Here is a 72,089-nt window from a genome sequence, read left to right as displayed (position 1 = left end):
AATGACAGTTGAAGACGCCATTGAACCACGTATTAATCTTTTTACGAGAACCACTAGAACAGTAATTGTAATACAAATGTAATTCCGAGTTCAATATTATCGATTTTCCACTTTTATTCAGTAGCCTATTTGACGTAATCTGCCAAATTTGATCCGCTAACTCTAATAAAATAGCTGAGCGCTTCCAAATAGTGGGCGCACGCTTAAACGAATCTCCTTGAACAATGAAGAATAGTTGTTTCTCAGTTCTGGAAGGTTGCTCAGAACATTTATTCCAAATGGATTAAAATAAAGTAAGTGTGTGTGTGGGGGGGGGTACCATACCCTTCTACGCATCTTGTTCTTTCAGTTAGGACCAGATGCCAACTTTTTCGCATCATAAGAAATTACCAAAACAAGCCTTAAAGTACAAGCCATTAGGAAAAAGAAAACCAGGACGTCCTCTTAAACGATTCAACGATGACTTCTAAGGTCGGAACAGGTCATGCTAGGCCTAAATCCTTGATATGCATGATGATGATGAAAAAATACGAAATAAATAAGATAGCTAAATAGTAATCAGGATATCAAAAATCTTAGGTCAAATAGGGAGGAGAAAGAAAGCTGATTGCACTTAAAAACAAAATTTGGCTCTCACGTTTTATTCGTAGGAATGTTGTTTCGCATCTGAGATTCGATCAGGATCACAAAGTCACCACCACAACAACACCACTAATAAAATGAGTGTCAAGTAGCTGCTTTGCTTCTGAGCTACAGTCAACATCTTGCTGCATCACTCTCCTCGTTTTTCTTACCTAGGGTATTCAATGGGGAATTTAACTACCTCTGCACCCACTGCCACACAGGGCATCCCTTCTGAAGTTGTGTGCTCTTTTCTCTTCTCTTTGTCATTTTCTGGATTAGTTGTCTTAATCGATCTGTGAGGCACTTTAGGACGATATCCGTTCCTAGTTATACCTCTGCTTCTCTCCAAGTCTGTGCCACTAATTCTGCTTCTCTCCAAGTCTGTGCCACTAATTCTGCTTCTCTCCAAGTCTTCCAACCAGTCATTCGTCTTTCCTTCTGTCATTTCCTACTGAGTCTAATTTCAGAATTGAAAGATTCTGCACTTTATATCCTCTCAATGTACTTTTATCTTCTGTTATGTGCTAGTCAAGCACTTAAATTCTATAATTTTGTGTTTTAAAGGCTTTTCTTTCAACTAATAATTAACAAACATATTTAAAACGAACCGAAATCTATTGAATGCCATTGAATGAGTAATCCTCCACTGGGTGAACACTTTAGTCCCTGAGCACCACCACCCTCCGAAGTCACTCGAGATATACGGCTCACACTGCACTTAGCGCACTGAGCAATATGAAATCCCTTTTCCACTCCAGATAAAATCATTTAAAAGCTGTTTGACAGAAAACGACTATCTTAGAATTTTCATTCTCAGCAGCGTACTCTCTCTGGGAATCTTCTACAGTGAGAACATTTATTAAATCACCGTCCCTTCTAAATTCCTAGTGATAACAATATTCTTAAAGATATAAACCGAGATATAAAGAAATGAAAGTGCCTCTGCTTGTAAACCGGAAATACAGCAGACTTACCTGGTGGGATTTTGTGATGTCAGCAAATGGCAAACAGAAGTATCTTTATATACTGAACCCGAATGCTTGAACACAAGAAATGTTGAATGGCTTAAGGTTTTGGAGGTCGAAATTTATGGAGAACAAAAGAGTAAATTTATGGATCTAACCTACGTGACTTGGTGTTCTCCAGCCAAGCAGAATAATCTTAAGAAATCTGTAGTTCTCCTGTATCCTACTCTTCCTCGGGATTCGCCTATTACTTAAGCGCTCGCTGGAAACGCTTCCTCATTGAGGTCATTTTTTGTTGTTGTTTTGTTTCATTGCCTGCTAGGATATTATGGTGTCTGAGGAAGCGTCTCTGACACCAGCAGATTTAACTGATCAAAAATCAAGGAGGTTGGGAAGTAGACAAGCAGCGGCAGCATGCTGAATTTACGGATGGGTTGGCAATTTTCTAATGGTCATTACAATGTATTTTGCAAAATAAAATTACATTACTGATGATTGACAGAACGGTCAATTTATAAGTAAATTATTATAATACAGCTATATTGCCTGCTTCAGTTATAAGTAAATATTTTTGTTGCAGATTTTCCGCTTCAATGCGTTGCTAGCTAAAGGAAAGCACAAATGGAAATTGACATCTATTAAGAGCGGATTTAACAGATGGCGTGGAAAAATCCTACGTTGCAAATCAGATAAAGGTTTACAAAAGATGACAGGCAAGAATATTTCACTCAGTAGCGAAAATAGATTTTCAAACAAGCAAATGATTGCTTGCAGCGATAAACTTAAATTCAAAAATTCACAATTTGAGTCCAAATTTTGGAAGATTGAGTAATCAAAGGGCAACAACTCATGAAGGTGCAGACAGTAACGTAGCATACATCATGTGTCTGTTTACCTAAACACACATGGAAAAAAAAGAAGTGTAACATGTTGCTATGCAAAGTTAAATATATTCTGTAAGAAGATAAAACAGAGTAGCCAAATAGAAATATTAAATTTTACACTCAAAGGAAATCTTGAGCACGACCGATTTTTGTATTTGTTTGTATTGGTTTCATTTCTTATTGATAATAGGAGGACCACTGAATAATTTTGTAAGCAATCAAGTATAGTATTATTTATGCATTGCTTCTTTATAATGTAGAATATTTTTGCCAAAACATCCAGTTTAATGGTTACATATTCTTAGTTTTCGGAAATAATAATAGACTAAAAAGGTATATACGCCGACGAAGGATTATGTTTAGTATAGCATATATTTATTGTAAATTATCAATACTACTTGTTACAATCTGAATTATCTTAAGACATTCCCTAGTTTATTTAATTTTCATTTTGTAACTTGACTAAAGTGAGAAAACTTAGTACATGATAAACATTTGTAGCTTTCGCCAGGATGTGTTCCGGATTATAATCTCTGAGGGATACTGTTTTACTCTGAAGTTAATGAATAGAATATTATTCTCAAAAATAACTTCGAAATCTTCAATATGACACTAGTCATCGATCCTTTCCTTGTACGCTAGCATCCAAAAGCTTTCTTGTTGTGTGTCTTCTTGCCCAACTGTATACACACGCTGAAAATTTACATTGTGAGAGAAACAAAATTAATTTTTGCGTACACCGCAATGTCCTGTAATGAACAAATATTCCATGTATTCGTTTACGTCATGTTAATTGTTATCGGTTCACAGAACTTCTCATTCTGTTCTGCATTTGTCGTCTTTGAGACGCATTGAATATGTAGCGAATAAATCATTTGAGGTAAGTTCTCTTTTATGTTAACATGATACACCTCCAGTAAGAGAAATCTCATATAGCATCACTCCAGTAAGAGAAATCTCATATAGCATCACTCCAGTAAGAGACACAATAGCATCACTAACAGCATTATAATTATACTATAGATTAGTTTCATGCGGATTTCGATAACATCATTATTTCGTGTTTCTTGAACCGATTTAAAACCGGATTATACTGGCATCCTATTGCCACTCTGTCAGCGCTCAGTTATGCATAGTTTAAGATGATATCTGCAACCCCAAGTGCTCCCCCCCCTCCATATGTACGACTGTTGTTATCAGATAAGTGAGTGAATTTTTAAATATTGATCATCATGCTTAAAGAAATGGCAAATCCAGATCAACCTAGTACAGAGCATAAGCTGATTGGATGAAGTCCATAGAACTACTGACATCACTTCATTATTTGCATGGATGCACCCGTGTACCCAACGTCATATCACAGTATTTTCCCAACTAAGAAATAAAATCAAAGGGATGGCCTACATTATAAGAGTTCTTAGTTTATTAGGAATATCAGTCGTGGTAGTAAAAAAAGCATTGAGCTCCAGTTTTAGTCCAAAAAATTATCCGCAAAACTTAGATGATAAATGAAAAAGCCTACACAAAATCAGAATATGCTCTGACTGAACATGGCAGAAACTTTACTTTTTATGAATATGCCAGGATCATCCCCGCCCCTTTCTCTACCGCTTATATGCGTATTTTTAGATTTTATTCAGTCTGCTGTCTAATTATTTTCACTCACAAGTATCACGTGGTTGCATCAGTATATACTCCAAAGCAGGTATCTAATTATATATGATTGGTTTCTTCATTAAGAGATAGGCTAACTGTGGATATATATTTTATTAGATGACATGCCTTTTCTCCAAGTCTAGTTTTTTAAAATAACACATCATAAGCGCAATGCTCTTACAAATATGTAAACACAAATCTATGTTGAGCAGATATTACAAAACATTTCATTGGATCATAGCAAACTACATTGAAAAAGTCTACAGATTCAAGAGTACCACCGCATAATCCACAGAATGGTCAGCTAACATTGATTGTTTTTTTATGAATCCAGATTATTTTTAGGATATAAAATGGTTGCAAAGAGTTAAAGAGCTGTAAGGAGGCGTTATCGGGCCGATGAATACTGCACTCCGAAGCAGTCATCACTGATAGCGGATTAGCCAACAGGTGATGACGCAAATGCACAAAGTCTCATTTATGTCGTACCGAAACGTGACAGCATTGCTTGGGGTTATTATTAAAGATCATTGGATAAATGGATTTTAGTTTAATTTAACTGGAAAATAAGCGAGACAAAGTAAGGAGGAATGACGTTGATTGAGTGAATGAAAAACACTTGGAAGAGAAGTTATTTGCTTAAATTTAATTATTGTAATTTCTTTTAAATATAATTATATTTGTCAAATTTAAGTCGGTAATTCTGAAAATAGGAACCCCAACATGCTAACCACTTTTCGGATTGCTATTTATTTTGAATGGCTGAAGTGTGTGCTCTCTTCAAGTGACAAGGAAAACCATGTTGAAACTCCAGAGATTACTAACACAGCTGTTTAATAACGTTCACTTCTTGTTTTTGGCCGTGCTTTCTTTGAGAAAGAACCTTTAATTAAACACTTAATCAAAGTAGTTAATCTCCGATTCCAAAACTCAAATCCCCCCCTCCATTATTGACGCAATGTCGCATTTCATTCCCACGAAAGCATAGAGTGAATATCATGTTCTTGTGATTTCGTTTTCCCATTTTGGAATTAATTGGTTTAAATTCGATTTCGTTTTTTCTGCCATTTTATGTTTTATTCACAACATTAAATCTTCCTCGTACGCCGTTTGTAATTCCTTTCTTTCGCGTTACATTCACAACTCTCTTTTATCATGGCTAGATAGAGAAGACAACTTTCCATTGTTTTATACCTTAATACAAAAAAAATTACACGCGTCACATTCGGAAAAATCTCATTTAAAAATGCGGATTAAGAGCATTCATCGAAGAACCATCTCCCAGTAGGAGCCAGAAGTTAAGTGGCGCTAATACGTCGATCGTAGCTTTAGCCTAGAAGTACAGTCTTGGCAGTAAGACAGAAGAGCTAAATAGCTGTATCATCCCCCAACATGTACACCGTTTGATTTATTTTCAATGCTGCCCTTCCTGTCATCCGCACGTTTGTCCATTAAAGCTCGTGCATTAACTGCGAGTGTATTTGAATGTTACAGATACGTATGTCACTCCATCGAGTGCATTCGTATTCGGCTCCAGTGGCACTCCCTTGAGTTGTTTTCTTCGGCTACCCTAATGGATGCGTGCAGAATCTGTAATGGTGAACTTCGCGTACACGAGCAGTAATTTTCAATACCTGAGCTCCGAAGTCAATTACCAATGAGGATGAATGTTCACTCTCTAATCAATGTGATATTCGGTTTGATTCGATTTCGTCATTAAGAGAGAGCACAGGAAAATATATTGTATTGGTATTCCAGCTAATATAATATAAGAAAACGATTGCCCATGCTAATGTGGAGAATTGGGTCAAAAAGTGTTATACACAAATTGAACTCGCAGAACTTCCTAAATGTCACCAATTCATCAAAAGCTTGCCGTTTACCCGTCATTTGATTTTGTTGCTCTGAAAATAACTCCGCTTGAGCCAAACAAAACTTTTAGATTTGTTTGCTAATGAGTACCATTACCGAATCGCTTTTCATCCATCTTTTGTGAAAAACTCGTAACTGAAATGCAGTCAGTATCCTTTAAAATCAATGCTTCGTAAATAATACGAACGAAATGAAACTTAAAATCAATGAAACGCAGAAAAATCACAGAAGTGTACAGTTTGTGAAAGTAGTTGGTTATACACGATTTACAGTACGCAATGTTTACGTACTTAAAATAAAGTCCCTTATTGCGATTGACTTTCCACATGACAAACTTCGGAACAAAAGTACGAGTTTTAAACATCAGACCTGTTTATTTTGAAAATTTCGCGCTTATTGGACAATGGTAATATGATGCGATGTGATTTAAAGTGGAGCATTAGAATACCTCACGCGCTTGTATGTGATAGCGCGCATTTGACCAGTAATCGTTGTTTTAATACAGAAGGGAGACTCAAACACAGGAATGAATCAAACTTAAAATACCGTCTGTCATATAAAAAATCATTTCTTTGTATTCTGTGAATTCTTAGGTGATTCACAAAATCTTGCAGGAATTTTCAAAACACTTGCTAAATAAACTAACTTTTTGCCATAGAACCACTGCTCAAAAAAAAAAAAAAGTTCACTTCCCCAATAGTAACCCCTTAGTTCCAGACAATATTGTATGAAATGAAAGCAAACGGAACCTGATATAACTTTAGGTTTTCTCCCACGGAGAATTTATGTTTACAGTAAGTACTGGTTGCTGGCGTGAGAAAATAGAAATGTACGTACACAGTTGGACTGCACCATGCAAAACGTAATTATTGAATGGTTCTCTCCGAAACTGGTTAATACATTAAAAGACACACAACAACTTCACGTGACACGTTTTTTCTTCTTACTGTGGTGACTAATGTTACCTTGGGTACCTGAGTTATGTCGGTAACCATAAGACAGAAGAATGTTGTGACTGCTTTGTTTAATAAAGATCAATCATTTAGAAGGTAATATGGCTCAACATGAACAAATTAAATCGAGTTAGTGATGTATCTGTATTTCCGGTCATTCAAACGAAACCCAAGTGTTTTCTGTTTTTTTCCTCTCTCAAAATGGCCGAATCTTAAAGTGTGGTGTTGGAACTGACAACATAAAAATTTCACCATTTAGTCTGAGTAATTGTGTGTTGTTGTAATGAAGGTTGTGCTCTTGAAAATCGTTTCAATTCAAATAATCGTAATACTATAGGCGACGGTGAAGCGAAGATCTCACTATTTTCTTTGTAGGCACAATTTCCTCGCTTCTTAGCACTTGACTTCAGTCATTTAACACATGTCGGTTTATAACTGTTCTTCATACGGATCGTGAAACTAAGAGGTTTAAGATGTGATTATTATTCATATACGCTTCAAAGTGAAACCATCAATAAACTTGTCTGATTGATCACATAACGTTTGGTCAAATAATATGCGTGATGAAAAGTATGACCGTTCCAAGTCAGTTATCGATTATTCATGAGCACCGCAGCAACTAACCAAATATTTTTTAGTCGGCGTTGTATGAATCTATCGAAGTTCGAATGTTGGTCTGCAAGACCAACTTTGCGTTTTTGGAGCTGAAGACATCAAACTTGTGCTTTGGCTCTCCATTAGCCTGAAGGAGAACACGGCTTGTCTGAAAAAAATATTGCCGGGCAAGAAAGCTCTCTTGTTCTGTAGTAGAGGGAGAAAATTACACTTCAGTAGAATGGCTCGATACGAATTTTTCTTTTCTTTGCAGAAAATAGGTGGAGGTATTAAGTCATCATTAGTGAACGATGGATAAAATGTTCCAGAATTGCTCAGTAATAAACTTATGCATCATCAGATATTAATGATATTCTTCATTGCCAACATGCGTAATAAATCAAGCCGGAGACCACTAATTCTTCAAACTACATCAATATTATGTGATATTTTAGAAATGCAGCAAAAAATAATCAGTTCTCGAGCTTGTTATTGTGTTAATAGTTTAAGTACATTAAACCCCGAATTCCATTTCAAATGGAAAAGCAGATAAACTTATGGACGTTGAGGAAGTGAGCTCAGATAACCAGTTGCATTCATTATAGAAAAGGAATTCTCACTTTCAATTACAATAAGACATTTTAAAAGATGCAAACCTAAACCCGCTGGTGATAATACAGATGTCTGCACCAACAATCCACAGTTGAAGATGGGGAAACTGAAGAAGACATCAAGGACTTTGAAGAAGTGAAAAATAGCGCGTTAATCATTACGAGGGATTGAAATGCCAAAATAGCAACCGGAAAGAATAAGACCTGTTGTAGACCCATGTGTATATGACATAAGAAATGATTGGGGTAATCGGAGTACTGAGTTTGGTTTAAAACAAACTGATAATCACAAACGCTTTACATGAACAAAAAAGAAAAAATGGTTTGTATGTGCAGATCTACCGATGGTACCATACATTAATACAAATGTGTCTCTAATGATCAATGAGCGATATAAATCCAGAACATATGAAAAGGTTATGTCAAGTGCCGACTGTGGATCAGACCACCGGTTTGTAATAATTAGGATAATGGTAAAAAAAAATAGCATTAAGATCATTCGATTGGGATACATCTAAATTGAAATGATGCACTAGTTATTGGGTGGCAATTCTTAATATTGCATTTTTCTTGCAGTATTTAAATTATACAGAAATGCGAGAATTATTGAACCATTTCAAATCACAAAGATAATTTCGGTAATCTGAATGCAGATGATCTAAACTGTGACTATCAATTCAAGAGGTGTGAAAAGTACTTACAGAACGGCAGCCGCACCAAATTCTTCATTTCCAAGAGGATGTCAGCAGTTACTCCATTTTCGTGTAGTAGCACTTAAGAATTTTTACAATTAGGCGTAAATGTATATTCTGTAAAGAGAGGTTGGAAAGAAATGTATAAGTTCACCCATTTCATTTTATCCGCTAATCAACACAAAACTTCTACACTTACTGGTGTAATCTCGGTCAGTCAAGAATGATACAAAATATACGTTTCGTTATGCAACAAACAGTGGAAATCACTCCCATTATTTTAAACTGAGCATTGTTTGAAATGCGACAATTACAAAGCAGAGTGCATTTTTGTTTTATAATTGTCGGAAATACGTGGGCTTCTTGAAATTTGTTATAATGTTTACAAGCCTTATACAGTTGAGATGTTCTTGATAAATGTTATATTGTGGAAATAAAATAATAAAACTAAAGAATGCTAAAAATTAAATAGCAAACTGGTGACAAATTAGTAAGTTTGGAATTTGATTATAGTGTTTATCATAAGTTTAGGAAATTCGTAATGTACATCAATAGTTGGGCCAAAACAACTAATGTTGACATTAATTGCATCTGCCAGAAGAAGTCCGTGATAAAAGCCTACACCCCTATTACAGATCGTTATGAAACGTATGCGTAATTATGGAAGAAAGCAGAAACCTGCAATCCATTAACAAATAAATGGTTTCTGGCACTTAAGTCTTGAGCGACTTGATATTTTGGAAGAATACAGAGACTTAAGTCTTCACAATTGAACTTATGTAGGATTACGAAGTCATCGGCATTTATTAAATCTCAGTACTTGAAATATTTTCTATTAACTATTTTTCGGGAAAGAAAATCGCTCGCTAAATACCCCAAACAGGAGCTCGTTAAGTGCTTTCCCATTACCGGATGAACGTGAAAGTAAAAACGCTGAAATACGATTAGTTCAAAATGCACAACCTTTCGTTGAAATTGGAGTTGGGTATGTTCAAGGGAGGTCCGATTAAAGCGGCCGAAAAGCCTAGAAAAGTAACATAAGACTAATTCCACGAGTTGATCCACAAGGTGCAGCCAGATGATGTTTCAGTTTCATTTTTGTTTTTAAATATTCTGTTAATTCTGTGATTATGGTGTGTTAATATATCTTAAGTTTTTAGACCTGCTATTAAGTTGCCGAAAAACAATATTTCGAAAAACAAAATAATAAAAATATTAGAAATTTATAGACAATTGAAGTCTTCCTCTTACAAGCAGATCATCTCTTCAATTTAAAAAAAAAATTCTGTTAAATCTGATGTGTATGTGTGTGTGTTAGTGGAAGAAAGTGGGTGAGTTTTCTTTTGACCCCTTAAAAACTTTGCGAATAATTAATTACTTTGTAATTACTTATTCGTTGTGCAGAAAACGTAGACGCTCATTTCTTGAAGGGGAACCGGCTTTTTGGCTTTTATTTCAAGAACGCGTAATGTACGACTGCTATTCGGGTTCATCTTACAGACTTATCAATTGTGAAGAAAATTTCGGGAGAAAATTTTCACGGGCGTACTCAAGAGGAGAATTTGAGTTATCGCGCCATTAATCGGTGTCCTTCGAAACACTAATATCAGTAACAGGCGCTAAGAGAAGTCAGCGTTGCGGTGATATTTCACTTGTTGCAGTGTTTTTCTATTTGAGTGGACTGGTGGATCAGAATGGAGATTTACAAAGTTGCGTTTTGCGATTAATTTCCCTGCTCTCTTCCAATCAACTGAAAAAAATGGCTGAGAAAAAAATAAAACACTTTTCTTAATCCAAGCCTAAAACCGCATGAAGAGAATAAGTTACGAGTTAACCACGCGTATTATGTAGTGCATACGAAGACAACTCGTGATAAAGGAGGTGCATGTTCTCTGCATCATAAATTAATCACTTCCCTAAATTTTGAATTCTTAGCACAAGGAGTGAAATATCTAGTTTATTTCTTTAATATCTGAAACTTCTTTGAAATCAAGATCCGCCTTTAGAATGCAAATGTGTAAAAATGGCATTACGTGAATAGAACTCAGACTTTGCAAATAAAGTGCACCGCTGTTAGTCAAAGATTTGTTTCTTTCATCCCGCTGGTAAAAGGAATTTCTCCGTTCCATCGAAATTTGCTTAAATGAAGACGTTAGTTTGTCAGTTCATCCAGATATGTGATAAAGCTGCAGTTTGAGAAAGGTCATGCAGATGAAAAGTAATTAGTGGATGCAATCAGGGACCTAAGAGCAATAATGCATTTCATCAATATCCGTTAACTGACTCTAGATATTCCTGTTTCATGCATAGTTAGTAGTAAATTTCAGCCATTCCAATATCTGTTTCTAGGTATTGCTTCAGGCATAATGATTGGTCCAGTGTGTACTGCGAACAATATCCCTTTGACTCATTCTAATATGGCTCTTTGAAGCACAGTGCTTGGTTCACTGTGTATTCCAAAGAACTATTTGTTTAGATGAATCTGGTTATTGGTAGATGCCCAGTGGGCAGTCCACTGTGTGCTATCAAGAACAATACCCGTTCGGCTGATTCTAAACGCGAACCAACTATTTGTCCTCCTTCAAATTCGGACAGGTCATCCATATTCCGATTTCCTCTTTTAACACGAATGATCACTGAGCAGTGATGCATTTGCATGAGAACTACAGCGTATAAACAAAACAAAAACATTCAGTGCTGCGACCACACGTTTTTTCAATGTAGAAAATACAAAACAAAATTCTGTTCCTAAATATCTTCGTGTTTCGATTATTTTTGCCCAACCCCTGTATACGTGAAGGTGAGAATCAAGCAACCAGTTGGTGACCATAGTACGGATAGTGAGCAAAATTCTCTTTTGGGATTTTTATTTAGAAGGTTATTATTGAAACAGTTGTTTTCTGGATAAAGATAATCGTCACATTAATACTATGAAGGGTTCGTTTTATGTTCAGTCTAAAACCACGTGAACTGGATGTTTCGATAATGGACAATTCAGCAGATAAATCGGGCATGAACAGATAACAAGAATTGTTAACCTTACGAAAGGCACGTGAATTACTTAAGTTAGCGCCTGCATTATGTCCGTTGGTGAAAAGCCGACAACACCATCTGAGATAGGCAAATTCACCTTCAATAAATAATAAAGCTCCTTAAAATTGTATCCCATCATTGGAAAAAAATGAACACAGGCAATATTTTCTTTTTTGTCCAATTTGGTACTCATTTCGTTGTAAAGACAAATTCCAAGGAGTTCGGTTATCTTCTTTCTGTGACTGGAAAGTAGATTATGTTCTGCTCAAATGGCGTCAATGGAAAGTCGATCATGAAAAGTTTGATAAATTACAGAAACGTTTCCCGCCGCCTTCTTTGAGTGCCATCTCCTATCAGAGGTCGGCGACCACCTTTGAGCGATCCTGAGCCACTCTACACAGTCCCTCGGAGCTCACCGGTCCACTGTCTGCCGGCCAAGATTTTATTTTCTTCGTCTTCCTTGTCCTCGTCTTCCATTTATCTTCCCCTTTATAAGCAATTGAAGTATTTTATATTTTTCATTAGAAGTAGGTGACCAAGATATGCAGTTTTCCTTCCTTTTATGGTAAGTTCACGTGATTTTCCCATTTCTTCCAGTACTTCCTGATTGGACGTTTTTGCTGTCCATGGGATTTTTAACATTCGTCTGTATAACCACATCTCAAAGGCCTCAAGTTTTTTTTTTTATTGATATTGTCTTCAAGGACTAATTCAAGGTTGAGAATGTTTATGCACCGTACAGCAGCATAGACCATACATAGCATTTAGCAATGCGTGCTCTAAGTTTAAGTTTCGGTTACACAGTGTTGATTTCATCAGTAAAAAATGTTTTTTTGCGATTTCAATTCAAAATTTTATTTCCATTTCTGGATTACATTCTTCATTTAACCAGCATCCAAGATATTTAAACTTTGTCACTCTCTCTATTCGTTTCCCATTTAAAGAACGTGATGAATTAAGATTTGGTTTCTTGCTTATGACCATGAATTTAGTTTTGGTTATATTTATTTTCAATCCTATTTTTTCACTCTCTTCATTCACTAGTTCTAGAAGATTTTGAAGATCTGAATATTGTCAGCCAAGAGAGCTGTGTCATCAGCATATCGAATGTTACCGATGATTCACCATTTATATTAATCCCTTCCTCTCTTCCTTTTTAAAATTTTTTGAAATATGTCTTCTGAGTATATGTTAAAAGGAAGAAGTGACAGCATATATCCTTGCCTTACTCCTCGTTTGATGTTAATGGTGTCTGTAATAATATCATCAACTTGAACAGATGCCTTTTGGTTCCAATATAAGTTTTGAACGAACCTGATTTCTTTACCATCTAATTCAATTCTCTTTAATAGTGCAATCATTTTAGTATGTTGGACTTTATCAAATGCTTTCTCAAAGAACAAATGAATACTTCCTTGTTTTGATTAATACATTTTTGGAATAAGATTTGAGAGAAGAAAAGAGCCCCTCTTGTTCCCAAGCAGTTTCTAAAGCCAAACTGGGTATCGCTGATGGTGTGTTCACATTTTCTGTATATTCGTTTTTGAATTATTTTCAGGAACATTTTGAGAACGTGACTCATTAGGCTAATCATTCTAAAGTCATTACAAGTTTTTCGCATTTGCTTTTGAGGTAGCATCATGAAGGTCGACTGTACCCAGTCTTGTGGGAATATGCCCGTATCGTAGACCTTATTTGTATTATCACGGCCAGAAATATAGTTGACCATAATAGTGTTGTTGCTAAATATTAAAAGCACTCAAAACTGGGAATGTATGAGATGATAAAAAGTTTTTATCACATACTGTATAAATAGAAACTTTTAGAGCCTCTGTAGCTCAATCAGCATAGACGATGCCCTTTGGTCGGAAAGCCCTGGGTTCGATTCTCGTCAGTGACGTGAAGAACTTTTATCTTGTCTCTTTCGACTAAGGGTGAGTTAACCGGTCTCATGCGGTGGTAGTGTTTTTTCAACCGTATACTCGGTTTTTCGCCCCCCAGAACAAGCAAAATAAGCCCGTGAACACACGCATCTACCTGAAGGCTAACCACCTCTGCCTTGATACGGTAGCGCTTAAATGTAGAAAAATCCTCGACACAAACAAAGTAAAAGAGGAGGGAAGGAGTAAGAAGAAGATAAGAAATAGAAAATTTAATAACTTCCTCCTCTTCAATAACAAGAAAAGCTATTAAATTGAAGTAATTCTCAGAAACGACCTCTCCCTGCGCTTGCATCGCTGTTGGCATTTTAAAGTTCAACTCATTTTGATTTTTATAAAAGAAAGGCGAATTTCAAGCACAAAAATGTAATCGGGTATCTTTCTGATGTTATCATTAATTTCAGAAAGAAAGTATTTCAATTGTTTTTATTGGTGTAAGTTATAATTTCTCTTTAAAAATAACTTCTAATATACATACCTTAGAAGAGCATAAATTAAGGTATTTTTAATAATAATAATGGATTTTTATTTACTGAAAATTTTCTTAGAATAAGTGGCCTTATGAATGGTCCAGACTAGAACCTTTCAATACTGCGATATTTTTCGGATAGAAATCAGTGGTCTTTTCCAAAGCGAATAACAAAACACACCTAGTTACCCTGATGGAATTACACAGAGTACTGATGGTCTGCGCTCTAGCGTCCACTATATTTATGGGTTTCCTTTGTCTTCTAGCATACTATTAAGAAGGATGAAAGTTGTCAACACTCAACTGCTGTTATGAAGCTTCTCGCAACCAGAAAATCTTTCAATTAAGCGACCACAAATATGAATTCCTATGATGTAGATCTTCAAGATATTTCATATAAGTTCCTCAGCAAGATTTTCTTTCTTAAGAACAGGCCAACTGCTTAGATCATCTACATAACGAACATACTATAAAACAATGTTGCTTCGTACATAATTAGATACGCAAATATTATGAATTATTAGGGGGGAAAAAACCCAGGAGAACTTCATTTTGACTGCGAATGCCCCCCGCAACTTCACTGATGGCAGTACATGAGAGAAATTGTATTCTTTTTTAATATGAATCCTATAGACGAAAGGCTGAGAGAAATTGTCACTATCGAAAAGAGTTAAGGGGAGGATGGAACCAAATGATATTTTGCTTTAAAAGTTACCGAGTTCTAGTTCTTGAATGAGTATGGATGAAGAAAGCTATTCTAAAGAAAACAAGCAACTGAAATAAAAGGAGAAATTTAAGTGCATATTCAGCTGGAATATAAACGGGATATTTTCCAGCTGCTGGTAGCATTATAGCAAACTTGGCTGAAAGCTGAAGATACCAGTACAGTGAAACAGCGTTTTTATAGTGTCTGTTTTCATTTTATCATTTTTGAAACATTTATTCTATAGGTTTAAGTTTAGTCGAGCTATCTCATTGAATTTGGAACACTGATTTTATTCCAAGTGTGTCATTTTAATCCAAATGGGCGAAAGAATTTTAAAGCAGTTTAATAATACATACAAGTACACTAATATATATAAATAATTGTATAGAATTTAAATATTGAACTTCACGGTGTTAATTTGGACATTTACTTAAGTGCTTTTTGACAACCGTAGAAAGAAATGCATCCAATCATTCTGACAACACCCAAATTTCTAGATAGATTTTTCTTTGGGAAATTGATCTCCACACTTTCTTGGCACAAATACGTTAAAAGTATCGCCATCTCAGCATGTAATAAATTAGGGTTTTTTTATTATTATTCTCAAGACATTACCACTAAACAGCTATGAAATCTACATCACAAATGTCCTATCAGTGAGTACTGTCCCCGCGTTCGGGATGGTGTCCGTAAGAACTTCCTAGAAATACTTCATTACAGAAGGGAGGAATTGGGTTGAATAAATGTCCCATCTTTGACCACTTATTTCACAGACACGAAATTGTTTCTGCTGCTAACATGGCTGCGTGTTCATTAGAAATAGCACGGATACTTAATCTACTCTCAAAATATGTTAAAAACTCATGCAGTGAGTGGATATTTCATTGCTGGTTTTGTTCTTGTCAAAGCAATAGTAATTTTCAATGACAATGTTTGACATGAGTTTAAAATTAGAGAAAAAAAACACCTGCAGGGTGTTCCTTTTTTAAAAAAAAAAGGAGGGGGGATGTTTCTAAGGGTCAATAAGTTTTAATATATACCATGTGTTACGGTATTCTTTAGTGAACTGTGGTGAGGTATAAAGTAACTGTACAAAAATTATTTATGAATTTAAATTTGATTTTGAATGCAGCGTCAAATTCATTTTTTGGCTCACAGGATTTTAGGCTCGTAATGTTTTCGGCACCTACAAATTGTGTTCAGTTACAGTGTTGGGAAAAAGTTATTGTCATATATCATCTTAGTGTTATGTATCATAATAACTTTTCTAACATAGTAATTGAACAAATTTTGTAAGTACCGAAAATATTCAGAGATGTAGATAGATGTTAGTTATTAATACATGACTTTTTTTTTGGCTGATGTAATTAATTCTTAAGGGTAAAAATGATTACTTTGTCTTGGCAGAGATGACTGCCTGGTGGCGTTAACATCAGACCAAATGTTGGAGAAAGGTTGAAACTGTGAAAGTAAATATTTAATATTAATTTATTATATTGTTTTTATGATATAACCCACTGGCCTAATTCGAGACGAGATACCCCGAATCTATTGCTAAGACTGACTACCGGATTTAATTAAGCAACTTACATCAGTATCAAATTTTTAACTCATCTAACAATTCACAAAACAGCATTAAGTTTGGTCATTAACATGCATTCAATTTTAATTTAAATACCGTTATACTCTATAGAAGGACCAAGTATTTCTACGCTTTCCTTAATCGTTTCAAACACTCGTTTTGTTACTGGACTGATCATGAGCTAACATAAAACCCCTCAATTGTGGAGCGACTTTCTCCCTTCGCGAAATCGAAACGCATCGAGGATTAGGCAGGTACCAAAAGAAGACTGACTTCAGGAAATGCGGATCAACTGTCGAGCTGAGAGGAATTAGAAAATAGTTTAGAAATATTACGCGAGGAGTCACACCAGCACGAACTGACAGATTCTGTCAGCATGTGCTTATCCCACAAAAGATCGAGTGTGTTTAGAAAGTATTTCATTTTCAACGACAGAGAAGTTAGCATTGTACGCTTCGAGTATTGAAAAAATGAATAATTAGTATTTTAGCAGGTTAAAAGAAATCGTGTATAACTGTTTCATGCGATTAATGGATTCATGTTGCTACAATAAGACACTCGCGAACACCACTTTCATCAGCAAGATAAAGTACTCACTAATGCAAATTGTTGATTTACATTGAATGTTTTGCTTTCCCTGATGTGTGTACTTTGTATGTAGCACTTGAAGGAGTCTAGGCAATCTACATTTTGCCCTTTTCGCCTAAAACGTTGGTATCTGTATTTCAAAAAGGGAAATTGGTTCCACACGGACAAAAAAAAAGTAATATTTTTAATCCTTTATTGAATCTAAGAGCATTTCTGTTATCCAATAGGGGAAAGTCCTTTCTGCGTCTTTAGGTCTTTTAGAATACTAATCTATTCATTGCGAATGTCAGAAACTGTTACAGTATCCCAGACAACTGCCTTGAAGCCTTCATCCACATGCTCCATGCAATGGTACTACGACATATTTCGGTTTTTTAGTGAACCGTTTTCATAATTCGCTTTCAAATACGACATTTTCTGTATATTTGTACTATACATTGGGTGTGTGTTTATAAGAGGCCACAGGCACGGTCAATTATCTCTTGTAGTTCGTTCAACATAGTTTTACGATCCAGATACTGATATATTAGCATTGCATGTTACTTAATTATGCCAGAATGAAGTTGCACTTTGTTCGAGACACGCAGTTTTAAGATTATTCCTCTGCAGCGATATTAACCACGTCGTCGTCAATATGGATAAAATACACCACTCCTCTACGCTTCGTATCCATCATATATTTCAATGTGATATCAATGATATATCAGTTGTTAAGTAATTTTCTCTTCCATGAAACTCGTTAACGAACAATAAATAGAGAAATGCCCCTCACGCGATATTGTGAAGTAAACGAATAATTTTTCTGTGAGCATTAAAAGAACGCACAATTAAACTACCGTCGCTTAAACCGATTATTTATTAGCGTTACAAACAACACTCTCCTGTACAGAAAGTATAAAAATTATTAAATTAAATAAGGATTAAAATTCGGCTTTTTCAGGATATTATTAGTATATGTTCAGTCGGTCACGCCCAATTGTAAGTGAAATGCAAACTGCAAGTTAACCATGCGGTCCCCTTTCCTTAGTCGTGAATAAATCTCTATAGTTGACCCACTGAAAAATAATTCTGATAAAATATGGATTTTGTTTAATTTGGAGAAATTTTAAATATTCGTAAAGATCATTCCCTGGAATTATTTTCAGGCCATTAGGTGCAGTCGCGCTTTGAACTTCGACTAATGTTGTTTCACAAGTATTAGAAGATTTAGATATTCCATTCACTCCTTCAAGTGAATGGAATATCTAAATATTCCATTCACTTGAAGGCAGACAGCGATATTTTTTATGGCTAAGTTTAGTGTGCATTTAGCTTTTTTAAGTGTCGAACGCATTTAGATAAATTTGATACACACCAGAGCTTACTGTATTGAGAATTTCCATGTTCTATATTGAGAAAGTTTAAGCCTAGCGTTGAATACAAATGCTAAGCGATTAGCGTTAAGTAGGTAACGAATTAGTTTTGGATGAACTTCAGAATAAAGGGAATAGAATATTACTGAATAGTGAGTGAGAAATACTGCTCGAGATATGCTGGATGGCTTTCAGTGTGTGATTCGGAATATGATGCCGCTGTGTTGTGGATAAAAGCTCCGTGTAGGACAATCAGCAAAGTCTACTCTTAATTTGGTACCTTCCAAGCTAACTGATTTATCTTTCATGCACAACATTCTGCGATCGTATAAATACGATTGAACTGAGGACCCATTCTTGGTTTCTAAGATATGAAGATATCGATGAAACGAACATTATCGTTCGTTTTTAATTATTTTATTATTTGAATAAGTTATATGTATCATTCCGATCTTTACCTCGGCAAAGAAATTGCTGTCAATAAGTATGCATGTGTACAATTAATTTCCATGTTTATATTAAACATGGAAATTAATTGTACACATGTGGGAGAAGCAAAGTGGTGTTTACTGATATATGAAGTGAAAGATCAAACACATTCTTGCATTTCTAATATTGTAAACAGAATGCTATTTAAAAATGCGATTAATTTCAAAGAGCAATCTGAAGGCTAGCGGCAGTGTGAATTGCCGATTATTTTTGCTGTCACAATTCATAAAATGCTTCGACTAGCCGGAAATTAATATTTCAGACCATCTTGGTTATCAAAAACAATACATACGAGCTCGTACAAGGCTTCTTTTTACTTCTACTTAGAAGTGAAGTCGGAAAATCTGTTCACATAAAATTCTGTCTCTCAAATTTATAAACGCGAACAAAAAGTATCATGGATTGCTTAGATGGACTTGGACGCCATAGGTCTACTTCATTATAGAATTGTTTCTAAAGAAAACTAACTGGTTAAAAATCTTTCGGCTTTGTTTGTTTTTTAGAATGTCAAAGATTCTTTCTGTGAATGCACCTTCTGAGTTATTATTTCAGGAATTAATATACTGCGAAGTGAAAATTGTAGAACACCCACAAATACTCAATAAAATAGTTGAATAATAATAATACATTCAGAATTAGTAGAGAAGTTCAGTAAACATGTCTGAGTAAAAACCAAGTCATTGATTTTAGAAATGTGCTGTTGCGTATTAGCACCAGCAACAAATATTACTTTTTATTCCAAAATTGAAGTATGCGTACTGCAGTTGATATCGATGATACTCTTCGATCGTCAAAATAACTGAGTTGAAATTCCATCTAGAATATCGAATAACTTTAAACTTGCATTACTTATACTGAATTAACATTGAAACGATTATAAAATCCGACACTACTCCCGAATACCCCTGAGATGCGTTAAGAGTATTAGACTATTTACTACGCTTTAGTTGTGGTAAAAGAACGCCCCCGTTACTTATCACCAACGGGGTGATAAGTAACAGGGGCGATGAAGGAATACAGAGTTGACTGAGATCGTTACTTGGGTGAAAGATTTTCCGTTTGACATTTACTTCGAAATTTCTTCTCATTTGTCACTTTACGATAACGAGTATAAAAATCAAATTCATTTTTAGCATTTTGATATCCTTTTGAAATCCAACAGTCCCGGAGGCCAGCGAGAATAAATGTCATATTGTTCTTCTCGCTTGAAATCTAACGGATAAACAGCAGCACTGAGGATACGCATTAAATTTTTGCACCAATGTTGCAGCTATCTGCTACAAGCCTCCCCTAGGAAAGGTGCGTGTGTGACTCGCAGGTTTAACGAATGGTGCAGTGAAACGGCAAGGGTAATCCTGCTCTCTCTTGATAATGATCTTCGCGTTATATTCAAAGGAAGATAAATGCGGTTATCCCAAGAATAAGGGGACATTCAAGCCAGAAATCCATTAAGGTAATGGATTGCAAATGTGGCCGTTGCGGCTTTGGTAAAATGAGATGTTCAAGTGGAATCTTAAAGCGAAACTTCTTCCCGTTTATTGAAGAAAAATTGTATTTTTGTTCAAGTGAGAGTTCCTTTGTGTACTTAAGTTATTTTATTCTTCCATAAAAGATTTTGTGAAAGTGAGATTGAACAATAGTTCGCATTGCATTTCTGTATTCGGTTATCATCTCCGCTGCTTTTATATTCAATATCCTTATTTGGTTTCTGATGTTCTCCGTCCACGTATTCGACAGTAAAATAAATTAGAGGCATACAAATAGTGTGCGCGCGCGTGTGTGTGTCTGTGTATAAGTAACATAGTTATTTCCATTCCTGGGATGCGTTGTAAAACCTCATCTTATTGGAATTCAATCACTCCTTCACATTCTTACTTCTGACGACCCTCTTTAATCTATTAAATATAAATGACTAATAATTAATTTATTATTATTTTTTTTTTTTTTTGCTAATGTAAAAGTCGCAAGGAAACCACATTCAATTTGATAACATGGAATAGGAGGCAAATTGACACAGCTTCAGTCCGGAAATTTCTGGTCCACGCCGTGTAACTTCCTCAGAGCATTCTCTGAACTCATGGACCCTGTACAGGAACACGTACCTGACTCGTAATTTATGATCTCTTTTTGTGATATATATTTTAGTTTCATGCAATGTATTTCATTTTCTGTTCGGAATTGCTTATGAACAGCAAATGCATTATTGCAAAGTTTTCACTTTTAAATGAATTCCCGAGAATATGGTATTCAAATTTATATTCAACGGCTGCTCCCAGAAGCAACAAACATCCCCATACCAAATTGGTCAAACCGAAGGCCAACAGTTTCTAACTACGAAACTCTGGTGTGTTCTTGTATGTCGTCATGGAAGGAATGTATTCCGAAACAACCACATTCAGAAAAACTCAGCTGTATGGTTCACTTCACTGATATGAATATCATTTGCGTTAGTGATCCACTTATCACTCCTCCTACTACGAACTCTTCAAGAAACCCTTCTCTACGGACATTGAGAATACTAGCATGATTGGGAACGTATGAAATGCATACGTTCCCAACTAAGCCAACCTTCATCACCTCTACACAGTTAAATTCAGCTGGTAATGTGAATGCATCGTTATACTCTCAGCTTGGGGGTGTCGCGAAGAGTTTCCCTTTTCACATTTGTACGATTACAATCAATGCCCTGAACGGTAAATCATTCTCATAATATTAAAAAAAAACCGTGAATGTCTATTCTATTGGTGTTACTCCTAGCCTTTCCTGGAATAATGTCAATGTAAAATCCTACATGACGTTATTATGCCCTAAGTGACCTATCGTTCAAATTTTTGATCCGGTTTCAATTAACCAGTTCTTATAAAATTCTCTAACGCAAACAAAGAATTAGCCTGCAAATGGAAGAACAGTACAATAAAACAAGTACTTGAACCTTTTTTTCGAAATTCAACTGTGTGAATGATTGTGAAATGCAAAAGTGAAGATGAAAAACAGTTTGTTTAATCAGCATCGTTATATTAGCTATTTTAATTTGATCGGTGCAATTTCTGCATGAGAACAGACTTGGCAATGGAGACATTGTGAATTTTAAGCACAAAGGTATAAATTATTACGATTCAGCGTCGTTAAGGAAAATTACCTCATTTATCAGGGTTTTTATCTAAAAGCGACCCACGATGTTATCGAAATGTCTGATATTTGTGTGACTGTGAATAAAATGATTACAACTTTTTTTAATAAAATTGCATTCATAATTATATGAATTATGGTTTAAACAACAAACGGGAGCACGAGGATCAATCGGTGAAGCTAAAAATAATAATGTGAATGGGCATCAGTAATAAGAAAAAAAAAAGGAGCATGGAAGTTGAATATATGTGCACTGCTTGGAAAGAATCACAGACACCCCATGAGCAAGGTGCATCGTACATGTAACGAGTCACGTGTTTGTAGCCGCTATGTGATGCTCCCAAGTCGGTGCAACTCTGTCTGGGGAAACGGTTGCACAAAGAGAACTGACGGTGTTCGAAAGAGGCGTTGTGATAGGACCCCGTGTTGCAGTCCTATCTGTTCGGTAAATTGTTCAAAAATTGCGGATTATCAGGTCAACAATCAGTGGCACTATACGCGCAGGTGGTAAAGTGCTACCCAGAGTGCAAGACTCACTGAACCTGACCGTAAGGTGCTACGAATGATAATATAAAAAAACACCATTAGTCCCGACATGCTCAATGCAGAGTTCCGGGCATCGACTGGAACAACACGAATCTGCACAAACAAATTCAGAACTGAGGCTCACACCCAGGGGCGAATGCTGGTCTTGAAATTCACGCTTGCTCTTGTTATCATTCAGGCAGTGAGAGGTGTGATTGAAATCTGATTAGCGGAATAATGAATTACAGTATTGACCATTTAAAACTTTATATTTAGAAATTTATGTACATTTAATTATACAAATACAAAACATTTATTTTACAAATGATATTCCGTCTTTTCAATTTAGCTACTTGAATACAAATTCTACCTCACGGTGTTTCTTTTTGAACTGGTCAATAATAAAAACTTGGTTGTAACTTAATTTTCCCAAGCAACACGCACACTTGTAAAGGCTGCTGAAGCTCACTGGCTAGAACTGCTTTCACTGCATATGGCCTGTGTTTATGCAGCAGAGTGAGGCGACGTGAAATGGCTATGCGCGAGCATGAAATCACAGTGCTGCTACGAGAACCTGGAAGCTCACATAACCGAGCAAGTCAAGGGAGCTTTGACTGAACGAGCAAGCGTCGGCCTTCGATACACAACGCAAAGCTCAATTATTGCCGCGCAAGCTTAACACGTCTTCTGTCTACAAAAATAAAAGCCTGAATGGAATACTTATAAATGCATGCATTTATTAACAAATAAATATTACTTCTTTCTCAATTAATGAGCTTGCGAACAAGCATGGAGAATTCGCCACTGCTCACAACGTTGGCACCGTCTTCACTAACGTAAAGCTTGTGCGAAGTATATCCCGTAGGATTGTTGTAATCATAGCAGCGAAAGGAAAACCTATAAAAATGGGCGCCATGCTGTTTGTTTCTCACAATATGGTGTCGGATGACCGGTATGTGTGTATGGACGCAACAATCATAAGACACATCAGGAATGAATGGGTATTGAAGAACAGTAGACCAACGCTACATCTAAATCTAAGAATTCGAGTAAAAGTCTTTCCTGCAGAAACATCAAACCCTTCAAATTGGAATAGTTAAACAAGAACTCCTTTCAAGGAAACTCAGGAGGGGTGGGGATTCCAAATTACAGAAATTTCGAAGCTACCGATACGCCACCGCAGCCCTTCGCCTTAGCATATTCATTGACATATTGCAGTAGTTGAGGAAATATCAATTAGAAAAGAACATAAATTGAACCGTCCCACGTTAATCAGCTTTGAAAGATGAGTTCCTTCATTTTTCACTGATAAGGTGTAGAGAAAACCTAATCTATATTGGCTTGCAGGGTTTGAGATGATGAAACTTCGCTTCGCGAAGTTTCGCGACTCGCATGCATTTTAAAACACTGCATGCGAGTCGCGAAACTTCGCTTCCAGCAATCGGATGCTGTTTATCACGGAACAGCTTTTGGAATCATTAAGGCTGGCGATCACGAATTTGCTCTTAGAATGGAGTGAACGTCTAATCGGGGTCGTGGTTCTAATATCCGAGAAACGCTATTGCTGATACTTCACTGCAATTAGAGAAACGTTGTTCTGGTAGAGGGGACGCAGTTTTTTAAATGAGAATGCGCCGAAAATGAAGAACTGTACAGAAACACCTCTCAGCATATTCCTCCAGAAATCAGTCCTTTTGTTTGCATTAGTGGAGTCATGCTTTCTTAGGTAGTGGGAACAGCTGAGTAGAATAATTTATTAAAAAAAATTAAAAAAGTAAGAAAATATAATTGATGTTTTTCTTATTTTTTAACTTGCAGTCAACTCTGAAATCTGATGTAAACCTTTTGCCGGATTTAATTAGGAACTGTTGACATACTGGACTCGCTTTAGTTTAAGGCCCCGAATTGTAGTGATGAGAGGCTAAATATGCGGAATTCACAACAGGTTGGTGAAACAGAGCGGTACCCCCTGAAGTTTTATTAATATTTAAGACCTCGTACAGAAAAGAATTGATGGCCTTGGAAGTTACACGCAATTAATTTACTGGAACTGTGCACAGATGCAATCTTTACTTAATGATAATTGCCTTTCGACCGTAGATTACCAGATTAAATTGCTGAGTGGGTTTAAAGCGAACAATTATCTCTCATATTTAAAGCATTCGTTTACAATCTCATTTATGGTGGCAACAATCATCATTGTGAACAGAGAATTTGACCGAGATGATGAAATGTACGAATTCCGCTGATGAGGAATATTTGAAATTATAATTCGGGGAACTGTTTTAGTCTAGATATGCATGTCTTTGCGAAGTAATTCTACATAAAACCGTTGAAAATAATCGAATTGCACACCTCTGATTATATAGATCCAGGACGTAGACAAAAAGGAGATATTTCAGGATCTCGTAGGAATCATAGAACCAGTTGAAACTTCATTTGAATGTGTCGAACTTGATTATCGCTCAGATTATAAAAGCCCACATGCACAAAGGCATCTGTCAGGCGCGTAACACTATAGCAGGTGAGCAGGAGATATTGCTTGATAGCTGCAAATATATATTTTTTGAACTATGTTCCATCAACGATGGAGCTTTTCAGAAGAACGATGCCACCATACAGAAGAATAGTTCACATATCATAATAGGAATAGTTCGGATATCTCTGGTGATGCGTAACACTATAGCAGGGAAGGAGGAGATATTGCTTGATAGCTGTAATCTGATCTCTTTCAATCCTTTGAAGAGAATCCAATGTTAGAATTGAAGAATTACGTTCAATAAGTGAACGCAATTTTGTTTCTTACTATTTTTGTTGGTGCATTCCACAAAATAGGAAAAGCACTCATAACGTCACGCGACAATTAAGCCATAGTACACTCCTGCACTGCGTTAGCTGTAATTCAAAGCAACTCAACAATTGTTTGAATTAGGTAATTTCCTTTATTTTATTTTATTTTCACTGGTCCCGACGCCAAACGAAGCACCTAAGTTGCATGCTTTCTGCGCGTAACGTTAGAGTATTTTCAATTTAATTTCTTCCTGAAACAGCTTCGAAAAAACAAAGCCTTCGATTACGATTTTATTCGAAATCACTCAAGCTAAAGCATGGACTTTGCAAACCATATTTGGTCGCCGTGACAATGAATAATGAAGTGGTTTTAATCCCAGTGATTATAGACGCATACTTAAGCCAACAAACAGTGGCATTATAACAAGCCAAAAGGCTATTTTACCGGCGACATAATTTAAGTTTAAGGGGAGGGTAATCCCGTATTATTCTACAGCCGGGTACCATCTCCCTTAAACTTAAACAGTGGCATTTTCCATTCTTTATGGAAATCGAGACGCAGTTGGCCAATATTTCCATAGAAAATTTTGAGATTCCGTGTGTTGGATCAAGTCCCTTCTTGCGTTGGAAAAGCATTTCCCACGATATGTTTTCGAGAATTTAATTACTACAATTTTTCTTATAAAAATAAGTAAAAGGGAAGTAAAATTACAAAGGACTAAAGAGAGGAGTAGTCGAGTGAATAACCAGATACTCTTTCGAGCAGTTTGGAGAATCTTTTATTGCTTGTCAGTTTGTTTGGTTCGTTTGCAGCCGATCGCTTTCTCTGAGTTGCGATTTCCGCAATTTTTTTAATATTTAAATTTTGTTTTTATAGCTTGGAACTAAAACTGGCTTTGAGCATATTTTTTTTCAGTATTCAGTAGTAAGCGTTATTTCTAGTGTTGCATTAATAATACCGTAATAATACGTAATAATATCTCAAGAATAGGATAGTAAAGATGTAATCCCAAATGACTAATCAGGATTATTGCGCTGAGAATTTCCAAATACAATCGGAGTTTGACTCCCCTCACACACACCATAAAGATTACTTTAACAACTAAACTGTTCGACAACGAAAGAAACCAACATAAAAGAGGACCAGCAGTAAGTATCGCGTAATGTACTCTTTGCCAATGGCTTTTATGGACAGTAATCGCGGTTTCTTTGCGGCTGTCGGAGATTATCGCCACGAAATGATTTCTCGCATCAATAGTCGTAAGGCACTTAAATAAGATCTAGCGTGTGTGTAATAACTTGGCTATAAACATTCCTGTCATTTAGATGACCACATTTAATCACACCATATTCTAGACATGTGATAATAAACGGTCAGAAAAACTGAACGTAGCGAGACAAATCTGAGTGCATCTCGTTTATAAATGCACGAAATACGCAAGCCATTACCTAAATACTACAACATTAGCTACTTCATCATCAAAATATTTGTGTAGTTTGATTCCGAACGAAATTCTTCAAAGCGTGGCTTTCATTCTGCACTGTACTGTTGAGTAAAGAAAACTAACGTGGTCCCTGGAGCCCCTAAAGTTTGGAATATTGTTAGTGTATCCGAAATCGAAATAAACCACAACTAAGAAAGGAAAATAATCCGAACCTGAAATTATCCAAGTGGTTTTTTTCGTCGTATTCAGGACGAATAGTTGCAGCAAAATTAAGCTTCCATTGACAGTCGTGGGAAAAAGGCTAAAGATTTGGAACTGAATGTAATGACCCGAAGTGCGTCAAGATTAGCCACTCGAGCTGCAATGGAGATTACACTACACTAGGTGATATCTGCTGCATGCTTCGGATCGCATTTCTTTCTCCACTTCTATCCGGAGTCTTTTTTCTCATACCATGCTTATAAGAAGAACGGTTTCAACTGCGCTTTTCTTCCTCTAAATCTCGTTCGTTGCGATCACAGCGCTGAAAGCAAAAACGCATTTCAATGTAAGCATATTCGGGTGGGTTTTCATCCTTCAGTTGTTCGATTCTTTCGAATTTGTTAGCGCTGCTATTTTTATCAACTCGTTCTAAGAAGATTTCTTTCTTTCCTTGTGATTTCTTCAAAAGATGTGAAAAGCGAAACATATCTGCAAAAGAGATAGAGTAAAGCCCTGTAAAATCCAACTGAGCACATTATTTTCTTAAGTAAACGTGTCCTTCTATTGACCCGCGCCTATTTCAATATGAAAAACAGGAAAATATACTAAGGCAATCTCTTCTGATTCCTCAAGAAGGAGAGTTCTAGTTCTAAGAGTTAAACATTTCATAAATGCACCTTATAAGTTTAAAAAGTTGAAGTAAAAAATTTACGTAAGAACTGTTTTGCAACTTGCATGGCGACGTTTGACCCTCCTATCACCAAAAACGTTTAAGGCACCTAATATTGCATCTTCACCTAATAATGAACTAGTAAAGGAAGATGAAACATGGGTTAACTCATCACTACGCAAGAGATTCTTCACAAACTCAGGTCATATATAAAAGCATTAATTCGACTCACGAAGCACATTCCAGTCAATGAATCGCAGGAAAAAATTTTATTATTTCTCGTTTAACAGGAATATTATGTTATTTTCTGGGGCATGTTTAATTTGAACCACATTAATCGTGTGTTCTAGGTAATCGAAGTGCTTCATATTCTTGGAAGTTAGCCAAACGACCACTCGTCAACTTGATCCGGGTATTCTATACATGAATTTTTGTATTTTATTCATTTTTAGGCGACTAATGTTTTAGTTACTGCTAATGTTTACTCCACGAAACGTTTTTTAATGCACAGGCATCAAATTAATTCCACCTTCTATTTTATAAAAGTTTTCAAAAACGTTAATTGCTCGATTAAATAAATATAAATTCTCGGAAACTTTCAAAGTTATTTGCACTACAGCCAGGTCTTTTAACTTAGAACTCAACTAAAATAATCCAGAATTTTCCATTTCATGGAATAAACGAGAACCCTGTGTAGCTCAGTGGATATGGCGTTTGCATACCACGGCGCTTGGCCGCACGAAGGAAGACTTGATTTCGAGTCTAGTCGGCGACTAGAGGAAATTTTTCTAAGCCTTTTTTCGGCCGGTTCCCGAGTTAGTCGATCTCTGGCACGGGCAAGCGGGTTTTTTCTCCCGGAAACTCGGGTTTTTCGTCCCATAAACTCAAGAAAATCGACCGTAGAACCCACATTATTTTCAGAAATTAAATACGAGTGTTAGGGACCACGAGATGGCGGCACTTGTTGAGCCGTCACTCTTCACTGCGTGCCGCTTAATTAGTGATAGCCTTGGGCCAGCTACCTCTGATTGGATACCAGTGGAGATTGAACTGCCCACTCAGTCTCCGAAAGTTAGATAGGGATAAAAACGGCCTCGCCCTACTCCCTCCTATACGGGAATAAAAAGACGTTAGGTGATTTTTTTTTAAAATTTGGAATAAACGAGTCGCGCAGAAAGCAGTTGGAAATATTTTTAAATGATTTCTTTCTCCCTGCAATCCATATACAGAGAAGTGTTTGCTCGTGTGGCTGCTTTTCAAATACACCTCTGCATTTATCATTATTTTGTGTGGTTCTCTCCCCATTTGAGTATAAAATGAAGAACGCAGTTTGTCTTTCATTGGACGTTATATTTAATCGATTGAATAGCGTATGTTGTGACTTCGCTGCCACATCAGTACACATTGCAGAGGAGGTTTTGATTTAAATCACCAGAAACCTTCTCCTTAGAATACTAGTACATCCCGCGTTATATGTAAACCACTATTCGGAGAGAGTCGCCAGTCCGCCCATATAAAAGTACACACGCACTCTTGCGAAGAAGCATTACAAGTGAAATATCACCACAACGCAGACTCTCTCACGCTGCTGCTAATCGTAAGGTGCTCCGGTAGATGGCGCAATCATTTGGATAGGAAATCAAACATTTTATGCTTTTCGTTCTGTAAACTGTTCAGAAATGGGATTACACTCGATGGAGTAGAAGCAAATTGAAGAACTTTCTCAGCCAGTTTCAACGAAATCTTTGTCAGCGATGGCGAAAATCTGTGGGAGTTTCGCGAACTTCGATTTCCAACACGCGGAATAAAAGAAGATGAATTACGTCAATTGTTGATGGAATAAATGCTGAATGGTTAAAAACTAAATGCGAAAAAAATCAGTATTTTAAAAAATGTGGTCCTACAACTGCCACAATTCAGGGACAGTTTCTAAACTAGAAACAGTACCGTGCGCGTTTCGAAAAGACGAGAGATTTCTCCTCCTCTAATATAAAACTGAAAACGACTGCTGGATACACAACAATTTCAGTTTGTACCGACCTTTTCTAAAGGCAATGTTCGAAGCAATTTGCCGTAGAGGAATATTAAATTAAAAACACAATAAAGCGCACTCGTGGAGAAAGTCACCAAGTTGAATAAAATTTCCCCATCTATTTTATGTTGAGGAACATCCCTTGGTTAAAATATTAGAGGCACAGAGGGAATTATTCCGTCAGCGTTTTTCAAAAGATTCGAATATCGGGAAGATTCATCTGAATGTCAGAACACAATTGCTAGCGTCAGCGGTTGGCGATTCATTTCATGGTTACGCGACTCCCAACCAAGAAAGATTGTAAACATAGGAGTAGGTCAGTGACGTGAGCAGGACAAAATTTTGTTTCACTATTTTTATTTGTCTAAACTTTTAATTACATAATCGGAAATCCAAGCATTAAAAGTTTTTCAAGATCATATGTCACCAAATATGACTTATCCATATTGCATCCAGTTCGTAGAAATAAAAATGACACGTCGGTTAATCTGCTGAATTAAGAGAATCGATGGGTATCCCCGAACCTCAATTTTACTTTAAATTATTGGGATGCCATTTCTTCATTTTAGAGTAAGTGGCTGAGACATTCGGAAGAATGGATTGTGCTGCGTTTTATCGTCACCGGCAGGTAAACAATCTCACTGTCGGTAAAATAAAATTGAAGTGGTGAAGAGTATTTTTATGTGTGGCTGTTCGAATTTCATGTCATAAGGCATTCAGAGCTCTCCCATGGTTGCCATATATGGTAGTGATTACGGAAATAGAGAAACGGATTACATATCCGTAATCTATAATAACGGCTCCACAATAGCCAAGCCACATAGTTTCGTATCATTTCTGACGATTTTGTGAACTGCTCCGTTTCGTTTTTAGCTACTCTGGGAACCTCGTCAGTATAGTGTAATGCTCCAAACCGTTGCATCTTTATTACGTTCCATCCATCGGAATATTTATTAACCTGGTTGTTGCAAAGCGAAATAAAGCAACGGAATTCTCTCATACCCAGCTATGAAGAAACGTTCTTTGATAAAGCGAGTTTAACAAAATCTTCCCTCGTGTTATTGCCGAATGAAATGAGTTGTAGGCTTAGCTTGCTTCCGTTATGGCACGTCCTTCAGCTATCGCTAATCGCTATTATGGTCGTACTGTCTCCCTGTAAAGGAGTTGGTCATCCTTCTAACCATTTGTGCTTACTAAATTAATTCTTCCAGACATCAGCCTTTCCCAGTGTGGTCTGTGAGAGAATTTTATTAGAAGTAAATTGTTTATTTTTTTTATCATAGTTTGTAAATTTTTAGATACAGTTCATAATGTGATATATTAAAAATCGCATTCCTTAGCTTACTTTAGATAATAATTTGAGTTTCGATAGAATACATGCTTAAAACTTTGTGCATAAACGCTTGACAGAGAATTTGAAATTGACAGCGAATATACATCAGAGCTTTCATTCTATGCTGAAATACTCAGGCTCTCTCTTGGAAAAATTCTTAAACCGTTTCGTTTAATAGATCAGAAAGAGGACGATGTCATGAGTGCATCATCTCAGAGTGCGATGTTTAAGACCATTTCGTTTAATATGTGCGTAAAGCATTTAGGTTTTTCTTATTTAGGAGTAACATTTTTCTTAGCTGACGTAAAGTAGCAAAGTACCTTGAATAATACTTTTCCATTCCAGTGTGTCTACAGCGAAGTCATTTAAAGTTCTCTTACTGTTTCACACCACCTATATCCTTCGTTTTATTCCGTTTTAGATAATTGGAGGACGCTTTTAATGCCTATTAAGCACGCTTGACCATACAACTGTAAATGTTTTTTCTCAGATTCCAGTTATTATTGAAACACGGCAATGCAGTTCTCTGATTTTCTAATTCGTTTCATTTCAGTCGGTGCTGTTTATTCATTTTCCTGTAACACTTGTTTTCAAACCTTATCTATCTTTATTCTTCGTTTTATTTTATATTAACCCATTTCTCCGTACAATTAAGAACAGGGAGAGTACCATTGAGCTATATATATATATATATATATATATATATATATCAACTGTAAGTTCATTGGAGAGATGGGTGTTGTTGCTTAAATTTGCAAGAGTGGTTTCAGTAATCTACCCTAGATGAGTTGTGTGCTTGGTATTTTATTCTTAATTTAATTTGTGACTAACATCCTAAGTAATTATTTAACTGCGTTCCAGTTTCCTTTCACTTCAAAGTTCTCCTTTTGGTTTTATTAAAATTTATCCACATCGGACAGCCCGCGTGTTTAAGTTTTCTTAAGTGTAATAATAAATCAACTGTTTAATTTATGTATTGTAGATGTTGTCCATTCATCAGATACACTTCTGCCACTTCCTTCAGCATGAGTAAACAAATATGATGAAAGGGAGTAATATGACGATAATGTACTAACTTAAACTACCTGCAATTTTCATTTCTAAAACTCAACGCTTCAAAGGCAGCTGCTACTTGTGATAACACAGATCATTAGAGGTTCATTTATCCTTTATGGATACACTTATATATTGATTTTTCTCCAGTTCTTGTTTATAATAGTTAATGTGAAATTGGAAATCTACTGAAGTGATAGAGCACTTTTATTTCATGAATGAACAAGCCACATTTTGAAAGTGTGAGGGTGTAAGGTATGTTACCAACATCAATATTTCGATCGACATTTTTTCTTTTTGTAGTAATTGGTAGTAGCACAGTTGTCAGAATAGGTGATATCTTACTCGCTTCAATCTATACAACGAAAAATGTTTGGTTGCTTGTTGTTCGTTTCCTAGATTCACCTAACAACACATCATTTGACTGTACGAAGACAATAGTTAATCTGTTCTTAGAGGCAACATTGAATCGCTCAATTAGTTTCTCTTGCAATTAGTTGCAATTCGGTACGTTGCGCCCTTCAATTAAAAAAGGCATAAGTTCGATTCCCGTCTTGACGGTAGGAATCTTTATATGGACTTTTACAATCGAAGGTGAGTTAGCCAATCTCATAAGGAGGTAGCAGGTTTTTTCTCCTGGAAACGCGGGTTTTTCATCCCGCATACAGAAAAATTGGCCCTTCAGAACACACGCAATTTACATGCAAAAAATACTTGTGGTGGTGGAGGGCGGTAGATGGCGCTGATGTAGTCGATGGGTAGTAGAGGTTCGGTGTAGTGGCGGAGATGGAGAGTTGTACACTGGGTGTACTCCCGCGATGAGTCTTCGGACTCCTTGGAGGTGTCACTAATAATAATAATTCCCATTTTCCAAAACAGCACAGATTTCGTGGAGAGGGTTGTCGGTAAAAATTACAAGAAGGGTTCTTTATGTAGGAGAATTACTCTTCCTTTGTAGTTTTCTAAAGTCGACACTGGGCAGAAAACGTTTTCTGTACAAATATTGGAATACTGTTCACTGTTTTAAAAATTTGATTTTAAGAGAAAAAATTCTTAATAATTTTCTTTGCTGAAACGAAGAAAACTTGAATTCATACCAAATGTTAGAAACTGCATTGATTTTTAAATGCGATTTAATACTTACTCTTTTTTTTTGATAGTTATCCGAGCTATCATCATTCGAATTAATTAAATCTTGAGGATGCATGTTGGCAGCCCCAGCTTTGTTTTCTTATTATCCATAAATAAAGCCCGCTTCCACCATATGGAGCAGATGCTGCTTAACCAGAGTCCGTTCGTCAGTACCTTGAAGGTCACTCATGAATTTTCATTCATGAAGTGATGACGGCAAAAAAATAATAAGCGATAATCTAGAGGAAGGTCAAAGAGTTGTTTTAAGAAAAGGGAGATCAACTGTAAATCTAATCTTTGCTCTAAGAGACGACACATGGGGGGGGGGGGGTTACTGGGGAAAAAGAACGTTTAAACGTGAAAACGTTTGGCAAAGCTTGGAAGAGATGAAATGAAGATAGGAAATAGTTATGATCAAGAAATTTTGTGTTAAATTTGATGGCTTTTGAAAAAAAATTGAAGTGTGACAAGGAAGAAGCATAAGCCCATTGAAAAGACAATGGGCGACGATATTAATGTTTCGGATTAGAAAACGTGTCGCTGGTGTGTTTGCAAAGGTAGTAATTTTAGCACATTTAGATTAAGAGCAGCAGAAAACAAATAACTAAAACAGTGTAACAGAGAATTATAAGTCATGCTTTAATAGCAAGAAGAGCGAGAGCATAGCGTAGTGTTTTAAATCGCAGCAAAAACGACCAAGTTAACTGTGCAGGAATGCATAGGCAAGTTTTGATGAGTAGTGAAAACTTCAAATATCTGGTATATGAACTTAGTAGTGATGGTAATTCATATCGGCAGACATTGAAGACGATTTCCCTGACTGGGCCAAGGCTTTTTTTAACTTTCTAGGAAAGGTATATTGGATTGGGAGAGACGACCGAATTTTAGGTTTTTAATGACCATAAATTACTTTTTACCTATTTTGGCTTGGTGAAGCAGTATGCACAAGCAATGAAGAAAACAAAATTTTGAGGTCAATGTTGGATACATCATGGAAAGATACAAAGAGAAATTTGGACATTATGGTTTACGAAAAGAAATGCTTTAACTCTCGCATCGGAGACGTCTGGACATGTGTAGAGAACGAATTTACAAAGAATGCCAAGAATTTATGAAATGAAAATCGAGTAGCAAGACCACCAAAAAACGTACTTTAGCATATCATTAAATATTTTAAAATATTCTAACCACTTAACAAATTAATGAGTTAGCAGTTTACCACGTGTAATTTTTATTGAAATTATTTGCAAGTTGTCGGTAACAGCTAGTTTTATTAGCTATAGTGGATATAATACCATTATAATAGTATTAAAAAATAACGTGTTTACACCCGCGATACAAATCAGGAAATACATTAGATAAAATGATATATCTATTTTCTTATTGGAAGATGATTGATAGCAATTATCGTGAGGTTGATTGACTTATCCCTTTCTGTACTTAAAACCTAGTTATCTAATTGCATTCATTTTACGTATGGACTTAAAAATATTCCTCCTATTGGAAGCCTGAAATGGCTCCAAAAAAAAACTACCATCCCTTACCTATTCACGATATTCGTGTGTACACAACATTTCATAATCGGGAAATGAAAAAAATAAAAATGCCTCCCTTTTCCAGACCGATGGACTCGTGACTGCTGACATTAACTGCAGCATACCACTATGACATTAACTGATATTAATCAGTTAATATCATGCTACTGACATTAACTGATCATACCACTAATGTATGCTATCGTACTTCCTTCACGATTTCAGATTGTTATGTAGACATCGTAAAATTATTACCACGGTGAAGAAAAAGAATCGTTTTTAATTATTAATTCTTAATGAATTATTACCACCTTCAACTGAACTGTTGGAGTCAAATAAAAAAATAAAAATAAAATCCCCTAAATACCAACCACCTCTAATGGGGGGAAAAAGGAAAATAATGGCGTCATGATTCGCTTATCAACGACGCTCTCGAGAAGAGTGAATGCACTTGCCCTTCCATTTCGAGCGCGTGCCCTCGTTAAATAACTCACCAAACAGAATTGTGGAACGGCCATCTTCACATTAGATATAAAAATACGCTGTCAAATAAACATTTGCTGGTGGTAGAAAGTCGCACTTAATATTTATAATGCATAAATAATAAACAATTTGACGCATGAATTGCACAGTTTTAGATAATGCACGTGCCCAAGGATATCAACTCTACTTTTGCTAAAACTTTTGCAGTTTATCTCTGCAGCAGCCGAAATAGAATTATCTTAGTATGAAAAAGAAAAAAAAACGAATATGTAGCTGCTCTAGTTATAAGCATGAAACGTACGTTTATTAGTGTAAATTTAAACCACTCACGATCAGGAACTCACAATTTCGAAATACTGACGTCAATTTTGCAGGCGAGTATTAAAACGACACAGAGGTTTTCTCCTAATTATACGTTTTGTGTTTCTCTTAATTGCACATCATTCAGTTAGGAGAAACGAAATGTTGAAATACAAATAAAGAAAATTACACATTATTCCATAAAAATAAGGAGAACTTCCCATTAACGAAAATAAAGAAGTATTCCTTTATACATAAAACAGGAAGTCAGAATATAATGTAACTAGTAAAGTAGTAGAAAAGAAATCTAACTAGTATAAAAGAGAATTTGCATGAGTAAGGTGAATAGATAAACATATCCATTTTCTGTATTATATTCGACTCTTCTTCTAGCTAAGGAGAGATACTTATACTATCAGATATTTCAAATTCTCCATGGTGTAGTTCTGAAGAATACCAGAACCCATGGGGGTTGAAAGACCTCTTTCGACTTACATGTAGGCGGCGAGAGGCATAACGCGTGTTCACCTTATAGTAAACTAGCCATTAAACAACAGGATAGCAACAGGGACCCTTCCAGCCAAGAACCCACTTCGGATCGATATAAAACGATGTTTCCCTTTCCAACTTGCTTCTGTCTCCAGTTCATGATGAGAGAGTTTTACACTTCACCAACACACTAGCTAGGCATAGCAAAGTTGAGTGAAGCAAGCGAGTGATAATTTACTCAATAGCTTCCAATCCTTCAAGAAGAGTTTAGATAGAAAGTTGCCAAAATGAATATTTTAATTGGCTGTTTTTAGCCAAGTCTGCCATACCTGGTGAAATTGAACCTTCCTAATTAGACAATTCAAGCGGTCCTGGATATCAAAATCAAATTTCGACATTTGAATAAGGAGATTGAAATGATTGTCGGAGGATATTTTCATTTTCTCCGAAACAAAACAAGCCACTCAGAATAAGTTGTTTACTTTGACCTGACGTCGGCATTGTGCTACACCTAATCCTACTCATTTTAGCAACGTCAGCCATATTTGTTTTTTCTTTTTGGAAAACAAAATGCCTCAAATTTGTAATTAAATTTTGATCACGCATACTTAAACAAAGAACACACTTTCTGCTTGGAATTCTTTGGATACTCTCTAAATTACACGTGCTTATATTCTTAATGTATTCTACATTTGATCAGTAATGCGAGTGAACGTTTAGTCAGTTGTGAACTTCACAGCCAGTCAAGTTTGTAGATGCACCGAAGGCGTAATTCTATCGGCTCAGATAAGTGGAAAAAAAGAAAGAAGAAAATTGCTACTATAATAAAATATCTGAGTAAGGATATTTGCTGTGAAGTATTTGTACACGTGACCGCTAACTTTATCTTTGGTAGAAAGGATCGATATCAGGGTGAAAACCATCAGGGTGGCTGTTCAGTATTCGACAGCAGTGCATGTAAGTTCGTTTTCTGCATTACACGACCTGATCTTGTTCGGTTAAAGGAGTTGCTCACTATAATATTGGCAGCAGGGTAGTCGATTATTTCTGCGCATGAACAAGGATGGTTTCGGAGTTTACAGCCGTCTGGGAATATCTGATCATGAACTCGTCACTCTCCAGAGGAAGACCATCCAAAGGCACACTTATTCGTGGAAAATTTAATCCTTTTGATTGTTGCTTTATAGTAGTCATTTTTAAATGGAACGAATTTAATTTTCAAATATCATTAAAAATATTGCTGGAAAGTCAAGTTATTTAGACATCTTCATTCTGATTTTGGTTTGATTGTATACCCTTGAATATATACATCTTTTTTTCCACAAGGACTTGCATAAAAAGCATTATCAGGAAAAATTGAGTCAAACATTTTATCACACGATTCTAGTTCCACTCTCAATCATTCCGCCTTCGAAGTCTGAAAGAAGAAAATCATTCTCAGCGGGGCCCTTTATTCTCTCTATAAGGCTTAAAAGCAACAGCCACTATTCAGGCTTTCTTCAGCTGGCGACGCAAAATAAAAGTAACACTTTTAGCGGAGTTTCTTTTTATCTAATGCGTGACCGCTTTGTCTTAAATAAATCATTCTTATTAGCTCTGATAAGGCCTGATCGTTACGATTAGGTTACTGGCATTGCAATTTGAGAACAGCATCTACTGCCGGAAGAAAATACCCACGAAAAACCTCTGGTTGAAGAGTGCGTAAGCTATCCACCAGGAGACAACCATATAATTCGATGACACCATTGGTAACGTATATTATTAGCCTTTTGCCATCGGATGCTACCCCTTTGTTTCTAAATTCTTCATCCCATTCTTTCTACGTGTTCGTTTCTAATTGTCCAGACATCAGTCCAATAGTTGAGTGTAGATCGCCTTGAAAATACATTAAGTTATTTTGTTTCAACAAGAATATGTTTAAAAATTGGATAAATAAAACCCTCCTTTCTGTTTGAATTTTTGAATATTTTAAGTAAAAAAAATCAACATCTTCATCTGACCATAAACATTGTTTCCTAATTTTTTTCTTTCTAATATCTTCGATTTTGAGAGAACTGGTAATTAGTCGAAACTGATGGAATTTATAAAATATTCTGAAACATGAAAGAAAAGATATTACTGAAAATATGAAATTTTATTTTTAGGAAAAGATAGATCCCCCACAAATAGGTAATGAATGTCGCACCGTATGAAGAGGGAATAAAATCCGAGCGCCCAAAAATTCAAAACACCATTAGTAATTGCCAAAGAACCAACAACAGTCGAGTTGTAAATAAATGGGGAAAATATTGGAACAAGTTATGTAATTTAAATATCCAGGAAGGATTTCACTGTGAAAATTTAAGGGTGAAGTAAAAGAAAAAAAGACACTTAAGGCTAATAAATATAAGGATGTTTGAATTTCAACTACATGCTAAATATAATTATATAAAAATATATAAATCAGTCATTTAAATGAAGGGGATATTAAATCCCACATTCTTTTAAAATCGAATACGAAACTCAAAGATTGGAATGAGAGAGTTTCATGCCGAATTCGGTTTTAAAACAATAAACACTGTGGGATTTAATATCCCCTTAATTTAAATAATGTTTATATCGCCGAAATGAAGCCTGTTGGCTCTTTATATTTAAGTAACTTAATGGGTGAACCTGTTTGACAACTCGCATAGCAGAGTATATAAGTTCTTTTCGCTATACCCTCTGGTATTAATAATTTGGTCTAGCTACTCACTGATGAAGCCTCAAAAAAGGCTGAAACCGGTCTGGGTAGTGACCTCCCGCCATAATGTAATAACAGCATACATTTTCTAGGAAATGTGTTTTTACATTATGGGAAATACCTAAGAATAGCGATCAGAACTTGACCACCTTTGCTGCGAGTTGCCTGGTATCGTACTAGGACTACTTGCATTAGCTCACGCTAGTAATCACCGATACTTTATAGTTTACTATATTCGGCATGAAACTCTCTGATTCCAATCTTTGAGTTTCGTATTCGGTTTTAAAACAATGTGGGATTTAATTTAAATGATGTTTATATCGCCGAAATGAAGCCTATTGGCTCTTTATATTTAAGTATATAAATCGGTATTTTGAGCAATATTAAGTTATAAAGTTCAAAACAGAAACATCCAAGTACATGTGAAATGAAACATTAAGAAAAATATGTAAGAAAACATTTGATGGAATAAAAAGATTTATAAAGAATTAGCGAATGAATAAAGAGAAAACCTTTGTAGAGAAAACCACCGCGCTAGGCCGCACGAAGGAAGTCTTGGTTTCGAGTCTAGTCGGCGACTAGAGGAAATTTTTCTAAGCCTTTTTTCGACCGGTTCCCGAGTTAGTCGATCTCTGGCACGGGCAAGCAGGTTTTTCCTCCCGGAAACTCGGGTTTTTCGTCCTGTAAACTCAAGAAAATCGACCGTAGAACCCACATTATTTCACACATTAAAATATATTGTGTTAGGGTTAGAGACCACGAGATGGCGGCACATTTGAGCCGTCTCTCTTCACTGTGTACCGCTTAATTAGTGATAGCCTTGGGCCATCTGTCTCTGATTGGGTACCAGTGGAGATTGAATTGCCCACTCAGTCTCCAAAAGTTAGATAGGGCTAAATGGCCTCGCCTACTCCTGTATATACGGGAATAAAAAGGCGTTAGCTGATTTTTTTTTTTTTTTTTTTTTTTTATAAAGAGAAAATCCGAATGGATCCGAAAGAAGGGGGGTTTGTTTGCAACGAGGTGTTTTCGGTATTTCAATGAAACGTTCAAGACGGTTACTGTGCGATTGAACGTTTTTATTAATTATTATTAATTAATAATAATTAATATTAAATACCGGCTGGGGCGTCGCCCGGTTAAACAAAGTCCCCTTTGTTTTCGCCAGGGAACCATGGCGAACAGCGAAAAGTCAGCTACTGGAACAAATCTATAAACAAACCCCAACTCAACATCACCAGAGTTAAAGATCGGTACTATCAACGTAAGACGCCTGAATGGCAAAGAAATGGAGCTAGCTGAGGAATTAGATAAGTACCAGATCGACATAATAGCGGTGACTGAAACAAAAAAAGACCAAAACTGGTGAGATCTTTCTGAGCAATAAATACAAAATGTTATATTCAGGCAAGGAAAAGAAGGACTAGCCATAGTATTCAACACTAAATATGAGACTAATCTTCTTGAATGGCAGTCAGTCTCAAGTAGAGTAATGTGGGCAAATATGAGAATGGGGAACTGGACAATGAGACTTATTTGTGCCTATGGTCCCACAGAAGATTCTACTAAGGTAGAAGTGGAGGAATGTTTTGACGCTTTAGAAAAAGCAACTGACACAATGAAAAAGGAAAAGTTGGTCCTTGTTAGGGATCTAAATAGCAGAGTAGGAAATGATTGTGAGACATACAAAAATATTTTGGGAAAATTTGGAGAAAAGAGCAAAGCTAATAATAATGGCAAATATCTGTTGGATTTCTGCTCAGGATATGGACTGGTTATTATTAACACCATGTTCCAACATAAAAATGTGCACAAATTCACATGGAGAGAAGAGGCTAGGAATAAGAAAAGTCTCATTGACTATGTTATTGTTGATACTGATATTTTCTCCCTGGTGCAGGACACCAGAGTGTACAGAGGATTTGAAATTGGAAGTGATCACTGTTTAGTCTTGAGCAGGATAAAATTGAATTTCATATTGAAAAGAATAACATGTAAGAAAGTTTTAAAGCGAATAAAAGTCGAGCAGCTCTCAGATGTGAACTGTAGACTAAAATACACAAATATTATTGAAGAAAAAAATGAAAGAGTTTGAGAACAGGAATCAAACCTTGAAGAAAACCCTGATTGATTCAGTTAGAGAGGCATGTGGTGAAGTTGTCTGCAAGGATAAAAAATCCGATCTCCCTCAGGAAGTTGAAGAGGCAGTGAAGAAAAAGAAGAAAGCATATCAAAAGTTCCTGTCAAATAAGTTAGCTTGTGCTCTTAGAGAATATAGAGACAAATGCAAGAATGCTAAACACTGTGTAAAACTAGCTAAACAAAAGTCATGGGAGGACTTTGGCAAGAATATAGAAAATAAATATCAAGAAGGTGGCAAAATATTCTGGAGGTTGTTGAAGAAGCTTAGGAATGGAGGAAAGAGTGCTGTAAAAGGAATTAGAGATGATAAAGGTGACATGAAAACAGGAGAAAAAGATATCCTTGAAGTATGGAGTAATTATTTTGAGAAACTGCTAAATGAAACAAGCAGCGATGACAGCACAATGGTAAAACACACTGACCAGGCATGTAGTCAGGAATACATATCCATACTTGAAGTAGAAAAAGCCATCAAAGGCTTGAAATGTGGAAAGGCAGCAGGAGTAGATGATATTCGACCAGAAATGCTGAAGTATGGTGGTATAAGAGTCTTACAGTTGCTGCACTGCATAGTTCAGAAAGCCTGGACAAAGGGACGAATTCCCGATGATTGGAGTAGCACTCTCATAGTACCCATATATAAAAAGGGAAATAAAACTGAATGTGAGAATTACAGAGGTATTTCCCTACTGAGTGTTCCTGGCAAGATCTATGCAAGTATACTTGAGAAAAGGTTGAGAAGAATTGTGGAAGAAAAGCTTGGTGAAGAACAAGCTGGATTCAGGCCAAATAGAGGCTGTCAGGATCAGATCTTCACTTTACGACTAATAGTCGAGAAAGCATTGGAATATAACGAAGATCTGTATTTAAGTTTTGTCGATTTGGAAAAGGCATATGACAAGGTGCCAAGAGAGAAGCTATTCAATACGCTGCTGTTATATGGTATCAGTGGGGCATTATATTAAGCAATACTTAGTCTTTATTTGAGTTGTAAGTCAGCAGTTAGAATTGAAGTACAGGAAGATGGTTTAATGTTAAATCTGGTGTCGGACAAGGATGTACATTATCTATATGGATCACGTTATGAAGGAAAGTGGTATTAAACATGATATCAAAATTGGAGATGTTATGTTAATGTCAGCTCTTTGCTTTATGCGGACGATGTTATACTTCTAAATAAATCCGCTACAAGTCTGCAACATTCTCTGACTAAATTGAATAGCTGTTCTAATAAATATGGTATGAAGGTCAGCAATAAAAAGACAAAGACAATGAAAATAGGCAGAATCATTGAAAATGTCAACTGTTTGTGAATGGAGAGCCTGTGGAACAAGTAAAACATTTCAGCTACTTAGGCACGATTTTTACTGAAGATGGTAAATTAAATATAGAAATAGACAACAGAATCAGCAAAGCTGGTACGGTGGGAAGTCAATTGAATAAATGCATATGGAATAAGAGAGAAATTAGTCAGAACACTAAATTAGCTGTATACAAGACAGTGTTCACACCAGTTTGAACTTATGGATCTGAGAGCTGGGTCAGAAGTAAAACACTTGATGAAACTAGACTAGAGACCGCAGATATGAGAGTTCTGAGAAAGATTAGGGCTGTGAACAGATGGTATCAATGGCAATATCATATTAAAAATGAGGATATTAGGAAAGAACTTGACATTGTCAGCATCCAGGAATGCGTTAACAGAGCTAATCTCAGATGGTATGGTCACTTAAGCAGAATGGGCGAAGAAACATTAGCAAAACAAGTGTTCTCTGCCAGGTTGGCAGCAAAACGACCCAGAGGAAGACCAAGATATAGGTGGATTGATACGGTACAAAGTGCTTTAGACGATAGAAATATAAGATCTGATAATGTTGGAGTCTTGACAAGTAACAGACTGATTTGGAGGAAAATTGTAGATAGGAAGTTAGTAATGATGTAATTTTTTTCATGTAGTACTATCATATCCTGTACACCCCTTGAGGGTACATGGCAGGAATTTGATGATGATTAAAGATATTTAGACAATGTGAAATGAGATTATAAGCGTTTTCCTGAACCCGCAATTCATAAGCAGAACTTTTGTTTCAGATTTTCCCATTTTGAAAGTATCATTCGCAGAAAGGAAGGACGATTGGAAATGGACCTGACAGGGAGTAGGAGAGAGAACTTGGGCTGATTATATTGGAAGAACACTGCAATGCATTTCAAAGATCTGACAAACACGCGACAGGTAAGGGAATGAGATGTAATATCACAATCATCATTGTGTAACTTAATTCAAATTAATATGATAGCAAATTTGGGAAGTTTTTGTTACTTAACAGTAGTACTTCGTACACCATAACAGAAGTTACGGAGAGCTTTGTAACACATCCAGAAAAGAAAAGGAACGTTCTACAGGATACAGAACGAAAATGCTATTCAAAGATATTTTATTTTGTTCCTAACAAAACTGAGGATAATCTCACTTATATTTTACACTAGGCTTCTTGATCTTTGAATACTACCCATCTGCCGAAATCATCATTTAAATCATCATCATTGTTTTTTGTTCCCTGTCTTCTAATGAAACATCCCGTTTGATATTTACGTATTCGTTATCGGTTTTATTAATAATAGCCTGTAAACGTACATCTTAAAGGTTTTGCATAAAAACTAAGTGGCAATCTGATCATCAGTTTAGTCTTCGTAGCTAAAGTGAGAAATTTGGCATATTATCAAGGTGCGGTGTTATCACCTTGTCAGGATACATCCTGGATTATAATCGGTGAGTTTTACTCTGCAATTAATCAAAAGACTTTAATTTCACTCAAACAATTCATAGCTGGGCATGTAAGCTAATATTACCTGTGGCATCATCTACGTGAGATTATCTAGCCGTTAATCTTTTCTTTGCTTGCGACCTCCCGAAAGTTCTCTTCTCGTGTGTGATCTCTTTAACTGCAAACTCAGAAAAATTTCTGCATTGTTGGAGGAAGAAAATGTGTTTTTAGCGTAACAATATTGGGCACCGCTGTGGTGAAAAAATGTCCCCATTATTCGTTTACGTCATTTTAATTGTTATCAATTAGCAGAACTGCACATTCTCCCCAGATTATTTTCCGCTTTTCTTCCTCGGTTAGAGAGCGTGTGTACATGGAGGTTCTCAATCACCTGAAATGAGTTCCCATTAATGATAAAGATAAACTTTAGATAATAGAAGTAAGAACACGATAGTATCAAGAGATAACATAATTTACATGATTTAGATTCCACGCTATATGAGGAATGACTTTGTTAGGAATTAATTTCGATATCGTCTTAACGACGTTTTTTTGCAATTCCTTAAGCAATTTTTCTTAAGTTTTTGCAATTTTTAAGCAATTCCTTAACTTAGTTACAGGAATAAATTCATTTTAATGTTATTTCGCATTCCTTAGAACACAATATAATCAGACTTCACCAAAATCTGTTCTTTGTCAGCACTCCTATATTGAATATAGTTACTCTTAATAGTTAGGGTGCTATACGCGGCAAAGAACCTCTCGTCGGATTAGATCAGTGGTGGCGAACCTATGGCACGTGTGCCAGAGGTGGCACGCCCGAGAATTTTGCTGGCACGTCAACGATTTACAGGTGATATCGTTTTATACGCTTATGAATTATTCGTTGTTTTTTTTTAATTGTTACAATACGTACAAGCTGAATTTTGTTTTACAGGAGAGAGCAGCTATGAACACATGAATTTGATTGGTGCGGTATTAACAAAAGATCACGCGACCCAAAGACAAATGGAACCGACAATTTTTGAGTTGAAATGCTAATTCTCTTCAACCGAATTCCATAACATCTGCAACTGTCATAACAACGTTCACTATATATTTCTTAGTTTTAAGACTTTCATAACGGGGTGTCGTTTATCGTTCCGACAGAACTTCTCATTACCGGTGGACCCAACTCACACAACGTTTCAACCCTTGGCTGATGTTTATTGCTGCTTGTTTGCGTTTGAGCTGGAAGGGGAACTCACACTCGCATTATATGGCATGTTTCAATTCGTGGTAGAATTTATTTGAAGTTACCCTCTGTGATCTATCATAAGGACATCGAGAATTTCAAATGCAATCAAACAAATACTTATTTCATGTAATTGAAAAATTGGACAATAGTTTTAGTTAGGTACTGTGTTTCCGGTGCAACATATGGTTTTGCTTGCCTATACAGCATAGTTTCTGTGAGAAGGGTACATGTGATTCATTAGTAAGCGCCGTTTTTATTTGTTGAAAAATATATTACACAGACTGCAAAAGCCTCTGTACCTTATTGAGGGATACAAAAAACTATTTTATTTTTCTTGCATCTACAGTATATAATGGGTGTTGGGGAGGGCGTGTTGTTTTTTGTGTGGGAGGTGTATATATGCAAAATCGTTTTTATGGTGAGTTACAATGCATAAATATTTTTTTTCACTACCGGTTTTTCTTTTCTCTTTTTTTTTTCAAACCAACATCATTAAAATCAATTTAATAATACAATAATCAATTTTATACTGAATAATAATACAATTTTTTGGTGATCAGAATGGGATATGTCATTAAAACTAACCAGAAGTTCATTTAATGATGTTGGCCTGAAGAAACTACAATATTTACCATTAGTCCTGTGATTGATAACTAATTTAAATGATGCGTACTTTTATATTTGTCGACATGCTACACCGTATACATTACGTGTATTAATACTCTTTATGATTATGCCATAATTAATTATTAATACTTATTTACTAAAATAAATAGCCAAAAGGCTTCACATAGGCGATACAAAATTATATAAATTAAGTGGATATTAAATCCAACATTATTTCAAAACCGACTACAGAAACTATAGACATTTCGTGCGAAATTTGACCAGAGATTTTACGGGAATACACTCGCCGCCATACTACGAGTTGCCGCTAGAGCGGTGTTTCTCAATCTTTTTTGGAACATGCCTCACCTCAACGTCTCAAACATGCTCCCCTGGAGCATAATAGTCAGCCGAATTCTGAAAACGTATAATATAAATATGTACATTTTCTAATTGCCCCCCCCCCCCAAAGTCAAATATCCCCCTGTGTGACGTACGCCCCACGTTGAGAAACACTGCGCCAGAGCAACTGGTAGTATGGCGGTGAGTGCATTCCCTTATGTTCGCTGGTCAAATTTCCCACGAAAATTCTATAGTTACTGTAGTCGGCTTTGAAATAATGTTGGATTTAATATCCACTTAATTTATATAATGTTAAAACTTATGTTAGTTTAATGTATGAACTTTAAAAAATGGGAACGGTATTTACGAGTAAGTTTGTTTGGGTTGAGCCCTCTCATACAGTAAGAATAAATAAAAATACAGTCTTATAGAAAAAGAATTGAGAACGACTTATCCTTAGGATTACCTGACTTTTCCCTTTTCTAATCGCTCGTGCGTTCATTATGCATTTCGCACCGCGCATCCACCAGTAGGCAGAAAAGAGCACCGGCAAGTGCATTATTGTTGCGTATGTGCACTGTTTTGTTTTTGCTACTGTAAATGGGAATTATAAAGATAATTTAATTTAGGCATATGAGAAAATGTTGATTTTTTTGAAACAATAAAAAATGCATTTGATTTAAGTTTGGAATTATTTTGTTGCAGTTCTACTGAACATGGCTGGCGAAAATAAAAAACGAAAATTATCACATTAAAGCAGCAGAGAGTTCCAAAGCTGGTGGACTGAAGAGTATGGCATGATTAATAAAGACAATAAAGCAATATGCGTTTTATGTTCCGGGACAGTGTGTGCAGAACTTCGTCAGCAAAATGGCATTATGAAACAAACCATTAATCGCTCCTTAAGAAAAGCAAAGACGAACAGACAGAATTTATTGCTTGGGCAATTAAAAATAGGAATATCCCGTCAGCAACCCTAATGAAATTTATCGGCAGTCGTTCAAATATACCTGCTGCTAGTTTTTTTTTGCCTCAAATGTAATTGCCAAACACGGGAAACCTTTTAGTGATGGGGAATATATAAAAGAAGAATGGTTAAAATGCGCACCAGTTCTTTTTGAAGATTTTTAAAACAAGGAAAAAATTATTCAAAGAATAAAAGATATGCCTTTGGCTAGAAACACGGTGAAATATAGAATCACAGAAATGGCTAAAAATATAACTCATCAGCAAAAAAAAAAAAAAAAAAAACATATAAAATCTTCTGGTTTGATTTCTCTTTGTCTTGATGAGAGTACTGACATAACTGGATCAGCTCGTTTAGCAATTTTTATTCATTATTCATTATTGGGAATAACATCAAAGAAGAATTGATAAGTTTAACACCATTAGCAACAACAACAAAAGGAATAGATATTTGCAACGCAGTTGTAAATGCACTTTCTGAAAGAGATATAGATCCCTCCAAAATTGTATCAGTAACTACTGATGGTGCTCGCAGACCATCAGTAGTTATTGATGACTGGAGAGGAAAATGAGTTCGTCAATTTATTTACCAAACGTATTGGACATTCAGTTCTGGGTTTTCATTGTATTATACATCAGCAGGTTCTATGCGAAAAGGCTAGTTTCCAGCCACTGGAAGATATTATGAGCATTGTAACAAAATTGGTCAATTTTATATCGGCACGCGCTTTAAATAAACGAAACTTTATAGAATTAGTAAGTGAGTTAAACTCGGTGTACAATGATTTACTTATGTACAACAACGTCCGATGTTTAAGTCGTGGTAAAGTTCTGCAAAGATTTGTTGAGCGTTTAGATGAAGTCAGAATTTTTTTGCATAATGAGAAAATAATTGAAAAATACAATCAGTTAATGAACGTCGAATGGCTTTCGAAATTAATGTTTTTTTACTGATTTGTGTTTGCATTTAAATGAAATAAATGTTAAACTGCAAGGTGTTAACAAGGCAGTTATTGTCATGTTTGATTTAATCAAAACATTCGAAGCTAAATTACCAATTTTTAATCGTGACATCATTTCCAATACCTTCCGATATTTTTCCAATACAAAAAAGTCTTTGCAGATCTAGAATCCCATGAAAAAAATAGATCAAGTTAATTGACAAAAGAGTTTTCTACAGTTATTCAATCGATAATCAACGAATTTTCTTCAAGATTTACGCAGTTCAGGCAATTTGCAGAGACATCAAAATTTATTTTGCATCCGGACACAACATCAACAAATAAACTCAATTTGGAGATTTTCGAGTGGCTGAATTTGGAAGATGTAGAAATGCAACTAATCGATTTTCAATCTAGTTCTATATGGAAACAAAAGTTTGTCGATTTGAGAAATGACTTGGAAATAATGGAAAATGATCGATTATTGGGCGCAATTAAAAAGAAGGCAGCAAAAGAGGAAATATTGAGAACTTCGAATGCCATTCCTGATACCTTTTTGTTGTTTAAAAAAACTAGCGATGGCTATATTATCAATTTTCTCCTCTACGTATGCTTGTGAGTCATTATTTTTCGAAATAAATTTTATAAAAGACAGTTTAAGAAATAGAATGACTGATGAATCTAGGTCCGCGCGTGTATTACTAAAAGTGACAAAATATGAACCTGATATAGAGAATTTGGCATCTAATGTACAACAGCAAAAATCTCATTAATAAATTGATATATTGATAAATTAATAAATTGATAATAGGTTGATATTGATTTGTATACGACAATGTGTATGTCAAATTTTGAGTTCATTTTTATGAAATTCTATGTTAATTTTTAAACTTGTCTCAATAAAATTCTGCAATTAATTTTGTATTAATTAATGTTAATTAATTAGTGTTGTATTAATTAGTTGCTGACGTGCCGGGCACGTCAGCAACTTGATTTGTAAATTTTTGGCCCGTGCCAGCATACTGTAAGCAACCCGATTTGTAAACGTTTGGCACGCGGACAAAAAGGTTCGCCACCACTGGATTAGATAATCGCTTGTGCACTTCTTAAAGATGCGGGTGTTCCGAAATAATCAAGTAACAGCATGGGAATAAAGCGGATTTCATGACGAACAGAAAAAGTTCTGAAATAAATGCGTAGAATGTGTTCTGGGAAAGGGTTGCATTACGCTAGTTTTCCGAGTGTTTTGTTAGTCAGAATGGTTACGTGCAGTTTGGCTTCACTTAGCGAAACTGAAGGAATTGAATTCATTTTGCCGATGACTTCTTAGTTTCTCAAGTAGGTAAGTCGTGTTTCTAAATCTGAATCTTCCATAGTTATTCTAAAAGCATGCGCGTAAACGAAAATAGTTAATGCTCCGAGTTTCTAAGATTTGAAAGCTTTTTGATAGCAAATAATTTTGGAAGTTCACACACAAATCAGTACATTCTGACTAAACATTGCATATTAAAACATTTTTTAATATATTCGGATCCCCGTCTTCCCGACTGTATGCATTTGTTTTAAATGTAGTCGCATCCCTATCTACCGTCACTCGTTCCGGTACGAGAATCATGTCATTCATAAGTGTGCGTTATTGTATTATTTTCTAAACGAAAACTGGCGTTTAATTTGGTGTGGTTAGTAGATGGCTTCTACCTGTTGATCCTGCAATTGTAACATCGACATATAACTGGAGACATTTATTCATTCGCACATCAGTAAAGTAATTGACATTCTTTCTACTTATGATTTAGCAACTTTAATAAAAGAATCTGAAACGTGTTAGGAATCTGAAATTTTTGTCAGCACGATCAAGGATCTCTTACTGCCTTACGTGCCACCTCCCCTCTCTTTTGTATCAGCGTTTCACAATTGTCGTAGCTTTGTCTATCCTGGTTTATTACTGCATCTTAAACGTAAGACGTGTCTGTCTGTTGGATTTCTATTCGTAGAAGATGTTTTAGTAAAAGGATAATGACATTAGCATTGCATGTTCTTTAATGATGTTGAATCAAGTTTCGCTTTTCCGAGACGGGCAGTTTTAAACACATCCCGTTGTAGTAAAGGTAAAATATTTTCTCATAAAAACACATTAACCGAACTTTAAATCGAGAAATCACCGTCACGATATCATAGAGTAAACGGTTTTCTCTGAGCAAAAACAAAGCGTGCAATTCAATTAGCGGCTAAAAATTTCTTCGAGTTAAGTATGATATTCTTCTGTGTAGAAAGAACGGGAACCATTAAAGTGAAACAGAATTAAAATATAGCAATTACTGGAAAATACGTTTAGCACTCGATCTATCAGACGAGATAATTGAAATTCAAATTAACGCGTTTGGTTCTCCCGCTCCTGGTGGTTGATCCTCAGCGAATCTTCGCATTATTCAAAAGTGCATTCGTTGAATTAGCTGTATTACTCGGGGGTCATCACAGTTGCAATTACGCTGATGCAATACTTAAATCGGTCATTTCGGAAACATTTTGTTGTAGCTGATGATCTTTTTAGAAATATTAAGATGGAAGTATTCTATTCACTCACATTAAGCATCAGCAGTGGGAACCTTCAGCAATATTTCACTTATCCGGAAGTGCAGTTTGCCTTCAACCGCGTATAATTTTGTCAGTCTGAAGCTTTATTTTATTGAAAAATCATACGCCCTACATTGAACGATGATGTTAATTGATTTTCGTTAGGTGGGCCATAAATTAGCTGTCGATAAATTCCAGATGAAAGAGAACATGGCGAGTGAAAAAAAACACTGCTTCATCGCGATAAGTATTTGACTGAGCAATATCGGCCCGCTTTCGCAATGCCATTCTGAATACGAAACGGGTTGTTGCTCTTAACTGTAATAGATCCGTGACGGATATACAATGAAACGTGTGCGGCCATCAGCGTCCTTCTTGGTAACCGATTTATCTCGTGTTCAAGAACCTTTGAGAAAAGAAATAATAAAAGATTTCAATGGCTCGTTTGTTGTTAAAGAGATAAAGATAATTAAAATTTTTATTCTCGGTTTTATCTTATTTGAATAGGTTATTGAATTGGCTCGAAATTTCTGTATATAATACGTATTTATCCAATTCCTAAATTATTTAAATTTTCGGCATACATCAGATATTGTGCCTATATTTTGACTGGAGATGGAAAACGATGCTACTTACATCGTTTTCCTTACTGTATCTGAAGTGCGAAATCAAAAGGTTAACATTCAAGTGCAAAATGATTGTAAAGAGAATTTTTACATTAAAAACTGATTGATCACGTGTAAACGCTTTCGAGTTAAGTAGAAGAATATGAAATTTACAAATCTACTTTAAAAACGTAAAACAACAATCAGTCTTTAAAAAAGAAAATAAACCCACGACGATCGAGCAACAAACTCCTTTTCATGCAGGGAAGTAATTCCGACTCCCCCTGCACAACTACGAAAACTCTAACATTCAAACAGAGCAAAAGAAAATATTAAAATCGACTCTCAAAACGAAAAGCAAGAAAAAATACTTATCTAAATATCCACACCGACACTACCGAGAAACAGACATCGCAAGAAACTGTGAAAAATGATTCTTCCCCCCAATACAAAAGTAGGGAAACAATACCATATTTAATTTTATTTGAATTACTTTATTGTAGATAAACGCATCTCTTACACACGAATATGTCGATATTTTTAAAGAACCGCATGTTCTTAATTTAGCGTGCGACTGCGCTAAAGATTAAAACAAAATACCCTGTTTCACAAAAAACTCCTTAAGTGCTACACCGACTGACTAGCAACAAGGGGAGAATTTGCATACTTTGTGAATTTCTCTTCCTCGCTATTCTGCCAGCCGAACAATCCCTTTCTTGGATGGCAGTAATAGGACGGTGTGGTACCTACACTGTTTTCTATGAGCTGGGAGTTGACAGAAAGTGAGCTCGGTGTAATCGATTACGTCAATTCTCAAACGTAGATCCAATGTAACAAACTACGCCACTTCACATACGTAAAAAGATATAATAAATTTCAATCCACGCAGTGTAAAATAATACGTCCCTGTGATTGTATGGATACCTGTGTAGAATGTAATTTTCTGCCTTACGTGCCACCCCCCCCTTCTTTTGTATCAGCGTTTCACAACTGTCGTAGCTTTGTGTACATGTTTCAACAAGCAAAACCTCTCCAACGTGGAGAGTAAGCATTATTCAAAACTATTAATATAAATTGCTCGTTTCTTTATTCTGAACGTAGAATTATTGGCATAGAGAATATGTTTTTAACAACGGGAATACATCGGGTATTACTCACATCCAAGTAATATTTCCTTTAATACAGTCATTGTTAATTAGCATTTAATTTTATTTTTTAATGTAGCTTAAAAGTATCAGGTGCTGTTTTAACTTATTAAATAACTTAAATCTTGTAAAGTTTTCTCTTGGGGGAACATCATTCTACAAAGTCGTAATTTGCAGAGTGTTCTGGTCATCAAATATAAATTTAAAACATCTCAGATAATATTAAAACCTGTTCCCGAAAATTTCTTAAAACTATTTGCTTCTGTGTTACTTATCACAATATGAATTATTATATAATTATTCTAAAAATATAAATTTTCTGATGTTGTTTTAAACAAAAAAAAAACTTCATTTTTAGATAACAGTCCCATTACTATTTCAATGAAAAATTTCCCCTTAATGCCATTAGTTAAGATCAAATTTTCTCTATTTGATAAAAATTGAAATATATCAAAATGCTTACAACTCCTTGACATCAATGTCCTAACAATATCCTCAGTGGATTTACAGGAACACATTGATAGTACTACATGTAAAGTGACAAAAATATATATAAAAAGTTTCGCATTTGAAGTCCGTAGACACCGTATCGTCACTGTCGTACTTCAATGGATTTTGGTAGTCAAGTCTTCTGCTAGAATAAGTGGGGGTCGCAGATTCCCTTTTCACACAACAAGAACAATCACAAAAGTCCTTTCGCGTGGCGGGATTCGAGAGCTGGAGATGCCATTACGTTTTGCCATATTGCTAAATTCCTAGGAACTGTTTTCTCTCAAAGAATCTGTTATCGGTAGAAATTATTACTTCAAAATTTTAGAAAACCATGAAATCAACACAACAGATAGACGCTGGTTTATTACGACATGGACTGAAATGGTAACACGTTTCTTGGAAAAGGAGAAATATAAGATTTCATAATATCGGCTTTTTGACACATAGCATAAAAAGTCATTAAACATTTAATCTTAGATAAAAATAAATCCTCGAATGTTTGGATGATTTTGGATTATTTTAAAGTTAAATTATTTTGTGTGCTAAGATTCAGATGTCATTTTTATTAGAGCTAACTATTTAATCCTGTTTCCTGCGCCCAGCTAAACGTTAATAGCGACTTTTGCCAGTTGTCTTATGCCAAATTTCGTTTGAAATTTGCGTATATTTAAAATATGAAAACAACACCGTTTGATATTTTCGTATTCATGATCGATACTATTAGTAATTAACCAATTAGTAAAAATAAAAAACAATTTACGAATTGGTTTTTTTTGTCTTGTAATGGAGATTAAAATGCATTTGGACAACATAAATGAGATTTTGATCGTTTTCAAGAAAACTCGCAAATGATGTAACAGAATTTCTGTTGCAGGTTTTTCTACTTTGAAAGTAAAAGGAAGGACGATTGGAAATTGACCTGACTTGAAGAACGTGAGCGGATTACTTGGACGAACACTACAATGCATTTCAGATGAAGGTCTGACAAAGACGCGACAGGTAAGGGAATGTGATTTAGTAGAACAAACATCACGTTATACCCAACAAATGATTATTAGTAGTTTAGCCATAATTTAAAATTATAACCGAGTTCGGAAAAGAAATGCAACCTATAAGCACTACTTAATCCACGATGCAGAAGTTACAGGCAGCTTCGCAATGCATCATTACGTGTGTGTGTGTACATACAGAAAAGAGGAACATGCCACAGTATTCAGTTAATTTGGTTTCTGAACAAAATAAAACAATGTCAAGATAAACAGTTCTCTTTAAATTTTACATTTACGCATCTTAATCTTCGAATAGAACCAGTACGCTGAAAACCATTATCTGAATCTAACAACTTATACAATTTCTTTTGGAGATGTGCGATTTTTGAAATTGGCTTTTAATCCTGTTGTCTAACCGATAAAATCATCGTTTGATATTTGCATATTCATGGTCGATTCTATTAGTAATAGTAGGCTACGTATATGTATTAAGTTACTATATTTAGCGTATTTACTGCACGTTAAACCCAATTACTGTAAGGTAATCATCAGTTTTTATCCTCTCACTTGGCTGATGGAAGGAACTTTAACATATACACAGTTAAAGGCGTTGTTAAGATGAATCCTGGACTAGAATCTGAGAAAGATACTGTTTTGGTCTGCAGTTAATCAACAATCATTTTAATCGAATCACCGAGTGAATAAGTTAATACTGTATGTGGCACTAGCAATGTATATTTACAGTGCTTACTAGCTTTCAATTCGTGCGCTTTTCATGCATTCTGCACTGCATACGCGCAGAAAAGTCATTACATTGTTATGGGATGAAAATGCATTTTGCGTAACAATACTCTGCACTGCTCTGATGGAATAAAAATCCATTTATTCGCTTACGTCATTTTAATTGTTATCAGTTAGCAGGCCTTCTCATTCTACCCCATTTTTTCTGTTTTCTCGGTTAGGGAGCCTTGAATATGTAGACGTTTTTACCAACTTGACATGAGTTCTGATTAATGATAACAAAGGAACATTTCAGGTATTATAAGTTTTAAAAATATTACTAGCAGTAATTAACGGATAATTTAGATTCCGTATATTAGGAATTTTGCTTGCTTATGAATTGATTTCGATGTGGCTTTAACGAATCCGTTAGTCAGTAGCAAGGCTACGCTCATTTTAATTCTGATTCAGTGAGAGATTTTGTTTTATTCATTTTAATCCAGTTATTTCGCATTTCGTCGACTGCTGTGTAATCGCACCTCATCGAAATCCTGTTCTTCATCAGCAGGTCGTCTGTACGTGGAATGCTACGTGCATCAAGTGCCCCCCCCCCTTTCCCAATGGCTTCAAATTAGACAATTGTTTGAACACTTTTTGAAGTCGTAAGGCATACTTCAAGACAGATAATCCCGATCATTTCAGTAGCTGCGTGAGAACATAAGCGGATTTGAGGAAGGAAATGAAAACTACTTAATGTGTAGATTGTTCCTAGGAAATGGTGTATTTATTGCATTTCTCAACACTACTCTCCGAATGCGTTGAGTTAAGCAGAATGTTACGTTTAGTATGGCTTATGAAGAAATCGACCGCATTATACCAAAAGAGCTATGAGTTAAAGTGAATCACTTCACATTTTGTTTGGTCTGAAAGCCTCGTGTAATGACGAGAAGGGTAGGCGTCATGTGATTCCAGTTTGACTTTTCATGGCTGGTTGATAACGAATAAATTTCGTTAGCCTACACACAACTTGTTATTACTGAACATTGCATTTTCTATTAAAACTTGATCGTGAATGTATTAGGATGTCTTTCGTTGCGACTGTGGATGTATGCACTTTTCTTTCATTATAATCCCTTTTCTATCCATCTTCACTTGTGCGAGAATCGTATAATTCATCAGTGGCAGTGTACTTTATTGTACTAGTAGCTGTAGAAGAGAAAGCAGATGCGCAGTTAGGTCTGGCTCACTGCTTGGTCGCGTGATAGCACCTGCGACCTGATTTTTATGTGTTATTGTAACTATAACATCGGCAATAGAACTAACGGCATTTATTGAACTAATTAAAATTCTTCGCGCTTATAATTCATAATATCTACAATAAGAGAATTGTTTCAATCTAATATTTTTGTCACCACGATCAAGAAAGTTCCGTGAATAATATCACCTTTTGTATTACAACAAACGAAGTATTACTTCTTCAAATACAACTCATTTCTGGATTTAATATGGACAAAGGTGTGAGCTTCGGTTTAGTATTAGGCCTTATGTGAGAGCATACTTAACGAAATTATTTTAAAATGTGATCATAGAAAGTAATTTATTAAATATTGCTTAACGTGAAATGAGCGACGATAATTTCCTTAATTCAGAAATAATTCAGATGAATCATCATCGGAATTGTGTAGATCTATTTTGACGTAGAGATTGTCCATGCTGTAATCTCTCGCCGAACAGAGCACCAGTTCTTACTAGTATCGAGAGAGAGAGAGAGAGAGATGCTAGCAATTCACTTGAGAATAGTTTTCCATCAGTGGTACGCCGATATAATGGTTCTAGTAATTCGTGGATAATCTCACTTTGGAGTTTGAAAATTACAAACACGAGATTGCAATCATTTATGAGTGCACAGCAGATTGCTGTTTCCAATTTGACCTCACTCCATGCGATATGCGGTACAGCTACATATTCAGATTACAGCTCTAACAACCAATTGATCGCCCATTGGTGTGGTCGGAACTTCATCTGCTCTTCAGTTAGAAAGACTTGGTTGAAATAAGAACAGTGGCTGTAAATTCAACCAAATGATACTGAAAAACAGGATTAGGCCAGATGACACCGTGATATTAATATAATGTACACTTGTGATATTCCAGACCTCATCATGTACTTCACTGTAGTTTGGTTGGTAGAAAGAAGCGATATTGTTCTTAGTGTTTACTTCATATTTTGAGTGCTTAGCGTTGAAATTGGAGATGTATTCAGGAATGTTTCCTCCAGAAAGCAGCTGAGTTTCATCTCTGTATTGAGAACATCATTGAGGGTCACTCAATGGCATTTGAAAATCCTTGTTAAGTAGTCACAATTGAATCCGATGTTGAGTTGACATCTGCAGGACTGGGCAGCAATTCCTGACATTAGTCTGCAAGACCACCACTATCACTTATAAGATGTGTTGTATGGGAAAATCTTTGTGTAGACTATTTTGCTTGATCTAGAGTGCACACAAGGAAGGACGTTGTCTAATCTAGAAATTTCTCCAGTTTAAATCCTGTCGGATAGAATTTGGGCTGTTTGTAAAGCCAATACCTGTGATGGCTTTTAAAGAGTGTCATCTTTTAACCGCGAAGGTTTTGTAGGCAAAGGGTAGCCAATCACTTTAGAAATTAAAATTTACTTTTCTACTTCTGTTCACTTTCTCTGCATATGAATATTCTTTCTTTGGATGAATTTTAATATGAATTGTAGTAGTTAAACGCCCTTCTGGTTGAGAAATAATTGGATCGTTGTACATATGAGCAACGTTGATGCATATTTAATAAAACCCATTTGGGATTGATTCCGATCGTCTTGCTAATATTATATTTCCCATCTAATGAACACTGCCATTCCCAGATCCTTTTGGCATTGGTCTGAGTTTACCTTCGACACACATTAGCAGGCCACTCTTACATTTTTGCTGAACGAAAGGAAGTATTTGCCTTTTAAAAGTTTGGCATTTTTCAGACCAGTTAAATTCCTATTTAAATCTGCCTGAGGCTCATTTTCACCTCTGGCTGAGATTTGATTTTAATCTGGTTACAATAAATTTGACATTAAACTTAATATCATGACACCCCCATCAGCTAAAATTTAAGAGCGATGGAACGAACACTGCTTCCTCCAGAGCGTCACTTTTCTGGTAATCCCGTACATTAGGGGGATACTAATGAACAACATACGTACGCTGAATAGGAAGAAGGAAAGAAACTTGTCAACATTTGATATTAAGGGTCACGTATAGTAGTCAAGGAAATGCGTTTCAGAAAAGGGTTTCCAAAAGAGAACAGTAGACTATAAAAAGGAATGAAAATTAAGAAACCATAAGTGAATTTGGAGTTTAACTACGATAAGATGGTTTTAACTGATTCACGGGTTTTCACAGTTTCGAAGAGATTATAGAAATTAACAACAGCTTTACTGAAATGTTTCCTTGGAAGTATTTCAACATGCAATCAGCAGAACCCGAGCGTCTGTTATCAACCTAATCGTTCTCTCCCAAATCAAATAGTTTTAGGAAGCTCCAGAGTAGTAGGGTAGGCACTAGTGACCAGATCAGGATAAAATAAGGAATCGTGACGTGATTGGTTGTTCATTTAATGACGTCATTGTGTGTGACGCAATGAGTTTGGAATATTTGGAATTTCCCTGGGGGCATATGTGTCAATGACTTCAGTTCTTGTGTTTTGGATCGCGTATGGAATTATGGGTGATGGTAGAGATAAGGATTCGTGTCGTGATTGGTGGTGCACTTCTGACCAGATCAAGATAAGATAAGGAATTGTGTCGTGGGTTTGTGTTGTTTCAGATGTAGATAAGTGACGTCATTTGTTGTTGTCATAAGAGACGTAATTTGTTAGTTGTAAATAAGTGACGCTGTTGTTTTGAATGGAAAAGGGAGATATATTAGAGATAAGGGTTCGTGTCGTGATTGGTGGGACACTTTTAACGAGATCAAGATAAGATAAGAATCGTGACGTGATGTTTGTTGTTTTCAGATGGAGATAAGTGACGTCATTTGTTAGTTGTAAATAAGTGACGTTATCGTTTTGAATGGAAAAGGGAGATATATTAGTGGATAAGGATTCGTGTCGTGATCGGTGGGACAGTTCTGACCAGATCAAGATAAGATAGCGAATCGTGACCTGAATGCTTGTTATTATCAGATGAATATAAGTGACGTAATTTTTAGTTGTAAATAAAGGACGTTATTGTTTTGAATGGAAAAGGAAGATATTAGTGGGATACTATGAAACAAATGGGGGTAGGGTGAATGTGGGGGAAGCGATGTCAGTGTCCTGAATGTGTATTGTTGAGTTCTAGATAAGTAAATGGTTTGCGTATGGCATTATGGATGATGGATAGTGATAAGATAAAATTTGGAATTTTGCTGGGCCCCTTTCTGTCAGGGACATCACGTGGTGTGTTGGGTTTGCATATATTTAGAGTGGGTGATATTTAGAGATAAGGAATCGTGACGTTCAGTGTTTGGGAATTTCTGGGGGAACATATTTCTCTCTGTGATATCACATGGTGTTTTGGTTTACCCAAGGAATTGTGGTCGATGTTTTTGAGATAATATATCTTGGAATTTTTCCAGGGTGACACACATCCGTCATTGTCATAATGTTTTGTCTTTGGTTGCCTATAGATGGCTGTACTAATTTTCCAATACACTTTGGGGTATTTCTTTCCTGTTAAAGGGTGGGAATTCTTAGAGTAGTGTCGTGATGGCAGTAGTGATTAGGCTTTTCTGAATAATTTAATTATTTGCTGGTGTCCCTCAAACACACACTTTTTTCCCCATACCTCATGCATATTATATTCTATTTTCATATTCTATGGGAATTCTTTCTACAAATTCTAATGATAATTTAAATTACTTACAGACTTTCCAGAATGGCTCTTCTAAATGCCAGTATTCCAAAAAAGATATTCCAAAATAGTTGAATTTTATATCCACAGCATAACACAAATGCTCACACAGAACAATATTTCTGTAAATAACGAGAAAATATAGTTGACCACATCCTTTATATTTCCACCCGTTTGGTTCCGTTCGTTTTCTTGGAGATGACTCATTTCCGGTTTTAGTTTTCGACCGCTATCACGCTATGCAACTGTTGTATTAATCACATCCTGTAACATATGAGTTGCAGTAGTGTTCAAAAGGTGTCGTTTCCCCACGGTTGGATGTTTCTCAAATACTTACATATGACTAAGTGATTAGCATTCACATGATTGTGATGACACATATCCTAAAATTATTCATTCCTGATTAAGGATTTTATACACTTATTGTTTTCAAGTAGATGGCTTGTTTGTTTGTTTACATTTTGTGTAACTAGGAACCTGGAATTTATTTCAAATGAATATTAGCTCTGTAATATACATACTTTGTTAATTTCCATGTTAACTTTTATTTGACGGTACTATTGTTAACAAATTGTATTTACTGAATCTAACATACAGAAATTAAATAAAGTGAAAAAGACAGTTTTGTTTCTTCTTATTCTTCTGATTTAACATTTGTGCTGATGTTCATACTGTATGATTTTCCACTGGTGCTTAAGTGTAATTCAGGTAATTTTTCTCCATGTGACATTTCAAAACAAGTTGAACTATGGTTTTTGCATAGTTCAACTAGGTAAAAGTGATTTCCGTTAGTCTCATTTGACTGTTGCCCTCTCAGCCCGACATTTATTTCACAGTAGGGATATTTATATATATATATATACTTATATATATATATATATATATATATATATATATATATATATATATACATATATTTTTAACACAATTATTATATTAGAAATTCTTTCCAATACAAATAAATAATTATTTATTCTTATTTCAAATGAAAATTAGCTGAGAAAGAAAGAAAAAAAAATGTTTATCCTCAAATAAATATTTATGATCACAGCAAACAAGAAATTCTTCAGCTTTTTCAAAGTTTTGAAATTCACCCAACTGTGACTCACCCATTATTTTTACATTACCAAACACAAAACACCACAACACAATACAGCAGTTGCAGTGGATGAACGATTACTTTAAGTCGAAAGTCACTTGACGCTTATGGACTAATATATCCCCCTTTTCCATTCAAAACAGCAACAACATGACTTATTTACAACTAACAAATTAAGTCACTTATTGACAACAACAAATGACGTCACTTATCTACATCTGAAAACAACACACACCCACGATACGATTCCTTACCTTAACTTGATATGGTGACTAATGCCTAACCTACTACTCTTCAGCAATATTACTGTTAGTTTAGCACTGTTATATCACTTCGGACATGTGGGTTGCGGCCCTGCATATTTCACAATCGTCGTTGTAGACTGTTTCGCGTCCTCTAGAGTGCACACAAGGATGTAACCTAATGATGTAAGAACATTATTTAATTGTTCTGCTCACTGATATAGAGATATTATCTTGTCCGTAAGTAAGGCAGCAGTTCTCAAACGTTTTCGATTCTCGGCGCCATTGCTGAATCCAGGTTTTCCCAAGGCACCCTATGTCAAATTCTAAAAAAATACACTTTGCGAAATAGCAATACATATTGTTTTAATTTAAGGGTTAGCTAAAAATAAATAAAACATATAAGTAGAAGGGTGGTCACTAGTGACAAGATCAAGATAAGATAAGGAATCGTGACGTGATTGGTTGATGACGTCATTGTGTGCATGGCTTCATGGGTCTGGAATGTTTGGAATTTCCCTGTGGGCATATGTGTCACTGGCTTCATCTCTTGTGATTTGGTTCGCATATGGCATTATGGGCGATGGTAGAGATAAGGATTCGTGTTGTGATTGGTGGTGCACTAGTGACCAGATGAAGATCAAGATAAGATAAGGAATCGTGACGTGAATGTTTGTTGTTATGAGATATAGATAAATGACGTCATTTGTTATTTGTAAATAAATGTCGTCATTTGTTATTTGTAAATAAGTGACGTTGTTGTTTTGAATGGAAAAGGGAGATATATTAGAGATAAGGATTCGTGTTGTGATTGGTGGTGCACTAGTGACAAGATGAAGATCAAGATAAGATAAGGAATCGTGACGTGAAACTTTGTTGTTATTGATTTTGGAATTTCGCTGGGGGCCCTAGTCTGTCGGGGACATCACATGGTGTGTTTGGTGATATTTAGAGATAAGAATCGTGACGTTATGTGTTTGGAAATTCACAGTTTCGAGATTTTCTGAATAATTTAATTATATGGTATGTCACTCAAACATACAGTGTTTTTGTTTTTTTTCTATAGATGGTAGTACTAATTTCCAATACATTTTGGGTATTTCTTTCCTGTTAAAGGGTGGGAATTCTTAGAGTAAGTCGTGATGGCGGCAGTCTTTCGAGCTTTTCTGAATAATTAATTATATACTTAAAATACCTGTCCTTAAACACACACAAACACATTAAACATAAAAAATCGCTAATGTATCCATGTTGATACTCTAATATATACCCTATGATTATTCTTATGGGAAAAAAAACTATTCACTATTAGAATTACGCTTACCAAACAACATGCGAGCAGTTATGTTTAAGTTAAAAAAGTACTTACAGCTTTCCAGATGACTCTTCTAAATACGAATATTCCAAAATAGTTCAATTTTATATCCACAACACAACACAAACACAAAATCCACAAAGAATGAAATTTCTGTAAATACTGTAACCTGAACTAGTTACTGCGTCCTTTAGATTACAAACCGTAGATGCTGGGGTTTCGTCATTTGCAATATTCCCCAGCGAGCGGTTTTCTTCAAAGGGATGACATGAGTCACATCCGTAAATTGGGGTATTGTTCAAAAGGTAGCATTTCCTCAAGTTTGGAATTTCTCAAATAATTACATATGACTAAGGACTTAGTATCAAGATGTTTGAATAACACATATCCTAAAATTATTCATTCTTCGTTACCGTCGGAATTCATTGGTGTTGTAAATATTTAATTTAGATTACTATCCGATTGGTTCGTTCTCTGTTTAATTCCTTCCCACAGTTGCTCATGCTATGTTTCCTAAGCTTGGTGGGAAAGTCTATGCGCCTTTTTGTTTAGGGTAAGTGTAATTTCCTGTTTCGAATTCCGAGTGTTCTTAAGGTATGGAATTCTGACAAGTGAAATTATTTATTATTTTTTTTCAAATTGAATGGCTATTTTCTGTATTTTACTTTTAAAATTCAGTTTAATTACATATTCTAACAGAATATCTGAGCAAAATTACCGAATAAATAAAATGTGAATTTATTTTCCAAAACTGTAGATTTCTCACTGTCTTATCTTAAAGATATCTCTCTTATTCGGTCGCCAACTTGTTGTACCTAGGTGAAAAATAGTGTGTGTAGTAACGTGTTGGTTTAAAATATCTAATGGCTCTGTAAAATAACCAAATTCTAGCAGTATTGTAATTTCAGGTGAAATCTTCTGCACTTAAATTCTGTTTATTAATTTAATACTCGATTTTTTTTTTTTTTTGCTTCCAAGAGTTCACAGTTTCTTGATATATTTGAGGGCTTGCATGAACAAATAAGACTTTTAACTCACTGAGTCAAAAAAAATAAATAAATAAAATAAAATAAAATAACAAAAATCTAGTTAGTTTGTGGCATTAAATTTTACAAGGAGGAAAAAAAAAAAAGGTTGTGGTCTTACTTAAATTTGTATTTTGACTGTTGTCCTCTCAGCCCGACTCTTTTTTTTTTTTTTCACAGTAGGGATATTTATATATTTTAACACAATTATTATATTAGATATTCTTTCCAACACAAATAAATAATTATGTATTTTTATTTCAAATGAATATTAGCTCAGAAAGAAAGAAAGAAAGAAAATTGTAAAGAAAAGAAAAATGTTTACCTTCAAATAACTATTTTGGAATCACAGCAAACAAGAAATTCATCACCTTTTCAAAGTTTTTAAATTCCTACCCATATTGTTTTCATCATTTGGTATCATTTAAATGAAGAACGGTTCTGGCTATAAAGTTTGTTAATGTTATTGATTTTTCTCTTCCAATGGCTGTAATTTTTTTTTTTTTTTTGGATACATTCATGCTGATTCCTTGTTATCTGCACGCTATGATACCTTTTTTATTTTCTACAACAAACGTTTTTAGAGTTTAAGTAACGTGATTGGCTAAAATATTAGCTGTTTGTCTCTGTAAAATAATCAAATTCTAACAGTCGTATTGTTAGAATTTGGTACGACTGTTTTTTCTAGTGTAAAAACAAATTGTCACTTATCACTTCAATTTTACTTTATTCACAAAACTACAAATCCGTTATTTGGTATGGTCTCTGTTTTTAATTACCCCATTACTAGAATGTACGGGTGGTAAAGTTTTGAAATAAGTTTCGACTCGCAAGAAAAATAAAATGTTTACATTCAAATAACTATTTATGATCACAGCAAACAAGAAATTCATCACCTTTTCAAACTTTTTAAATTCCTACCCATATTGTTTTCATCATTTGGTATCATTTAAATGAAGAACGGTTCTGGCTATAAAGTTTGTTAATGTTATTGATTTTTCTCTTCCAATGGCTGTAATTTTTTTTTTTTTTTGGATACATTCATGCTGATTCCTTGTTATCTGCACGCTACGATACCTTTTTATTTTCTACAACAAACGTTTTTAGAGTTTAAGTAACGTGATTGGCTAAAATATTAGCTGTTTGTCTCTGTAAAATAATCAAATTCTAACAGTCGTATTGTTAGAATTTGGTACGACTGTTTTTTCTAGTGTGGTGAAGGTATCTACTTCAGATGTAGTAACAAATTGTCACTTATGACTTCATTTTTACTTTATTCACAAAACTACAAATCCGTTATTTGGTATGGTCTCTGTTTTTAATACCCCCATTACTAGAATGTACGGGTGGTAAAGTTTTGAAATAAGTTTTGACTCGCAAGAAAAATAAAATGTTTACATTCAAATAACTATTTATGATCACAGCAAGCAATAAAAAAAAATAAAAAAGCGCTTTTTTTATTTTTTAAACGCGTTTTTTATTTTTTTTTCCAAAAAAGTTTTCATAAAAAAATGCGTTCATTTTTTCCTAAAAAGTTATCATAAAAAACCAGTTTTTTAAATTTTTTTCCCCCAAAAAAGTTATCAGTATCAATTGGAGGTGACATCACTAAAAGATATCCGCAAACGATGAGCTCACTTATCTCCACTAGGCTGAGCAGACATTTTCTGGAGGAGAGGGGGTTAGGGGAATATTGCAGGGAAGACCTCAGTCACTCTCTTGACTACCTTTTCACTTCCACAACCTGATGCTATTTTTTTTCCTCCAAAGTTATCAGTATCAGTTGGAGGTAACATCACTAAAAGATATCCGCGAATGATAAACTCGCTAATCTCCGCTAGCCTGAGCAGACATTTGCTGGAGGAGAGAGGGATGATGGGTTAGAGTATGGGATGGGGGAGCATTTAGCATCAGTTGGAAGTGACATGACTAAAAGAAATCCGACAACGGCAAAATAGCTCATTTCCCTTAGATGAGCAGACATCTTCTGGAGGATAAGGAGGGTGGGGGAGCCTTGCAGGGAAGACCACTGTCAACCTCTTGACTACCCTTTCACACCCAACACATAATGCTATTTTTTTTTTTCATCCAAACAATTTCGGACATCCGCAATGGCAAGAACGTTCATCTCATTGGTTATCAGTTTGAGGTGACATCACTAAAAGATATCTACAAATGGGTAGCTCGCTCATCTTCCTTTGGATGAATTCGAGCCACAGAGATAAAGTTTGCACCATAATGTCACAAAGTAAGATAAACGCACATCAACATCAATCCACCAGCATGCGAAAACATGTCTGTGAGTCACCTGTGCGAAAGTTTCATTTGGAAGGAACGGTCAGGGTAAAGGGTCAGGTAAACAGTACTATAAAGAAAAACAATCGAGTCGAGTGTCTTTTCAGTTACTGCAATTCGTTCATCCAGTGCAGCTATCGTATTGTGTTGTGTTGTGGTGTTTAGGTCCAGTAAAGTAAAATAATGAGTGAACCACAAAAGTCTTTGAAATTTTCTTTCTTCAGGAAAATAGTGTAAACTAAATATTGTGAAATATTTGTAGGTAATTACAAGTTTCGATTTTTTTTTCGTTGTAAGTAATATTTCAGCAAAATAAAATAAGCATTTGTAAAACTTAAATGAACAAAGATGTGTGTTGCTGTTGTGTTTTACACAGTGAAATTTTTACTCAGTTATTCAGTTTAGAATTTGATAATTAAATCCATAACTTTATACCTTAATGCAATTCTGTTTAATTATTGTAAAAAAATCACTAATGTGAAATTAATGCAAGGACCATGGGAAACCTGATATCCTGTAATTAAGTATTTAGAAATTTGTCTAATGCTACCTATTGACATTTTTTTTTTGAGTTATCTGTAAACATTTCGTTCGCATACTCGAAAATCCTACCTGTTAGAATTTGGTGATTTTACAGAGAGAAAGCAGATAATTTTACCCAAAACATAACTTAAACTCTTAAAGTTTAGTATAGAAAAAAGGTTTATACTCTCCAGATAACACAAATACAAATTTTACCTTTCCCAACACAAAGTAAGATAAAAATTTGGTTATTTTACAGAGTGCAGATATTTTAACTCATCACGTTACCAAACTCTAAAAAAAGCTTGATGTAAAAAAGAAAAGAAGGTACATTTTTCTTTTCTTTTAAGATATTTGTACATGATAAAAGTTTAAAAACATATCACTGCCAGTCGAAACTTTTTTTTCCTTTTTCTTTTTTTTTTCAAAACTTGACAACACATATTTGTAGTTTGGTGAATAAAGTACAATGAACTGAAAAGAGACAATTTTGTTACTACATCTGTAGATACCTTCACCAGACTAGAAAAACAATCGTACCAAATTCAAACAATACGACTGTTAGAATTTGGTTATTTACAGAGAGACAACTGATATTTTAGTCTATCACGTTACTTAAACTCTAAAACAAGTTTATTGTAGAAAATAAAAATGATATCGTAGCATGCAGATAACAAATGAATCAACATGTATATATCAAATAATAATCGCCTTTGGAAGAGAAAAATCAAAATCATTAACAAACTTAATACCAATACCCGTTCTTCATTTAATGATACCAAATGATGAAAACAAAATGGGTATGAATTTCCAAACTTTGAAAAGCTGACGAATTTCTTGCTTGCTGTGATCATAAATAGTTATTTGAATGTAAACATTTTATTTTTCTTGCGAGTCGAAACTTATTTCAAAACTTTACCACCCGTACATTCTAGTAATGGGGGAATTAAAAACAGAGACCATACCAAATAACGGATTTGAGGTTTTGTGAATAAAGTAAAAATGAAGTCATAAGTGACAATTTGTTACTACATCTGAAGTAGATACATTCACCTGACTAGAAAAAACAGTCCTACCAAATTCTAACAATACGACTGTTAGAATTTGATTATTTTACAGAGACAAACAGCTGATATTTTAGCCAATCACGTTACTTAAACTCTAAAAACGTTTGTTGTAGAAAATAAAAAGGTATCGTAGCGTGCAGATAACAAGGAATCAGCATGAATGTATCAAAAAAAAAAAATTACAGCCATTGGAAGAGAAAAATCATTAACATTAACAAACTTTATAGCCAGAACCGTTCTTCATTTAAATGATACCAAATGATGAAAACAATATGGGTAGGAATTTAAAAAGTTTGAAAAGGTGATGAATTTCTTGTTTGCTGTGATCATAAATAGTTATTTGAATGTAAACATTTTATTTTTCTTGCGAGTCGAAACTTATTTCAAAACTTTACCACCCGTACATTCTAGTAATGGGGTAATTAAAAACAGAGACCATACCAAATAACGGATTTGTAGTTTTGTGAATAAAGTAAAATTGAAGTGATAAGTGACAATTTGTTTTTACACTAGAAAAAACAGTCGTACCAAATTCTAACAATACGACTGTTAGAATTTGATTATTTTACAGAGACAAACTGCTAATATTTTAGCCAATCACGTTACTTAAACTCTAAAAACGTTTGTTGTAGAAAATAAAAAGGTATCATAGCGTGCAGATAACAAGGAATCAGCATGAATGTATCCAAAAAAAAAAAAAAAAAATTACAGCCATTGGAAGAGAAAAATCAATAACATTAACAAACTTTATAGCCAGAACCGTTCTTCATTTAAATGATACCAAATGATGAAAACAATATGGGTAGGAATTTAAAAACTTTGAAAAGGTGATGAATTTCTTGTTTGCTGTGATTCCAAAATAGTTATTTGAAGGTAAACATTTTTTTTTTCTTTACAGTTTTCTTTCTTTCTTTCTTTCTGAGCTAATATTCATTTGAAATAAAAATACATAATTATTTATTTGTGTTGGAAAGAATATCTAATATAATAATTGTGTTAAAATATATAAATATCCCTACTGTGAAAAAAAAAAAAAAGAGTCGGGCTGAGAGGACAACAGTCAAAATACAAATTTAAGTAAGACCACAACCTTTTTTTTTTTTCCTCCTTGTAAAATTTAATGCCACAAACTAACTAGATTTTTGTTATTTTATTTTATTTTATTTATTTATTTTTTTTGACTCAGTGAGTTAAAAGTCTTATTTGTTCATGCAAGCCCTCAAATATATCAAGAAAGTGTCAACTCTTGGAAGCAAAAAAAAAAAATCGAGTATTAAATTAATAACCAGAATTTTAGTGCAGAAGATTTCACCTGAAATTACAATACTGCTAGAATTTGGTTATTTTACAGAGCCATTAGATATTTTAAACCAACACGTTACTACACACACACACTATTTTTCACCTAGGTACAACAAGTTGGCGACTGGATAAGAGAGATATCTTTAAGATAAGACTTAGTGAGAAATCTACAGTTTTGGAAAATAAATTCACATTTTATTTATTCGTTAATTTTGCTCAGTTATTCTGTTAGAATGTGTAATTAAACTGAATTTTAAAAGTAAAATACAGAAAATAGTCATTCAATTTGAAAAAAAAATAATAATAATTTCACTTGTCAGAATTCCATACCTTAACAACACTCGGAATTCGAAACAGGAAATTACACTTACCCTAAACAAAAAGGCGCATAGACTTTCCCACCAAGCTTAGGAAACATAGCATGAGCAACTGTGGGAAGGAATTAAACAGAGAACGAACCAATCGGATAGTAATCTAAATTAAATATTTACAACACCAATGAATTCCGACGGTAACGAAGAATGAATAATTTTAGGATATGTGTTATTCAAACATCTTGATACTAAGTCCTTAGTCATATGTAATTATTTGAGAAATATCCAAACTTGAGGAAATGCTACCTTTTGAGCAATACCCCAATTTACGGATGTGACTCATGTCATCCCTTTGAAGAAAACCGCTCGCTGGGGAATATTGCAAATGACGAAACCCCAGCATCTACGGTTTGTAATCTAAAGGACGAAGTAACTAGTTCAGGTTACAGTATTTACAGAAATTTCATTCTGTGTGGATTTTGTGTTTGTGTTGTGTTGTGGATATAAAATTGAACTATTTTGGAATATTCGTATTTAGAAGAGTCATCTGGAAAGCTGTAAGTACTTTTTTAACTTAAACATAACTGCTCGCATGTTGTTTGGTAAGCGTAATTCTAATACTGAATAGTTTTTTTTCCATAAGAATAATCATAGGGTATATATTAGAGTATCAACATGGATACATTAGCGATTTTTTATGTCTAATGTGTGTTTGTGTTTATTTAAAGACAGGTATTTTAAGTATATAATTAATTATTCAGAAAAGCTCGAAAGACTGCCGCCATCACGACTTACTCTAAGAATTCCCACCCTTTAACAGGAAAGAAATGCCCCATAATGTATTGGAAATTAGTACTACCATCTATAGAAGAAAAAAAACAAAAACACTGTATGTTTGAGTGACATACCATATAATTAAATTATTCAGAAAATCTCGAAACTGTGAATTTCCAAACACATAACGTCACGATTCTTATCTCTAAATATCACCAAACACACCATGTGATGTCCCCGACAGACTAGGGCCCAGGCGAAATTCCAAAATTAATAACAACAAACTTTCACGTCACGATTCCTTATATTATCTTGATCTTGATCTTGTCAGAAGTGTCCACCAATGACAACACCATTACTTATACACTAATATATCTCCCTTTCCATTCAAAACAATAACGTCACTTATTTACAACTAACAAATGACGTCACTTATCTACATCTCATAACAACAAACATTCACGTCACGATTCCTTATCTTATCTTGATCTTCATCTTGTCACTAGTGCACCACCAATCACAACACGAATCCTTATCTCTAATATATCTCCCTTTTCCATTCGAAACAACAACGTCACTTATTTACAAATAACAAATGACGACATTTATTTACAACTAACAAATGACGTCACTTATCTACATCTCATAACAACAAACATTCACGTCACGATTCCTTATCTTATCTTGATCTTCATCTGGTCACTAGTGCACCACCAATCACAACACGAATCCTTATCTCTACCATCGCCCATAATCCCATACGCGAACCAAAACACAAGAGATGAAGCCAGTGACACATATGCCCACAGGGAAATTCCAAACATTCCAGACCCATGAAGCCATGCACACAATGACGTCATCAACCAAACACGTCACGATTCCTTATCTTATCTTGATCTTGATCTGGTCACTAGTGACCACCCTACTACTCATATATTTAAGATCACAAAAAAGTAATTGAACAAATTCGACTAATTATTATTAGTGGGATGGATGAGCTTGTTGATCACTGCACGTTTTCTCAAATCTTGGATTCAAACTGGACACAGCCATCCTCATTTCCTTTTCCACATCGATTTTCTCCCGATACTTAGTTTTTATCACAGCGATCGCTGAAAATCCAGCTTCGCACAAATAAGAAGACAAAAATGGAATTAAAATTCTCTGAGCTTTTTTCACTCAGAAGGGGATATTCATCTTTTACTGATATCCAAAATTCAGTTAATTACATGCTGCTAAATTTTGTTTTCAACGTATTTTTGAAGACAACTCAATGAGATTCTCTTCTTCGGTAGCAGAAAATTCAGATGTAGCACCGGCATTAAATGGATCTTTAATCTATGCAAATTTATCGATATTATCATTTTGAAAATATTTCTCAAACCAGGTGATAAGCTGTGATAAGTGTTCTTCAAAAAACATCGAGAGAAATCAACTCCATTAGAGGCAAAAACTGTTGCAACGATGGGAAACATTCTTTGCCTCCATCTTCATTCATTTTTCTTTTCCATAGTTTTAGTTCTTTTATAAAAGTTGAAATTTTTTCAATCGACTTTAAAAGGTGCTTGTTGCATCCCTGCAGGGAGAAATTCAGTGCATTCATCTTTTCAAAAATATCACATAATTATGCTGGTTTTACCAAACAATCTTCATTCACAAAATTTTCGGTATACTTGTGGTCTTCCTCTTTAAGAAAAATATAAATTTCTTGTCACAGTTGAAACGTACGAGACAAAACTTTACCACGAGAGAGCCTTCGCGAAGTGCTGTAGCACAACAAAGACGTGTGCTCAGATCCCATATCTTCACACACTTGCCACTATTTGACGGTGTGTCCTCTTTATTTTCTCTCTCACAACGCTTATTACTGTTTAGTAAAAATCGATCCATTTTTAAAAATACATACGAGAAGAAATACTTGAAAAACTTCACGTGACTAAATCACAACAATATTCAGTTGATACAATCTCCGAAAACTAATTCAACACTAAGACCGCGCGAAACCGACAGCTACTGTATTTATATACGAACACAAAGTGCCGAGAAAGTTCGAGAAACTACTAAAACAATCAAGAAACTTAATTATTGTAGAGCGCCATCTAGTAACCATTTGTAGATGCTTCTGCAAACAGTTATTACTAAGTGAGTTACTGGTTTGCACCAGTTCCGCTAGATGTCGTGTCCTATCACGTTGAATTGAAAATAGAAATAAAATTGTGAAAATTTTGTAATCGCCACGCACGCTTTGGGAACCACTGCCTTAAGGAAAAGAAACACACTATATAACACTTCGCTGTATTTAAATACAATGAAGCGTTATATACACCATAGTCGTGACAATGGAGAGAAAAGCTGAAGTAATACAAGAAGGGAAAGCCCTCCTTACTTTTTAACAACACCGAAATCTCAAAAATTAGAACAAAAGAAAGGAATTAAATGTTACTAGAGATTAAAAGGATGTTTCATTAGTACAGTTAACGTCATCAACGTGCCTTTTAAGAATACTTTGGAGATCTGAATTTAGAAGTTCATATTCTGAACTTCTAAATTCGTATCTCCAATTCACTTATTAGTGAAGATGTGCACTTTTGCAGCCAAACAGAATTTATTAATATATAGAAAGAAGAAAAGAGCCTTGTGGAACAAAAAGTAATAGTTGCAGAATAAAGATAAATTCTTCTCCCTCCCACCGAAAAAAAAAATACGTTGTTTGTGCTCAGCGAACACCCCAGCTGGAGAAGTACGAAGATAAAGCGTGTGGTGAGAGCTTAAGCAAGACGGTAAGCTGTTGGTTAACAGTGGGTGAGTCGATACTGATAACCAAGTCGAGTGTTATTTGTTTTTCATTACT

This window comes from Typopeltis vanoorti, chromosome 15 (genome assembly GCF_054136105.1).
Source record: "Typopeltis vanoorti isolate ZY-2024b chromosome 15, IOZ_Tvanoo_1.0, whole genome shotgun sequence".
Classification (NCBI taxonomy): Eukaryota; Metazoa; Arthropoda; class Arachnida; order Uropygi; family Thelyphonidae; genus Typopeltis; species Typopeltis vanoorti.
This window is presented reverse-complemented; position numbering follows the sequence as displayed.